The sequence below is a fragment of the Gigantopelta aegis genome, unplaced genomic scaffold (assembly GCF_016097555.1).
Source record: "Gigantopelta aegis isolate Gae_Host unplaced genomic scaffold, Gae_host_genome ctg3073_pilon_pilon:::debris, whole genome shotgun sequence".
Taxonomy (NCBI): Eukaryota; Metazoa; Mollusca; class Gastropoda; order Neomphalida; family Peltospiridae; genus Gigantopelta; species Gigantopelta aegis.
This window is the reverse complement of record NW_024533165.1, coordinates 32,542-104,630: the sequence shown is the minus strand read 5'-3', so window position 1 is coordinate 104,630 and position 72,089 is coordinate 32,542. Positions and strand designations below refer to the sequence as shown.

General features: G+C 33.9%; 2 pseudogenes; both read right to left on the bottom strand.

Annotated features, from left to right (window-relative positions):
- Window positions 1-16,265: 16,265 nt before the first annotated feature.
- LOC121391898 lies at window positions 16,266-52,621 on the bottom strand (annotated as a pseudogene).
- Window positions 52,622-67,638: 15,017 nt separating this feature from the next.
- On the bottom strand, window positions 67,639-68,464 carry LOC121391899 (annotated as a pseudogene).
- Between the last annotated feature and the right edge of the window lie 3,625 nt (window positions 68,465-72,089).

The window sequence follows — 72,089 nt, the reverse complement described above, 5'->3', positions numbered from 1 at the left end:
TGCTTGTTGAAGATTTCTTTGTCATGCGAGATGTCGGAGATGGTCTGTTGATCGAAAATCTGGCAGGTTCTGATGATGTTAGGTGGGTGGTTGGAATGCTTGTGGATGTAGGCTGTTTGTCGTTCGGCTTTTCTATAAGGGTAGTACTTACCATTGTTAAGTTTAGGTGATGTCAAGAAAATTACAATTTTAGGTTGGCTTGGATGGTGATTCTGAGGCCAGTCTCTTTGAAGATCTTAGTTATATCCTTTTTGATATTGTCTGCTTTACTGCCTGAGATGTTTTTGAAAGCTGCTAGCCCATTGTCTCTGTACAGGCCTATCTTGCTTTTATCATACTTGTTTGCGAGGTGTGTTGAGTACGTAGAGATGCCAACCAGCTCACAAACTTCCGTCCGTCGTAACTTCCCATCGTCACGTCGAAAGGCTGTTTCCCTCTTGTTTTATCCATGGTTTGTCTTTTGTTGAAGGGTAGGGATTGCCTGTATGTTAGTGGAAGATGATTTCGGTGTCTTGCTGTGAGATTGTGGTGTGCTGTTTTGCGAAATCGAGGGCTGCTTTCAGCAGATCTTCCGAGATTGAGGGGTAGAATTCCGACAATGTCAAAGCAGGCAAAAGTGTGCTTGCTTTATCGCCCAGGTCTTGAACCACTCAATCACAGAGGGCCGAGGTTTTTTCCAATAGTTGACAGCTGTTTTTAATCTGACGTTGCTGATGATGTTTGTCGAGGATTTTTTTGCTAACGATGCCCATTTCAGTTTTTGCAGGGTTTTATCAGTCAACATGGGAGGGTGCTTTCGAAATTTTCTTTGTGATCTTTGAGTGTTATGAAGGCTCTTTTTTGCCCATGATCTCCATTCGTCTTCTATCTTCAGATTTTCAGCAATGGTGTGGGCTTCGGTGTTGATATGTCACGTTACAGGTGTTCGTTCGCGGGTTGTAGTGCTGTGATGTTTTCTCTGAGCAGGTTTGTCATATTGGTCTTTTTCCAGCAGGTAGAGATTCCTAGTTTTGTCGGGGGGATGATGAGCATTTCCTTGGAGTTCTTTATCTTTTTTATATCATTGCAAAGCGTGGCTTGGAACTGGGTCGTGCACTTTTTTGAACTTGATGTTTCCGATTAACTGAGAGGTCTTCCTCGAACGGTTTTAGGTCGTCGATTTGTGGTGGACATTCTTACTTTTTGAACCCGAAGTTTCTCCTTTGGTTGTGTTCTTCAAGGTCATCACTATTTGTCAGGAAGAAGAATGCCTTCCATCTCATCCTCTGGTGACCGCTCGGACTTTTTCGATCAATTTTCTTGTACGTAGTAGCAGAGGTATAGGGATGTTTTCAGAGAGTAGTTAAAGTTGACACGTCTTGGGTGCTCCATTCTTTGTCTTGTAGACAGGTAGATGAGAGTGCTCAACTGGGTGCAGGAGCGAAGTATACTGAATTATCTAAGTCTGTTGAAGAGTGCTCGATGTCATTTAGACAGAGCAGGTTTAGAAACAGAATTAAAGGACAAAAAGGTAAGAGCCCTCGCTGTGGTGCTGTTACTCCGAGTTTCACGCGTTATGGATCGTCAGACAGAATATCTCAAGCAGAGATATTCCAACCACATGCAATCAATTAGGCACGAGAAATATGGAAATAGCACGGAAACTATCGAAGTATGTTTGGCAATGAAGAAAGAAGGTGAGGAATTCAAAATTACCTGGTCATAACCGAAGGGCACAAGCCTACTCCAAACACAACAAGCGGTGCGACCTTTGCCTACGGAAAAGCTCTTTATCATCAACGCTGACAAAACCACCACCCTGAATAAAAGATCCGAACTCGTTTCAAAATGCCGACACAAAAACAAGTACTATTTAGCACATTTCTCTAGGGATAAGACATAGTTACACCGTCGATGCTATATACCAGCCTGTAAATAGAGTAGTATCCAGCTGTCTGACGATTCGCATAACCGCTGTGAAACTCAGAGAGGAACAGCAACACAGCGAGAGCTCTGTCCTTTTGTCCTTTAATTCTGTTCTAAACCCGCTCTGTCTAAACGCACATCATCGAGCACTTTTCAACAGACTTAGAGATATTCAGTATATATATACATATATTTACTTAGAGACTACACCAGCAGTTCTGGTATGGCAGAGATAGCGTTTCTCTTAGTTGTAGCTTCTAAAACCGCAAACTATTCTAGCTAGTGAGGAGCCATCCTGTTAATTATATATAATGACTAGTGGAGCTCCTCTGCTAAGTGCATGAACTCTGGGTCCAAGAGTCTAATTTAGAACAATACTCCAATTCTCTTGTAATGTTCTTGCTGTAATATGTAACAGTAATATTACTGGATAAATAGAATATTGTAACATCATATTGTAGTTTGTGCAAACTTTGAGATCAATTTTATGGTATTTCTGTAGATATTATGTTTAATACATCTCCATTGAATGTTCTAACTCTTGTGATCAACAAGTTCACCCTATAACAACTTAAAACGCATGCTGTGTACATATCCTTTGTTTGTTCATAAATGTACACCCTTTCTTAATCCTATACCAACCTCTTGTTATCCCTATAAAACATGTACTTCAGACAAAACTGTAGCTTTTTAATTTATGGTAATGTTTAGATATCCATATAATCTACCTATATATCATGTGTGGTACATAACAAATCTATTATGAGTCCTATAATATAGACTCTTCTTGTCAATTATAATATTCCAAGACCATTTATATATTTTCCCCCACATATACAAAACTGTTATCACTCAATTCAAACCACAACCCTATAACAAACCCTCTAATAACCATATAATACCTTAACATACAAAGCTTAGCTCTGGGACAGATAAATAAAAAATCTTTTGACATATTTTTATTTTACCCTTACCACATAATGTCCTATGATGCAACGTATCTCTGTAAGGTTGCTCAATATTAGAAAACTGCATGTCAATAATATTTGCCTTAAGCAATATGTCAATAAATGAATTTTCTTTCATATAGAAAATTAATTATTATAAGTTTTAGACAAAAAAACTAGGTAGTCAACTATTTGAGGTTTTAAACATGTGTGATTATCAGAAAACAAGTGTCATCCTGTGCTGAAGATTCTTTTCTGAGCTAACGCTTGTGGCACAAATTTACATAACTACTTTCTTCACTTTTGATTTTTTTTTTTTTTTTTTTTTTTTTTTTTTTTTTTTTTTTTTTTTTTTTTTTTTTTTTTTTTTTTTTTTTCAATGGTAATCTTCTTTTGTCATCTCTCCACCAACTTAAATGAGGCAAGAATTCCCCCCAATGGTCCTGGTCATTCTCCACCACTGTAGAAGATTCGGGGTCAGTGTTAAATAATCTAACTCTTTCTCTACTCGGCTAGAGACAATTTATACATGAAACTTGGTTGATTTCCTAGAATTTTTACTTAGTGTTACCATAGACTTTCTTGGAGTTTTTGCAGGTCGATGGAGAGCCTCATTTCATCATCACAATCTTCTGAGCTGTTGTCACCAGTACACAGCAAAGACATTTCATACATTTACTTTTGTAAGGATTGTTTGATTGTTCATTATCAGGAAACTACAGATGAGGACAGCTTAAAATCAGGGATCCAAGAATGAACATACACCAAATAATTGAGTAACACTCTCTTCCGCATAATAAGAATTTAACTTCTCTTTCATTTAATTCATTTTTTTAGAAGAGTAGTGTCTTCCTCATTCTCAAGAAGAACCTTGAAAGAATGGGTTATATAGAGGCTTGACGACCAAAAAAAGTATCATACCTGCTCTCCAGACAACAGCAAATCTGTCATCGGCATAATGGGCGGAGTACAGAAGGACACTGAAGATAAAACATCTAAATCATCATCAAATATGAAAGCAGTACAATCAGCTGAAAAAGGACTATTCTAATAGCATCTTGTTGTTCTAGGACATGGTCATATCATTGCAAGAGAAGACCCCCACCATGTTTTTACAATCTCTAATGAGTAGATGGCTAGGTAAACTTTTTGTCCAGCTGTTTGAATTGCTGCTAGCTCCTTCCTCCGTTCAACTTGTGAGAGAAAAGCAGAGACTACTCCGATACTTTACGACCAAACACTTTAAAACTCGAGCAATCTAGGATCTTCAAGTCCCTTTTGACAGATAAGTTAAAATTAGTGTCCTGAAACAGCTCAATCGATTCCAGTGCAACAACTCACAGGTTAATTTAACATTAAGCACCATTGGTCTTAGTCATAGCCAACTTGCTTCTCTGGATTAAGTCTCCATCAGCTAGTGGATTCAATTAAATGATCCTTTATGTTGACCCCAGTGGGTCTCGGGAATAAAAATGAGTCTGAAGACAGTAGCTTTTCAACCCCAGTCTGATCAATAAAATGAATAGAATACCTAATGTAAAGGTTGCATTGTAGCTGAGCTCCACAAGGTCAGTTGTAGCCAAAAAGAACATCCATGTTACAGTCAAGCTCCACCGTACCCTTTCTTTTGTAGCTATGTACAGGTAGGTATAGCAACACGAGAAAAAATGATGACAACTGGGTAGGCAGTATCGTGGATTTAAAACGATGAAGCATTTCAACCAAACCCCTCCTTTCTACTGTATAAATGAGGGAGACCATCCTTTAGGACCAAGCAGTGTGGTAACAGCATCAGTAAACTCTTATGCTCTTTAGATGTGGTACTAAGAACCTTACACTTCTCAAATGCATCAACAATCGAGACTTGACTTGTGAGCTCGAAAGTATCGGCTCGCTGTTGAAGATAAAGCGTTTAAAATGAGGCTTAACTTCTAAATATTCTGTAGGATGCTGTACTTTAGGTGGCTATATAGATTTGATGTGTTTGAGTTCTTTATGTTAACACTTCTTCGTAGCATAATGAACACACGGGCTTGTGTTTGATTAGTAAGTGACGAAAATCCGAAGTATTTCCAGACGAGTGCCTTCCTGCTAGGAATTTTTAAACAGGTTTAATAGCATTTTAAACAGGTTTAATAGGCCTTGTATGTAAAGGATTGTTTTCTGCGTAGATACTTTTTAAAAAGTAGGTTGATCTATCATAATTGACAATCTTGTATATAAACTGTTCCTTTAATTTTATAGTGAGACCATTTATAAGTGGACTGGAGATGATATAGTGAGGTTTTCTAATAAATTTTGATGTAAGAGATGACCTTGTATAATTTATATCTTAATTCTAATTAATCATTTTTATTTGTAGTTGATGCTTATAGTGAGTGCCTAGGAATGCATGATAGTTGTATCATAATATTATACTGTGCCTATATATATACAATACTACTGACCCTGGGGTCACTCTAGTAGATTATGATCTGATCTACATAACTGTAAATGAAATACTGTAAGTTGAGGTTATTAAATAGTAATGTGTATATATAACTATTAATTTTAGGACCAAACCAAATTCTGTTACATTTAGTAGGTCTGTATTTATAACAACCTACTAGAGATGTGGACCTGGCGTGATAGAGTATTTACTGTAAGTGTGATCTTTTGAATAGGATGGAGGAGGTTTAATAGTCACTGGGTAATGATGATCTGATCGATTTTTTTGTTATTTTTTTTTTTTTACATTATATCTTTTTTTTTTTTTTTTATTAACTGATATGTCATCGGGATCGATTATAATAAAGTGGACATTCCTGTATTGAAGATGCTCTTTAATGTTTCAGAGGGAGTGCTTTCATGACCTATAGTTGTATGTAAGTTAATGTTCTCTGATAAGTTTTTAAAAAAGCTTGAGCTATTTTAATTTGCAATCTGTACTAAACTATTGTGGTAACTTGAAACGTGGAGTTCACAAAGTATAATTTGAAATAAATCTCTCTATAACAATAACACTAAACAACCATGTTTAAATACAAAGTTATAAGAACAGAACTACTAAAGTGTTAAGCTAAGAAAGAAACATTAACCACAATATTCAAACAATGTCACTATAACATAGTAAGCACCTATTAACAAAATATAATGAAATTAAACATAAACAAAAGATACATCAGTAAATAATGAGTATTAATACTATAGTTATTGATCCCTATCACAAAAAGAAAAAATAGTAAGACACCTATTAATAAATACACACAGAAATTAAACCTAAACAAAAAAGATACATTGACAATATAATAAATACTAAATAAAATACAATATCTTACACTATTTTCTTTAATTTTAGAGGGAGACATTAATAGCTGAGACTGGAAATGATATAGTGACTGGAAGGATCTAATGAATCTCTACTAACTAATAAGATTGATTTTTGTTATATATTCTTAATTCTAATTGATCATTTGTATGTAGTGTGATGTTCTTGTTGAGTGTTCTTTTAACTGTTGGGGATGATAATGGTAATATATATGTACTATATATACAATAATATTAACTATTTTTTCGTTCTCATTAATAGGTTTTCTAAATGCTGGACATAAATAACTGCTTGTTTTTTGAGGATATTTAGAGGAATTATTCACATTGATCACTGATTGATTGTTAATTAGGTTAAAATGCTTGGCTTGTGTGAGCAGTCGAGGGTCAGTTTGTGGGTATACATATGGACATTGTAATGTGATTGTAAGGGTTTAATAGTCTGAGGCACCAATAGGTGGATTTGGACATGAAAACAAAAGATCATTACGTTGTCTTTCTTGTCATTACTTTTTAATAATATGTAGTGGGCTCCTGTTTTGTGTTACTCACATTTTGTTCATCTTTGTCTTTTTTTGTCGCTATATATAAACTATACCCGATATAACCTCCTATAACAGTGACCCATTGTCTAATATTAAACGATCATCATCCTGGATAATTGAAGCGGAGTAGATCCTTCAATCATAAGGATTGATGAATGCCTTGATGATCATTGAATAAATTAGTGACTAAGATCGAACGTAGTTGATTACTGATTACACCTTGACAAAAGCCTGATACTTATTTACACATTCAGTTCATACAAAAAGATGAAGATCTTAGAGATCATTATGAGGTAAATGTGCCATATGTCTTAAATGTCTTTAAGACCATTTCAAACTCATTATCCTTACCATTTGGCTTCTACACTATTAGCAATTACTGGCTTAAAAAAATATAGTGGATGGTGGCTAGGTCATCAAAATCAGAACAATAGAATATCAGAGTGATGATAACAGCAGTACACCAGTGTAGTCATTACTTATAGCAATATTTCTTTTTCAACTGTTTACAACTATAATTCTGAGGATGAGTGCATACTTATTTATACTACACTACGTGACGTTTTAAATATCATATCTTTTAATTATATTATTGCTTGTTCACTTGTCATTAGTTCATATGTACCCTAAGAAACCCATCTACAATATGGCTAGTACCAACGTAAAAAAATAGGTATCACACTTAATAGAAAAATAACCAATATTTATATATGCTAAAGTTTTCAGGTAGTAATTCAGATGTTAACAGTTGTTATTTCTTGCCGACTGTTAGTTCACTTAAGAGTTGTTGAGAGGTGAAACTGTCATACATGTAAGTGACAGGTAAGCCTGCTTTTCAAAAGACTTAATTCTAGAAAAATTCTTTGTATGTATGTCATTTGTAACGCCATTTCAGTCTGCCAAACAGCAACTAAGGCGACTCACAAAAAATGACTACTTATATTTCCTATCAATGATATCAAAGGCCACTTCAACCAACCGACTATTGAAGTGGTGTTCTTTACAAAAACAATTCAGTACCAATAGCACCTAAAACTTACTATGTTAGCCTGGCAATTAGCTACGATGACAAACTATTGTTCAGTTTTTCTATCCTGTTGCATGGCTGTTGGTGCTACTTATTCCCAAGGTAGTCAATACATAACGCAGCGCCCTTAAAAGCTTAAGCTTGGCGTACATGGGAGATCACGCAAGACTCTGCTAATGCTACTTGGCAGTATCTTTAAAGAAATTAAGTTTTTTGCCGAGTTATCTGCATAAGTATAATTATGTATTGATAGGGATGGTGTTCCCTTCCAATCCTAGACAACCACTATTGTATTAAAAAACATTCCCTCCTTCTGTCATGTAGTGTACGGCAAATTTGATGTGGGATTACAGGGACAAACGTCTCTTGGTAAACAACCCCGAAAGAGTTTCCTATCGGCAACCAAATTGACTTCCATGTTGCAGCTAAATTTGTACTTTGGAGTGGTACGAATATGCATGTTGGAGATGTCTTCACCTCTCTGGAGATCATCCAGCTCTCACGTGAATTGTGACCTCAGTGATTATCCTAATGGATTGATGTTACTCTTAATGAATGCACGCTGGATGATTCGTTATAGCGTCTCTGGACCGCCTATGTAACTACACCTGAAGATTTTTCTACTGAACAGTCGCTCTATTCTAACATGTGATGATGTAGTTTATAGATTTTACTTGAATTTTGATTTCCTTTATAGTAAAACATGTAATAAGCCTTAATCATTGTCCCTTTTTGTAGTTGAGGTTTTTGTTATTACTTTTTAAAACTTTTTAAAAGAATATCCTTAGAAATAGATTTTCCTTTTGTTCAAGATTTTAAGCCCAGATGGCACGGGATTTTTGAATTTATTGCATATTAAATTATTAATTAGAGTTATTAATGAAAAACTACCACGTTTCAACAGTAATTATTAAATTCGTGACAAATAATTTTATAATCATCGAAAAATTTGGGACCAAGAAATTTGAAGCGATTTTACCGTTATTCCATTCCCTACTCTTTTTAAAAATGTTTTTTATTTACTATCATAATATAAGTAGTTTTCAATGGAAGATGACTGTAGTAAGTTGTTATACAAAGGAACAATAAAGTCTATATTTATTAACCCAATGTTACAGAAACTATTTAATTCATTTGACAACTAACGATCATGAGAGTATCATCAATTTCAATAATTTTACTTTGTTGATAGATTATAATTACTTAGTAAATAAACCAGTCAAGTCACTGGCAAGCAATGTACCGCAGCGTAATGTGATACTGCCAGACAGTTTGTTACTGGTCTTCAACCTTCAGATATAAAAACAGGTGAAATATAATCACTTTGTTAGGTCATCAGTGAACACTCATTTTCATTCATCAAATATGACTAAGATAGGTCCCATCAAATACATCAATGCATTCAATGTAGACTTTGAAGGGGTTGTCTTTACTAAGAACTTCAGTACCAACACGCCCAAGACCTACTATGGTGGCTTTGGCAAGTACTCAGAGGACTAAAATAGTGTTCAGTTTGTCTATCCGGTGCAAATGCACGTTGAGGACCACTATATCCAGGTGGTCAGTTTTATAACATGCAGGTCATTTGGGCTAAGCTGGGAACCACCTGGGAGATCAGATCAAGAATCTGCTACTGCTACTGCAGTAACTTAAAGAGAGTAAGTTTAATATTTAATGCAAGTTTTGTTAAATTTATGTTTAGAGAAGGCGTGGTGTTCCTGCCAATTCCCAATAACACCATTGTTATCAAGAGCATCCCTCCTCTTCTTGAGTGTAGCGCCTATGACATTTGGTTTATACAAGTGGAAAGCCTTTGGTAACTCTAGAAAAGATGTTCATTTGGCAAAACCAAATTGTACTTCATGTTTCAAGCCTAAATGGTACTTTGGATGGTACGTAATTTGAAAGTCGAGATGGTCTTCACCTCTCTTGAGATCACCAGTTCTCTCACTGGAATTTGACCAGGTGACTTTCCTAATGATTGAGGTCACTCCAATGAAAGCCCTGGAGGATGTCGTATACAGCTTCTCTGTCAGCCCTTGATCTTCACTGATCTACAGTCTTTTTCTACAGAACTATGATAATTTTAAATCCCTGTTAGACATGTTTTATAGGATATTTTATTTTGATTTCAAATTTGATTAAGTTCAGTCAAGATGTATTGTTCTTCATCATCCTTTTTTTCTAGTTGAACGTACATTGTCTTATTACTCTTATAGCTTTTTCAAAGGATTGTTTTTGTAACAATATTCTTGATTTTAGGTTTTTGTACACGAATAATAGTTTCAAATGAAATTGATATTGTGGTAATGTTGATTACAAAAGGAAATCAGTGTAGTCACTGGCAAGCCGTGAACAGCAGTGTAAAGTGATACTGCCAGACAGTTATTCACTGGTCTCCAATGTTAACCTCAAGTATAAAACAGGTTGAAATATAACCCACTTTGTTAGTTATTCACTAAGCAGTCAATTTTTTTGTATTTTATAAAATGACTACTGATATTCCATCAAATATATCAATGCACTTCAAATGTAGACTTTGAATGTGGTTGTCTTTACTAAGAACTTCAGTACAATTACACCAACAGACCTACTATGTAGCTTGGCAATGACTCAGTAGGACAAAACTAGATGTTCAGTTTGTCAATCCTGTGCAAAATGCAAGTTGGTGCTACTTATTCTCAGGGGTGGTCAGTTTATAACAGCAGGTCCATTTGGTGCTAAGCTGGGAACACACCGGAGAGATCAGCAAGAATCTGCTACTGCTACTGCAGTACTTAAAGAGAGTAAGTTAATATTAATAGAAAGTTTTTGTTAAGATTTATGTTATTAGAGCGTGGTGTTCTGCAAATCCCAATAACACCATGTTATCAAGGCATCCCTCCTCTTCATGGAGTGACGCAAGTATGACTCGGTGTTTATAAAGGTGGAAAACTTTTTGGTAACTCAGAAGATGTTCACGTTGGCAACCAAATTGACTTTCATGTGCAGCCTAAATTGTACTTTGGAGTGGTACGTAATTTGAAAGTCGGAGATGTCTTCACCTCTATGGAGATCACCGATTCTCTCACTGAATTTGGACCTCAGTGACTATCCTATGGAATTTGAGGTCACTCCTCAAAGAAGCTCCTGGAGGAGGGTCATTCAGCTTCCATGGACAAGCCTAATATCTAAACTGACCTGAAGAATTTTCTATTGAACTGTAGTTATATTTAGCACTTTGTTTATAGAATTACTAAGTTTGTATTGATTTCACTTAATGAAATTCATTACAAACATGCATTATTCTTCATTGCTTTTTTTCTAGTTGAACTTAATTGCGTATTATACTTTCAAAGGAAAATATACATTTAAAAGCTATTTATAAGCCAAACATGTCCTTTTAAAATCTGATTAGAGTTAGGTTTTGTTTAAGTATAATTTAAGTAGTTTCAATGGAATTATAACTGTTTGTAAGTTGATTATAAAAAGTAAACGAAGTCTATGTTTTATGACAACAATTTACAGCTAACTATTTAATGGGGTATTTTTTTGACCACTAAAGTCATGAGATATCATTAACTTTAATAGTTTTACCTTCTTGTACCAGATATAAATTTACTTAGTAATGAAACTATTCAAGTAACTGAATGTACAGCCAGCTTAAAGTTATACTGGCCAAACACCAAACAGTTTTGTTGCCTGATCTTCAACCCTCAGTATAAAACAGATTAAAATATGAACACTTTGTCAGTCATTCAATTGGCTATTCACAAATGACTACTGACATTCCCATCAAATACATTATGCTACCCCAAAATGTATACTGGCGTGGTTGTTTTTACTAAGAACGTCAGCACAAATTACCCAAAGACGTACATGTAGCCTGCAAGTGCTCAGAGCACAAACTATTGTTGAGTTTGTCTGTCCTGTGGCAAATACAAGTTGTTCTACTTCTATTATCAAGGGTGGTCAGTTTTTATAACAGCAGGTCCATTTGGGTGCTAAGCAGACACCACCTGGAGATCAGTCAAGATCTGCTAGTGCCTACTGCAGTACTTAAGAGAGTAGTTTATGTTAATGCAAGTTTGTTAGATTTATGTTTATAGAGCGTGGTGTTCCTGCCTATCCCAATAACACCATTGTTATCAAGAGCATCCCTCCTGCTTCTTGGAGTGGACGCAAGTATGACATCGGTGTTTATAAAGGTGGACATCTTTTGTAACTTAGAAAGATGTTCATGTTGGCAACCAATTGGGACTTCATGTTTGCAGCCTAAATTGTACTTGGGAGTGGTACGTAATTTGAAAGTCAGTGATGTCTTCACATCTCTGGAGATAACATTTTCTCTCACTGAATTTGACCTCAGTGACTATCCAATGGAATTGAAGGTCACTCTCAATGAGAAGCACCTGGAGGAGGTTCATTACAGCTTCAGCTTATATCTAACTGAATGCTATACGTTGGATAATTCCATAGTCTTATCAGTAAGATACTATATATGTTAGATTTTGTAGCTGAGATAATGTATAAACTATTTTTAAAAATAAATTGTTTATATAAGTAAAATCACAGAATTGATACACAGTACTTATTTAAACAAATTCAAAAAAAAATAAATACAACATCACAACACATTAATGGGACACAAGCATTAGGTGTGGGGGATGGTTGAAAACATCTCATTATTAACATGAGCTTAATTATATCATAACTGTCAACAAGCTAAGATACACTGTACATACAGTTACCAGCATTGAGTGTTCACTACCTCGAGCTCTAGGAAAGACCAATATTAAAAGTATATGCGTTATTGTTCGTGTATTGATATATTTTTTTACATGTATTTTGATATAATATAATTATGAGTAATGAGGCTTAGGAATAAACAGTATTTGGCCACTCATTTCATTTTCTTGCACAGCAACATCCATCCATTAGGATATTGATGTAAATCAATTTGAGTCAATGGCTGAACTCAGCATCAAAGAAATCAACATCATCTCCTATATCCTATTCTCCTAGCAATTGCAAATACAGCATTGATATCAAAAGAAGGATGTGTAGTGATGCTACTTCCATCAGAGCAGAATAAAGCTTGTTAGTTGGCTTCATTCAACATAATCTCCAACACGTAAATTTCGCTTAACAATTAGAACCTTCTCATCTTTGTAGAGCCAACCATTTAACTTACGACCAGACCATGCAGCAGGAGGCTTATGTAGATCATGTACACACATGACTATTGGGAGGAGCTTTTATCTAGAAGAAATATAAAATGTCTAGGTAGTAGGCAGTAAAACATTGTACTTTAATATACAATTAGGTTCAAGTTTAAAGACAAGACGTTAGTATTAACTACACATTAAAGTATGATAATCATGGTAGCTTTTCTTTGCTGAAATGGTCATCTGGCAATATTAACATGCTTGTTCCATTTATATGGATATAAAATAGAATAGTTGTACGTATAGAACATTTTTTAATTAATATACATATAGACACAAGAATAACTACAACTAATGTCTATGTCTCTGAGTAGCTAGCTTTACTCACGTTTCTATCTCCATAGCTCCATCATCATATTGTGTATTTCATCTGGCAGGTCCCAGGTAGTACCAGGTTTAGCTGGATAAGGTCCAATATTCACTTGTGAACCATCTTCTCTTGTATAAAAAGCCCTACTGATGTATCTTCAGGATATTCAAAAGTAACATTGCCCTGTGGACCAACTTGAATAACTTGCCATGCTTCTTCAACAATAGCAGGAGTCAAAGGAACATGATGATCTCTTCCAAAGACCAGTACTGTTTTCGTTGTTGTAGTTTTGTTCAAAAGTTGTATTTGTATACAAGACGTTCTGTCTTCACCATCCATAGAATGATCTACCATATTTACTTGCAAAATTAATAGAATAAGTAATAGTTAACGCAAGTACCAGTAAAAGAGTTTAAGGAAGGGAAGCACTAGGCTAAACTGACTGACAAGCGCAAAATGGTAGTTAAATAAATGATCTAGTTGGACTTCCAAGAACTCGTCACACATTTTTACTAGCTGTCCATGCACACAATTAAATTTGAATTATTTTTATATTATAACACTGTGTTTTAAATTTGAGTGTATTATGTAGCTGTAATCTGGTAGAATCAAATACACTTACAGAAAGTTTGGTACGTTGTTGTTAATAGGAGCGATCATCTTTACTAATGTGAGCAATTTCCAGTACTCATTAAATATCTTTGATCTAATATATATATATATATAGGCCTATCAACTTATGGTGTCTTATTGTGTATACATACAGCATTGATCAGAATGTTAGAATAATCTTGTTTTAGTATCAGTGTAACATTAACAGATTTCATTAGTACGTAAGCAAAAGACACTGTACATGCAGTTACAAGCATCAAATGATAGTGAATGTCTAAATAATGAGGGCTAGTGATGAACTGTATTCGTCCACTCATTCATTTTCTTGCACAGTAACCTCCATCCAATTAGGATATTGGTGTAAATCAATTTGAATCAAGGTGTGAACTCAGCATCAAAGAAATCAATATCATCTCCTATGCTTCTTCTCCTAGCACTTGGCCACTTGCAAATACAACATTGATATCAAAAGAAGGATATGTATGTGATGCTACCTCCATACAACAGAAATAAAGCTTGTTAGTTGGTTTCAATTCAACTTAATCTCTAAAACGTAAATTACACTTAACATTAAGAGCTTTACCACAGACAAGACCATGGTTTATTATAGGCTATGTAGACACCACAGTTATTGGGAGGAGCTTTAGCTGAAAAAACATAAAAGTATTTTCTCAGCAGATTGAGATAGCTTTAACTTTATGGAAAGAACATTGTAGGAATTTCATAAATAGTCATTACTATCACCATATTGCCATCATCATACTGTATATCCAATATGTTTACAGGTCCAGGTTGTACCAAGTTTAGCAAAAAGACCCAATTTTACTTGTGAACTATATTCTTTAGTATAATAGCCCCCCACTGATGTATCTTCTGGATAATCATAGCTCTGTGGACCATCTTGATAACTTGCCATCATAGCCATGCCTTTTCAACAATAACAGAATCCCTAGAATGATCAGCCATATTATTTACAGGTAGCAGTTTGTCTGCTAGAATGTGTGAATAAAATATGTCAGGAATTATAAAGGAAGTAAGTTATTGAATTGAAATTGTATATAATTATAAATGATAATTAAAATCAGATAAACAATGCCATTGTAACCTTGAGATTACGTCTACTGATCTATCTCAAAGTAATCATTTAAAATTTTCTTATTGGCAAAGCTTACAAAACACTTGATCTCATTTGTCATTAGAAAACCTCTATATTTATTCTATCTATTATTAGATTTCAAATACTATATAACTCACAAGTCTAGCTAGTGTCCTTATTGTATTGAGGAAGTTTAGAATAGTGAAAGACATGTCCATGAAGTATATTTTAAATGACTACTACTCTAACTATAAATCATGTCTCTCACATCCTCTTTATAATTAAGTGTCTAACTTCTTATCTGTTTTGATATCAATAATTGAGTATCCTATAGTTCCTCCAATATTCAAATCTTCAAGTTCTCAAATAAACAATAACTCTTTTTCTTTTACACACTAATTACTCTCATAGAATACTTAGACTGTGGAATACTCTCCCTTCAATTAACGTTGTATGTTTTTTACCATCATTATAGGACAGTTGAAAAATACTTGGTTTATACTTCCTCACCAAATTTGATCCATCAAATACTTGTTCATTTAGTGTCCCTGTTCATGTTACATCTGTTTACTATCTCTCAACATCCAATTCAATCCAACTAACACAACATTTATCACTTCCTCTTGCTAATAATCCTTCATACAATCACCACCTCAAACTTGTAATTTTTATATTCTTGTCCTCCATTGTTCTGTCAAATGATAATGATAATAACAAACAATAGTCCTTTCAAATATTGTTATATTTTGTAGTTGACAAGTTGTATACACTATTTAAAAATAAAGTTTGTTAAAGAAGTCAAAAATCAAAGACAAAAAATAACATGCATGTTCTACATACAAGCAACATGTGAACAAAAAACAAATTAATTACAATGTATTGTCAACACCCAAATTAATGGACATAGGAATGGATGACTGAAACAAATAGTCATTATTAAACTTGAGATTAATTACATCATAAAATGTCAACAAGCTAAGATACACTATACATTACAGTTAACAGCATTGAATGTTCACTACCTCTGAGGAAGACCAATATTAAAAGTATATTGTTATTGTTCATGTATTGATTCATACTACATGTATAGATATATTATAATTATGAGTAATGAGGCTTAGGAATAAACAGTATTTGACCACTCATTTCATTTTCTTGTACAATAACCTCCATTCCATTAGGATACTGATGTAAATCAATTGGAGTCAATGGTGTGAACTCAGCATCAAAGAAAATCACATGTTCTCCAAAGCTTCTTCTGTTAGTATTTGCAATACAGCATTGATATCAATCCTGGACTTGAAGTGATGCTACTTCCATACAACATAAATAAGCTTGTTAGTTGGCTTCAATTCAACATAATCTCCAACACGTAAATTTTGCTTGACAAGTAGAACCTTCTCATCTTTATAGAGCCCAATATTTAACTTACGACCAGACCATGCAGCAGGAGGTTTATTGTAGATCATGTAGACACCATGATTATTGGGAGGAGCTTTATCTAAAATAATAAAATATATAATAAGTTATCAAGATGCAGTGAATAAAATATGAAAATCATGATACCTTCTATTTGTTTTAATGGCTTTTGGCAATATGATCATGCTTTGTCCAATTATATGGTTACAAAATAAAGATTGTTTAGAGCATTTTTAATTAGTATATACAAGAAACAGCAGTATGTCTATGTCTCTGGAATAGCTAGCTTTACTCACGTTCTATCTCCATAGTACCATCATGATATTGTGTATTCATCTGGCAGGTCCAGGTTAGTACCAGGTTTAGCTGGATAAGGTCCAATATTCACTTGTGAACCATCTTCTAGTATAGTAGGCCCCAACTGGATGTATCTTCAGGATATTCAAAAGTAAAATTGCCCTTGTGGACCAACTTGAATAACTTGCCATGCTTCTTCAACAATAGCAGGAGTTAGAGGAACATGATGATCTCTTCCAAAGACAGTATTGTTTCATTGTTGTAGTTTTGTTAAGAAGTTGTATTTGTATACAAGACTTTCTGCCTTCACTATCCATAGAATGATCTACCATATTTGTTTAGCAAAATAATAATATTTAACTCAGTAAATAAAATTAAGGAAGGGAAGCACTAGGACTAAACTGACTGACAAGTACAAATGCACACATGGTAGTTAAATATATGATATAAGTGAGAACTTCTAAGATTTCATCGCACATATTTACTAGCTGCCATGCACACAATAAAATTTGAATTAGTTTTTGATTTATAATTTTATGTGTCTTAAATGTGAGTGTATTATGTAAACTGTAACCTAGTAGCATCAAATACACTTCCAGATCAAGAAAGCTTGCTTCATCAGTGTTGACAGGAGCAACCATCTTATTAGTGTGAGCAATTTCCAGCACTCCTCAAATATCTACTTAACCTAATACATATATATAGGCCAATCAAGTTTATTGTCATCTTATTGTGTATACATATTACATTAGAATAATCTTGTTTTTTTAGCATAAAGGAAGTTTCATTAGTGTAACATTAACACAATTAATTAGTATGCAGCCAAAGACACTGTACAGACAGTTACAAGAATGAAATGATTGTTTATGTCTAAGATAGTATTATGAGTAATGAGGTTTAGTGATAAACAGAATTTGGCCACTCATTCATTTCTTGCACAGTAACCTCCATCCCATTAGGATATTGGTGTAAATCAATTTGAATCAATGGTGAGAATCAGCATCAAAGAAATCAACATCATCTCCTATACTTCCTCTCCTAGCACTTGCAAATACAGCATTGATATCAAAAGAAGGATGTGTTGGTTGATGCTGACCCCATACAACAGAAATAAAGTTTGTTAGTTGGCTTCAATTCAACATAATCCTCCAACACGTAAATCTTGCTTGACAAGTAGAACCTTGTCATCTTTATAGAGCCAACATTAACTTACGACCAGACCATGCAACAGGAGGCTTGTTGTAGATCATGTAGACACCATGATTATTAGGTGAAGCTTTATCTAGAACAGAAATATGGAGGTTATAAAATACAAAGTGTCTAGGTAGTGGGCAGAAAAAACATTGTATTTTATTTGAAAATATTATAGTATAGGTTCAAAGGTTTTAAAGTCTAAGGTCTAGAAAACTTAATATTAACTACAATTAAAGTATGGTGTCGTCTTTGCCAGCTACCTAGAGCAGTGGATAATTATGATAGCTTCTTTTTGTTAAAGTGTCATCTGGCAATATTAAAATGATTATTCCATTATATGGTTACAAGAAAAAACTAAACATTGTATAGGGCATTTTTCAATTAGTATATACATATACACACAGCAGTAATGTCTAGGTCTCTAGAAAAGCTAGCTTTTACTCACGTTCTATCTCCATAGTACCATCATCATATTGTGTATTCATCTGGCAGTCAGGTAGTACCAGGTTTAGCTGGATAAGGTCCAATATTCACTTGTGAACCATCTTCTCTAGTATAAAAAGCACCCACTGATGTATCTTCAGGATAAGCAATAGTTACAATGTTCTGGTGGACCAACTTGAATAACTTGCCATGCCTCTTTAACAATAGCTGGAGTCCAGAGGAACATGATGATCTCTAGCCGAAGATCAGTATTGTTTTCATTGTTGTAGTTTTTGTTGTTCAGAAGTTTGTATTTGTATACAAGACTTTTCACTTTCCGTATCCAAAGAATGATCAGTCATATTATTTCCAGGTAGCAGCTTATCTGTCATCATGTATGTGACTGAAATATGTCAGAAATTATAAAGGAAGTAAGTCTCTTAATTGAAAGTGTATATGATTACCTAATGATAAGATACATGTATAACTATATTCAATGATATTGTCTTAATTAAATAATTTGATAAATGTTTGGCATAAATCTATGAGACAATGTTTATGTCAGACCCTTCATAATTAGGGGGAATTTCCATCCCATAAACCTACTTTTCCCAAAAACATTATCTATGAATATGTTATTATTATTATTATCAATAAAATTATTATTCCCTCAAAAAGGTCTTTGCATGTTAATTCTTGTTGGAACCATGTTGGTGGGAATTAACCAGAGAGTGGTCCAAACTCTAACTAGACTTGGATAAACAGCACAAATACAACTTGATGTCAGTACTGTTCTAAGGTAACATTGTCTACAGACTTCTTTATATTAAAGAAGTATCAAAACAAGAAGTTCAGTGAAAAATTTCTATGACAATTTAAAATTTTTAATCCACTTGTAAACACATAATATATAATCAAGAAACTATGTTATTTTATATTTATTATATGATCATCAATTAAATTTATTGTAATTAGATACACAAATCCAAAATGTATATAATTAGTATAAATATAGCAAAACAAAATTAAACCAAAATTGAAGGTATTTTAATGTTAAAAATGTACAATATCATAATATAATAGATATAAATAGACGACATACTATTTGCATGGAGGTATTTATGAGTAATGATGTTTAAAGGAGAACGATACTTGGCCACTCCTTTCATTTTCTTGTACAGTAACCTCCATTACATTAGGATACTGATCTAAATCAACTTGTGTTAATAGAGTGAACTCAGCATCAAAGAAATCAACTTCATCTCCTATGCTGTTTCTCCAAATCACACCATTAATATTAAAAGAAGGATCTGTAGGTGATGCTGACTCCATACAACAGAAATAAAGCTTGTTAGTTTGGCTTCATTTCAACATAATCTCCAACTCGTAGACTTCTCTTTAAAATAAGAGCTTTTCCATCTTTATAGAGTCCAATATTTACCCTATGACCAGACCATGCAACAGGAGGGTTATTGTAGATTATGTAAACACCATGACTATTGAGAAGAGCTTTATCTAGAAGAGAAACATTATAATAAATCATAACATAATCATTACACTACACATCAGTAATATCCAAACTGGGCAAGAATTTAGTATTACTGTGTATTGTTTGTAGACATCTGGAAACTTCTAGGAATCAATAATTTAGCCATGTAACACAATCATCTATCCAATGGCTAATGATCTTATACTTCAGTTTTTAACTTACTGTCCATATCCATAGAACCATCATCATATTGTGTATTCATGTTACACTTCCATGTAGTACCAGGTTTAGCTGGATAAGGTCCAATATTTACTTGTGAACCGTCTTCTCTAGTATAGTAGGCCCCCACTGATGTATCTTCAGGATATTTAAAAGTAACATTACCCGTGGGACCAACCGGACAACTTGCCATGCCTCTTCAACAATAGCAGGAGTTAGAGGAGCTTGATGATCTTTTCCAAAGATCAGTATAGTTTTGATGTTGTAGTATTGTTCAAAAGTTGTATTGTTATACAAAGACTTTCTGCCTTCTACATCCATAGAATGATTTGCCATATCAATTTTTGTATTAAGTTTTTTGGCTAGTGTATTCCTTAATGTTAATGTTTTTATTACTTTTTGTCTAAAAGTTTTCACTAACATAACGTTTATCACTGTACCACTTACTAATTTTAATACAATCACCACCTCAAGCATCTAATTTCTATATTCTCATCCTCTATTAACTGTTCTGTCAAATGATAATAATAATAAACAATAACAGTCTTTTCAGTAGATGGAATATTGGTATATTTTGTAGTTGACAAGTTGTATAAACTCAGTAATAAGTTCACATTAAAGTTTGTTGCATGATCTTGTCGTAAGTTATGAGCAGTATAAATTAAAGATAAGAAAATTTTTAAAATGAAGCCAACTAACAAGCTTTATATCTGTTGTATGGAGTCAGTGTCACATACAGATCCTCTTTCATATCAATATTGTATTTGCAAGTGCTAGGAGAAGAAGTATGGAGATGATGTTGATTTCTTTGATGATGAGTTTCACACCATGGCCATTGATTCAAATTAATTTGTTTCACACACATCTGAAGATACATCAGTAGGGCCTACAATACAAGAGAGATAGGTTCACACATAGATATTTGACCTTATCCAGCTAAACCTGGTACTACCTGGACCTGCTAGATGAATACACAATATGATGATGGTACTATGGAGATAGAATGTGAGTAAAGCTAGCCTTTCTAGAACTTGAATAACTTGTCATGCCTCTTAACAATAGCAGGAGTTAAAGGAACATGATGATCTCTTCCAAAGATTACTATTGTTTTTTTTTGTTGTAGGTTGCAATGTGAAGATGTATTGATAAAAGATTTTTCACCTTCTGTATCCAAAGAATGATCAATCATATTATTTCCAGCTAGCAGCTTATCTGTTATCATGTATGTGAATGAAATATGTCAGGAATTATAAAGGAAGTAAGTCTCCTTAATTGAAAGTGTATATGATTAACTAATGATAAGATACATGTATAACTATATTCAATGATTATTGTCTTAATTAAATATTTCATATAATTATATTTTGGCATAAATCTATGAGCTACCATACCTAGTGTTTTTCTCAGACTCTTTCGGGAGAATATCCATCTTATTCCTCCTCCGAAAAAATGTGCATGAATTGTAGTATATATTAATAACATTTTTAACCCCTCATAAAATCTGTGATTCTAGTTGGAAAGCATGTTGACCTGAAATTAACAGTGAGTGGTCAAAGAAGTATCAAAACAAGAAGTTCAGTAAAAAATGACAATCTAAATCAAGGGAACTATGTTATTTTTATATTTATATTCTGATCATCAATTAAATTCGTCTGTAATTAGACACACAAATCCAAAACAATTATATCATTAGTGTCATACTAGCAAAACAAAATTTAACCAAAAATTGAAGGGCACTTTAATGTAAAAATGGGCAATATCATATATTTAAGAATAATGAGGTTTAAAGGAGAACAATATTTGGCCAACTCATTTCATTTTCTTGTACAGTAACCTCCATTCCATTTAGGGTATTGATCTAAATCAACTTGCATTAATGGAGTGAACTCAGCATCAAAGAAATCAACATCATCTCCTGTGCTTTTTCTACAAATTACACTATTAATATCCAAAAGAAGGATCTGTAGGTGATGCTGACTCCATACAACAGAAATAAAGCTTGTTAGTTGGCTTCATTTCAACATAATCTCCAACACGTAAATTTCGCTTTAAAATCAGAGCTTTTCCATCTTTATAGAGTCCAATATTTAACCTACGACCAGACCATGCAACAGGAGGATTATTGTAGATTACGTAGACACCATGACTATTGAGAGGAGCTTTATCTAGAAGAGAAACAGTATATAAAATCATAAGATATCATTACACTACATATCAGTAATATCCAAACTGGCAAGAAGTTAGTATTTTACTGTACATTGTTTGTAGAAATCTGATAACTTCTACTAATTAAATAATTTAAGCCACATAACAATCATCTATCCAATGGCTAATGATCTTATACTTCAGTTTTAACTACTGTCCATATCCATAGTACCATCATCATATTGTGTATTCATGTTACAGTTCCATGTAGTACCAGGTTTAGCTGGATAAGGTCCAATATTTACTTGTGAACCATCTTCTCTAGTATAGTAGGCCCCTACTAATGTATCTTCAGGATATTTAAAAGTAACATTACCCTGTGGACCAACCCGGACAACTTGCCACGCCTCTTCAACAATAGCAGGAGTCAGAGGAACATGATGATCTCTTCCAAAAACCAGTATTGTTTTTTGTTGTTGTTGTTTTGTTCAGAATTTGTATTGGTATATAAGACTTTCTGTCTCTACTACCCATAGAATGATTTGCCATATCATAATTTTTTTTGCTAGCTGATGTATTATCCAAACATTTAACCCCTCGTTTTAGGTTTTACAAGGTTAGCTCACGTGACGGTTTGTAGTACCGCATGTGATCCACGCATTGATGTACTCAAGGATCTGTCAAGAAGTTAAAAAGCCTGTTGTAACCAAGGAACAAGAGATAATGAAAAAAAGCGGGTTTTATACATCAGATTATATATACAAACTAGTGCTTTTTGAATTTTCTTTAATAAGGTTGTTTTAGTTTGTGTTAAAGATGTGTCAGGTTTCTTATCAGATAATAGGCCTGGTAAAGTAGGAGTAAGTATCAGCTACCAGAGTAGGATCTTCTGAAATACTGTTTATGTCCTTTTGCCATATATTTCATACGTACAAGGTGAACATGTTTACATACTGTTATGTATAAGATAGAATCTAAGCAAGTACAAGTGTAGTTATGGGGACAAATTTGACAGTCTGTACACACAGCTTACATCCGCAGTTTTCTTGAGCTTTTGTCAACCTCATAATTTGTGTCAGGAGATGATTGTGATTGTACTTCCATTTTGTATTTTCAATTGTGTAGCAGAAGATAATTTTAACAGAAGACCTTTCTTGTGCTGTTTGTACTCGCTCATATTCTGTGTGATTTTTTCCCATTTCTAGTTTATGAAAATGTTCAAATGCCTTATCTCTGGCTACTCCTTATTAATGCAATAAGTAAGTTGTTAGTTCTTTTATTTTGTTTGTGGTTTTAAGTACAATATATTTAGCACTCTATGAAATGATTTGAGGTATACATGTTAGTGTTTATTGTTAGTGTTCATTTGTTGTAGTCCATTGTAGTGAGAGACACATGATATTGATGCGTGACACAGACAGTGTGTTGTTTCTATTGTCTGGAAGTTTACAGTTTCTATACGAAAAGTGTATGTACATTTGTGCTTTCATCTGATTGATAGAAAAGTATGAATGAGTCTTGTTGAATGACTGTTGCTTTACTAACAGGAGTAACCTATGTTACTGTTGATTGATTTTATGAAATATAATTTTTCACATTCATTAGTGTCTGTGGTGACTCATTAATGTATTGGGTAATAATTGTATAATAAGTGTTTAGTGTTATTTTGAGTTATGATTGATTTGTGATATAATATTATTTATTTTGTTAATAGCTGCTACTGACACCTCTATTGTAGTAGTGAAATATGTTATTGTGGTAATAGATTTTTCTTAGTGCTAGTTTTCTCTGGTGTTTATGTTTTCATTTACACTTGTTTCTATGTCTTGTGTACTATTTAAACTCTGTTCTTTTTGTAATAAAATTATCTTTTGTGATTCTAAAATGACTAGCACTATACCTCTCATATATATCCTTCACAGTGTCCACTGATATAGAACTATGAGTGCTATTTTTGTGGAATGTATAAATGAAAGAGTAGTGTGTATTCTGATATTTCACTATCACCACAAGTTTGTAAATGGCACTGCCTACTTTTAATAATTTAATGGAAGTTTTATGTATATAATACAAATAAACACACATACAGTGTTATTATACAGATGTATGTGTTGTCTTGTACAGTGACATACATCTTATCTAATGTTCACTGTGTAAAAAATTCAAACTGTACTTGAACAATTTTGCACTCTGTTATATTAACATAACAATTGATGTCATAAATGTTATTTTTGATTTGGAGTCAATGCTTGAAGTCTGATTTGGTCCTGTCATTGATAATTTATTGATAAAGCTTACAAACACTTGATCTTATTTGTCATACTTTCGAGTTCATCATTAGCATTTGAAAACGTCTATATTAATTTCTCTCTCTATCATTAGATCTCAAATACTATAACTCACAAGTCTAGCTAGTGTCCTTATTGTAATAATCAAAGTTGAGGATAGTGAAAGAAGTGCCATGAAGTATATTTTAAATGGCTACTACTCTGACTATAAATCATGTCTTCCGTCATTCCACATCTGCTCATCCTGCTTCTGTGCTGACCATGGAACTCAATAACTCTTTATAATTAAGTGTCTAAGTCCTTAACTGTTTTGATATCAATAATTGGAATTTCCTATAGTTCCTGCAATACTCAATCTTTAAGTTCTCAAGCAATGATTTTTTCTTTCTCACACTAATTTCTCTATCATTTTTACTTCAATAGAGTACTTAGACTGTGGAATACTCTCCCTTTAATTAACCTTGATTTGTCTTTTACCAACATTATAGGACAGTTTTAAATACTTGGTTACACTTCCTTACCAAATTTGATCCATCAAATACTTGTGTTCATTTAGTATCTATGTTCATGTTACAACTGTTGCTCTCTCTCTCTCACATCCAATTCAATTCAACCTTTCACTAACATAACATTTATCACTTCCTCTCGCTAATAAAATCCTCATATAATCACCACCTCAAACTTGTCATTTTTATATTCTTGTTATATTTTGTAGTTGACAAGTTTTAACTTAGAAATAACTTCAAATCAAAGTATGGTGCATGGTGTGGTTGTAAGGAATTAAATAATTTAAGCCACATAAGACAATCATCTAATTTATGCAACAACTGATGACATTATTATACTACTGCTGCAACTTACTTTCATAGTCCATATTTCCAAATTTTTCCATCATCATACCGTGTGTCAATGTTACAGGTCCAGGTAGTACCAGGCCTAAGTTTTGCTTGATAAGGTCAGCAAGACAATTCTGGTCTTTAGAAGAGATCATCATGTTCCTCTGACTCCTGCTATTGTTGAAGAGGCACAACAAGTTATTCAAGTTGGTCCACAAGGCTGTATCATTTTTAATTATCCTGAAGATATAGCAGTGGGGCCTACTATACTAGAAAAGATGGTTCACAAGTAAATATTGGTCGTAGTTATATATGTTTAGAAGCTGTAAAATTGGTACACAAGACTTTCCGCCTTTTAAATCCTTAGAATGATCTACCATATTATTTGCTAGCAGCTGTTAATTTGTAATTATAAAACAACTAGTCTAGTATGATGATAACGAACATAATTACATTTAAAGGAAGGAGGCCATGGAACTTCTTTTATGGAAAATTACTTCAACTTACTTGCATGATTATCAACATTCCATGCAGTCAGTTTTGTTGTAATGGATACAGGCATGTTAACTTTTTATTTATTTATTTATTAAAACACAAAAGACACTCAATAGCAAAGCTAATATAAAGAGCATCAATAACAATACTAGATTCGTAATGAGAATAAAATAAGAAGTAGAGGATTAATAATAAGTGATGATATTGACAGATGAATGAATAAATAAATATGTACAATATGTATGTTATATTCCTGATAATTTTAAAATAGATAAATATTTTGCTTTAACTGACTTACAGAGTTGAGATCTTTGAATGAGGAGGGAAGGGAATTCCACAGGGAGATAGCACAGGGAAGGAAGGAGTTGAGAGTAGCAGAAAATCTGGAGAAGGGCAGATTCAGATTTAATGGTGGGAAGAACATAAATTATAGGAGGACTGATTTGAAATAAAAAAGATCAAGCAGGAATGTAGAGATTACTATAAATAAACTTGTATAAAAGGACAAGCTTGGATGTTGTTCTGCGAAAGAATAGAGAAGGAAGATTAAAGAGTTGTAGAAGTAGAGGATAATCAGAGGTCCAATTTTTATTGCAGAGTTTTACCCACGAAGTGGTTGAACTTTTTCCAATTCGTTGATGACAGGAATGGAATATGGATCCCAAACAGAGGATCTGTATGTAAGGATGGAAAGGATTAATGTCAAATACAATTTGATAAGAACAGAAGAAGAAGAGTTATAGTAAAATTGACGATAGATGTAGCCAAGCAGTTTTCTTGACCTTGGAACAGATTTCATTGATGTGAGTAGACCAGAGAGGTTAGAGTAACACCTAGGTACTTAAACGAAGAGACTAATTCAAAGAGGTGATCCATCAAGGAGAAGAGAAGGAAGAGTAGTAAAGGATGTAGGAGCCTTGAGGGGGTGTGGTACAAATTACTAGTGCCCCAAAGAATGAGCCATCAATAGGTTTGATAATAGACATAGCAAAATCTATTAAGTCAAATTTGTTATAAGGTGACTACTGTATCCAACTAATTTTATAACAAATATATAATAAGCACATCAGTAAATACTCTCATAGATAAAGTGAATTATATATATAGTATGATCTAACAACTCAATATTTATTATATTAACTCTAATACCATTAGTGATTACAAATATGACAATGTTTCCTGGAAATGACCATACAAGATATTGTTTCTGTTAGATCAATAGTTGATATTATTGGAATCAAAAAGTTGGCCATGGAGCCTTATAATATGCACTTATTATACATTTAACACAACATGATTAATTACTGTAGGGCTAGTAAACAGTCACTGTACAAACTGTCAAAAGCACTAAATTATATATATAAAATATCATATAGACTGGATATTTATGAATAATGGGCTTTGGATAAAAAGTATTTGTCCACTCATTTCATTTTCTTGTACAATAACCTCCATTCCATTGGGATATTGATGTAAATCAATTTTTAGTCATGGTGTGAACTCAGCATCAAAGGAAATCAATACTATCTCCCCTGTTTCCACTACTAGCATTGCAAATACAGCATTGATATCATATTCTGGACTTGAAGGTGATGCTGACTCCATACAACAGAAATAAGCTTGTTAGTTTGGCTTCAATTCAACATAATCTCCAACACAGTAAATCTCGCTTAACAAGTAGAAACCTTCTCATCTTTATAAAGCCCTATATTTAACTTACGACCAGACCATGCAGCAGGAGGTTTATTGTATAGTCATGTAGACACCATGCTTATTGGGAGGAGCTTTAGCTAAAAAAAGAGAGGTTATCCTTATAATTATTATAATAATTTCTAAAGCTAGTGCTAACTTTTTTATGACATTAAAACAAACAGGTTTTAGCTAGCATTGTAGAAGCAGTTCCATCACTCACATTCTAGCTCCATAGTACCATCATCATATTGTGTATTCATCTGGCAGGTCCAGGTAGTACCATGTTTAGCTGGATAAGGTCCAATATTGACTTGTGAACCATCTTCTCTTGTATAAAAGCACCCACTGATGTATCTTCAGGATACTCAAAAGTGACACGACCTTGTGGACCAACTCGGACAACTTGCCACGCCTCTTCAACAATAGCTGGAGTCAGAGGAATATGATGATCTCTTCCAAACACCAGTATTGTTTTTGTTGTTGTAGTTTTGTTCAGAAGCTGTATCTGTATGGAGTGACAAGTCGTTTTTTTTCTTCTTGTTTATCAGTCATATTGTTGATGGCAATGGAAAAAAAACCCAGTAGAGTTCACTGTAATATACGATATCAGATATGTGAGTTAATTATAAGGAAGAGATGTAAAGCTAATAACATGAGACAATTTGATTACAATATTCATATGACCATATAATCATGTGACTGTCAGCAATAATAGTTCCACTACTATATTAACAATTTCAGCATGCTAGACAATACAGACACTTCATTCATATGTAACTTCAATAATAGTTTTTTTAAAATCAAAACTTCAAAGTTTTTGGGCAAGAGATGAGCTCTCTCTAAAGCTATACATTTGTTGATGATACAACAGGCAGCAGCTCAAAAAAAAACATGTATTCTCAGTTAAATGTAAAGACTAAAAAGAAATCTTCCAAACAAAGAAGATGATTGTGTGAAAACAAATGAAAATGAAATCATATTTATTATGTATACAACTGCACAATTGAACAACTAGTGTGATGGGCAGACATGTCTTCAGTAAATGGACACAGTTAGGCAAATAACTATTTATTGATTCTTTTATAGTAACTACAATATGCAGTATTGGTTCTGAGTCTCAACCAGTTATGTATACATCATACTTTGTCTATATAGTCAACATTAGCAAAATCTATACATCAAATCTATGCTCAGTGCATTTGAATTGTTTATGAAACTATAAATCTAGTCTTGGCTTGCCAGACTTGATCCTGGTTCATGATCAGCCAACTAGTACAATGTTTACATAATCCAATGTTCTGTATGGGAAGAATACACCCGCTAAGATAAAATGTAGTCTTGGCTGACCAAACTTGGTTCAGAAAACTGAGTACAACATGTACATACTCAGTATTTGGGAAAGAGTAACAATTAGGCTAGATTAGACTCTGGCAGTGTTACTAAAATATAATATCATTGTAGTTACCTTAGCCAAAGTCTAACAATTTTTCAAAGAAACTTGGAATATGTATACAGATAACACAGCCATCACAATAGTTATGCACATGATCAACATGATTGACTAATGAATGGTTCTATACCTTATAGTTCTAGTGGTTTAGGAATTCAATAAGCTATTACTAGGCTTGGCCTTCTCCTTTATGTACATTCATTAAATAAACAGCATATCAAAGCAGTATCACTCCGATTCATGTATAACCTAATGTTATTAGTCTTTTTTGGCCTACAACATGGCTGACAAATCAAGAACAATTAATATGTAATAGGTACAATCAAAAAATCATATGAATATTATTTTAAAAAATCAAGAAAGATCAATAGTTGATATCATTGGAGGTGGCCATGGAGCCTATAATACTTTTAAGAGAAAATTGTAACAACTATTATGACTATCATCTACTTTCACAATGCCAAGAGTTATATGTGTGTGTATAGAAATATAGTAGCATAAAAATGTATTGTCTTAAAACTAGGTATGTGTACTTATATTAACAATAATCTATTAATTAGTGCGATCTAGTAAATCAGTGATTGTATAATGTATAAACAGTTAAAAGCACTATGTGTAATATCAATAGGACATATTGTAGTGCATTTACATATAATGAGGTTTAGGGATAAACAGTATTTGTCCACTCATTTCATGTTCTTCAATAATACATCCATCCCATTAGAATAATTTTGTAGATCGATTTGAATCAATGGTGTGAACTCAGCATCAAAGAAATCAATATCCTCTCGTAAGCTTCCTCTCCTAGCATTTTCAAATATAGATTTAAATCAAATCCTGGACTTGAAGGTGATGCTACCTCCATACTACTGAAATAAAGCTTGTTAGTTGGCTTCAATCAACATAATCTCCAACCGTAAATTCGTTAACAAGTAGAACCTTCTCATCTTTATAGAGTCCATATTTAACTTACGACCAGACATGCAGCAGGAGGTTTATTGTAGATTATGTGAGACACCATGACTATTGGGAGAGCTTTAGCTAAAAAAAAAACAGAGAAGTTGATACTTCTAATTATTATAATAGTTAATATAATTATGTTCAATTTATCAATGGAATTCTCTACTTAACTCTCTTACAGAGATTGACTCATTACCAAGTTTACATTTACATATATATGATAAAAGCTATATTCTGGTGCCCGTTTGTTGCACAACATAAAAAATATAAAATACTAAAGCTATATATTTTTGATAACGTTTACAACCAATAAAACAGGTCTTAGCTAGCATTATAGAAACACTCCATTACTCACGTTCTATCTCCATATTTCCATCATCATATTGTGTATTCATCTGGCAGGTCCAGGTAGTACCAGGTTTAGCTGGATAAGGTCCAATATTACTTGTGAACCATCTTCTCTTGTATAAAAAGCACCCACAGATGTATCTTCAGGATATTCAAAAGTAACATTGCCCTGTGGACCAACTGGACACTTGCCACGCCTCTTAACAATGGCAGGAGTCAGAGGGATGTGATGATCTCTTCCAAGACCAGTATAGTTTTTGTTGTTGTAGTTTTGTTCTGAAGTTGTATCTGTATGGAGTGACGAACTTTTTATTCTTCTTGATTATCAGTCATATTGTAATGGCAATGGAAAACAGGAACAATAGAATTCACATGTAATATACTATATCAGGATATGTGAGTTAATTATAAGGAAGAGATGTAAAGTTATGGCGTACAGTTTACATCAAAATTAATAGTGCTATAATGGGAGTGGGTTTAACCTGTATAGTTTTTTATACCATTACTAGACCATGCCCCAAAACCTAAACCCTGAACTCTTCAGCACAATCCCAGTAGTGAGCCACTCCATTATTGCTTTTTTTTTTGGACCACAAATAGCACACCATATAAAACGCTAAATAACAGATATTGTGTTGGCCATATCCACTTGTCATGAGACAACATGCACACACACACATATATATATCATATACTTGTCAGCAATGATTTTATGACTATAATCATTTGATTTTAATTTTTTAAAAACATTAATATCTAACTATAACCTATATGATACAATAAAGAACTCATACAACAGACAATACAGTTCTCTTAGTCAAAAACACTCTGAAATTTATAGTTTAGAATTAGGAGTACCAGCTTGAGGATAGATCTTTCATTCTTTAAACCTTTCCTTCAGTTTGTAGCAAATAGTAAAAACATCTGTGTCTGGACAAGATGAAAGGAACTTATAGAGAAAAGGAGTCTTGTTTTCATGTGGATTATAGGCAGACACCACATAACCATCAGGAAAAACTCGTCAAAACAAAGAAACAAATCATGATTGGGAACAGCTACTAATTATGGGGAGGAGGAGGAGAGAGAGATGAATAAACTAAAATAGAGTACTGAACATACCTGACTAGTTAGATAGACAAAAATGAGTACTTTGTTGATAAGCAACATCAGTAAATATATCAGGTGTTGGTAAACCAGCTGATTAGCTAATATCTCAAACCAAGTAAATGACGATCTACTCCACGACCAGATATTGCATCAGAAGTGTGACTGAGTGAGCATTGATAGCTGCCATTAATGTACTAACTTTTTTCAGCAGGCTATAAAAATATAGGACAGGACAAGAATATAAAGATATTGGAATAAGGGACTCTTTTAAAGGAGATTTATTAAAAAGTCAAGTAAGTACATAACATTGGACCTTACTCCATAAAAACTGGTTTTCAAGATGGTACATAGTAAGTGTTCCTTCTATATTTTCTTTACATGGATAATGCTCATTTCACAGACTCAGTTACTAAATATTTACAGATATTTATTAGAATATATTACTTACTGTAGCAGTTGAGTCAGTCCTTGTCTTAAAAATGTATGAGATTATTAGTAGTGGATCGTATAGTATCAGTGCGACCATATTTAAACCAACGAGTGCTCCCACTCTCATACATAGCAGTTGTACGATCATATAATTAATAATATGAACATAATATCCTTCAAAGACAGTTAATGTTCTCATATTATGAAAGTAAAATATTTATATGACATTTATATTTGGAACAATGTCATGTCACATGTTATTTATCGAAATCCTCCCTTAAGGGTTCTAAAAACATAAGGCAAATATGTACTCACAGTATATTAAAATTAATTCTAATTATACAACAATACTCAACTATTATTGATATTAGAAATTATAAATTTTGTACCAAGTATTAGAAATTTATGGTCACTTTCTATTAGCATGGTGAACATGGATTTATAAGCGACTGCTTTCTTACTTGTAATATGCCCAATTGTATGGCATTTTGAATGAAACTTCCATCTGGAGAGATTTTTAAACTTTTTGGAAAAGTTTTTCCCAAATACACAAAAGCAAATACTGAAAATCAACATTATTAATAAACCTGTAGACAGATAATATAAGAGGTAAAATATATCATTGACTAACTTGTCTACAGCATTAATAGCATTATCAATATCTGTGATAGTTTCAGTGATATGTTCCACTTGAGACATACAGCTGGATTAAGTGAAGATGACTTCACATTTGATGTCTCAGCAAAAAAAAATCATAACCACTCACGTTCACTATAAATAATATAAAAATTAAGATAATTTTTTTAAATAAAAGTACATTAAAACACTGTCTTTTAATAATATTTGATTTTGAGTGGCACAGTATTGCCAAGCTAGTTAATCAATCGTCTAGTTAAAAATGGTTTTACTAACCTGTCCCATCATGTTCATTGAGTGTATATTATATGCATGGCTACTAATCCATCCATACGCTGAGTGTTCCAAGGGACAGTACCACATCCTCATCTTCACCTACAACAAGCTACTAATCCATTAGAGACATTAGACTGTTCTATAATATATGAAGTCCCTACATGAGAGGTGACATCAAACCATCTATTAATTGTGTTGTATACTGAGTTCCATTGCCATGGGAGACCAACGTGATGCTACAAGAGTTTTTTGAGCATCAGAATAATCCAATCTATAAATCAAAATTTTATTATTATTATTATTATTATTATTTATTATTATTTATTGTTATTTTTTTATCATACATTTCAGAAGCTTCTATTGTGGATGATGATTTCATCTAAAAACTAATAGCATATATAGCACTCTCAATAATATCAATGGAGTCAACAATTTACAGGATCTATAAAATGTAAATATAACTTCTTTAAGTAGTTTCATAATCTTACCTTTTTCTAAGTTTTTCCCTTGCCTTTGTACCATTTATCTCTGTGTTCTGTGGGAGTATTCCAAAGGGATATGGGTTACGTTCCTTAGCATCCTCCAATCCACTTTAGTTGATTGAAAATAAAAGTGGGTGGGGCCAATGCAATTCACCAGTTGGTGTATCATAAAACATATCCAGTTTGAGAACGGATACAAAAGAAATAGAAGAGATGATTCCACATTATTAAATTTCACTCAAAGCAACTACATGTCAATATAACTTCAACTACAATGTTTATTAGAACTATGTTAACTTTAGACATGCTAGTCAAAGGAAAGCAGTTATATTATGATAATAAAAAAATACTTACGTGTCCTTTTTAATGATAATCACATGGACGACATTTCAGGTGGAAAATTAGAACGTACACTTATCTACATCTTACCAGGAATTTCTCAATCTACCAAACCTTTCGTGTACGGGGAAATACAGTAGGGTTTACCAATGATACATATCAGGAGGTATGGCCTCACTAAAGGAAAGAAAATAGAGTTATCAGTGTACCATAATAGACAAAGGTGTGGTAGTCTGGTAATATACACCTGATAATAAGTTGAATCATTTTCATTGTTAGCAATGAGGAGTTGGTAGCAGTTCTAGAAGATACTATTATTTTATTTAAATATTATATAGTACAATAAAAATCTTCATTGGATTACAAGGTTGAGGTTGGATAAGCTACTGCTGGTGTCACATTAAAAGATGATAGTGTCTCGAAAAAGCCAGATAAGCATAATGTGATTCCACCAATCAATGAGCTACAAGAGAAAGGAATATAATTTAAAATAATATGGATAATTGGTAAGTAAGTCAATTATCATGATAAATTTTCCTATTAAGCTAATATTGTATTCATATACAATATTCATAATTCAGCTATTACAAAACAAAAGGAAAATACAGTAATTATAATACCAGTTATCAAAATCCCCATTTTCATACACCAATTTATATAACCCAATTCTCATACCCGGTTTCATGTTCAGACTTGCTCTACTAATTTCTTATAAGTATCTCACCAGTTCCTCCAGGACGACCAAATTTTTTTTACAATTTGGTACTAAGTTATATCAAAATAATTCAGGAGTCAACAGAGGCTATAATATAATAATGTTATATATAGACATTGAGATAATAGCAACAAATTAAAAGGTTCAATTGAGGTGATAATAGAATCAATATATTAGGGAATGCTGAAAATCTTTCATGACCTTTCATAACTTTACCTGGTCTTGTTCAAGTTCTAATTTATAATATTATTATATTACTTTAATAGTTAATGTAGTTTAAAATTACAATCAATTAGTCATAGTTCCAAAGTTAACTGTATTATTTACAAAAACCAAGTATTGACATAAAAGACATGTATGAATTTGTGCATTCAAAAATATAATGAAGCCATTTAAATGATTTACAAGGAAAAAAATAAAATGTGATAGACTTTAATGTATTTAATGACCTTTTAATGACCAATCTATAATTTTTAAATAATAATTGCATGGATAGATGAGAGCCTAAGTAATTTTTGTTTTAACTTTTTGTCAAGACAAATTAAAAATAATGACTGTTATTTGAAAAGATAGTCGAAAAATACTAGTTTGTAATAAAAAAAAGTCCTATGAATATTCATTGTTAGACACTTTAGTGTATTATGTTACATTTGTATATCCTAATACATATAAGAATGTACATTAAAACCTATGATAACACTTGATATTACTATTTCAGTAGATATAGTAACAAGAAGTGGTCCAACCTGAACAGACCAATATTAGGTACTTTATCCAGTGTCTGTTGGTAATGGCATCACAGGTAAGCGTGCTGAAGTGAGTCTTGGTTATTTGGAACATTTGACCTGGTACATGTCTTTGGCTAGATATGGGATAAGGACAGGGCACTTTGTACTTTAAACTCTTGCAGAGTTCGTAAAGTGGCCATTTGTTTATAACAGGCATACAAAAACGTCCGCTACCAATACAGGTAAAACAGAATATATAGATAAAATGTTAGTGAAAAAAAACTTGAATGAAGACGACTAGCACTTAAAATAAAGTAAATAATCAATAAGTTTAATATAGTTATTATTAATGTTAATATCAGTACTTACTACCAGTATAAATACAGTGTTTTGTAACACTCTAAATAAACTCAGTTCTTGTAAGCTATGAAAACAAGGGTGGAGAATAAATTAAATTATATTTCGGTATAAGTTAGAAAATAAGGATAAAGTTTTGGGTAAAATATGAGCTATAATTAGCTGTTAAAAATATGTTTTTGTGAAGGTTGTTTAATAAATTGAAAAAATAACAACACAATATAGGTCTATAGATTATAGAAAATCAAAATAGTTAAAAGAAAAAAAAAGTTGATCCTTTCGGGACCAATATTATATTATGTAGAAGTCAAATTGTCTATGGAAAATACGAATAACTCTACATAACTTACAGAATAAATATAATTAAAATACAAAAAATACTAAAGCTATATAATTGGATAACATTTACATACCAATATAAACAGAAAAATTTAGCTAGCATGATATGAAACACTTCCCATCACTAACGTTTATAGCTCCATATAATTTCCAATCATGATATTGTGTTGTATTCATCTGGCAGATATAGTACCAAGGTTTAGCTGGATAAGCCAAATATTGAAAATGCGAAACATTCTCTAGTATAGTAGGCCCTACTGATGTATCTTCAGGATATTCAACAAGTAACATTGCCTTGTGGACCAACTTGAATAACTTTGCCATGCTTCTCAACAAATAGAGGACCAGAGTCAGAGGAAATATGATGATATTCTTCAAGACCAGTATTGTTTTTGAGCTGTTGTAGTTTTGTTCAGAAGTTGTATCTGTATGGAAAATAACGAAGAATTTTTATCATCTTGATTATCAGTCATATTGTTAATGACAATGGAAAACCCAGGAACAATAGAAATTCACTGTAATATACTATATCAGGATATGTGAGTTAATATAAGGAAGGAGATGTAAAGCTATTTAAATACAATGAGGGTAATTTTACTTGCAATATCCATTGAATCATTGTGACTATTATAATAATTTAGGATCTAACATTAATTAGTTTTAATTTCTTAAAACATTAATAAAAACATTATCTAATTATATTTACCTATATGATATAATAAAGAATTCATAAAAATATAGAATATAGTTTTCTTAGTCATAAACACTCTGAAAATAGTATAGACTTAGAAGATTAAGGAGCTACCAAGCTTTAAGGATAGTTCTTTTCATCTCCCTTTTAAATTTTCCTTCAGTTTTTATAACAAATAGTAACTAAGCTGTATTGGACAAGAGTGAAAGGAACTTAAGAGAAAATAATGTTTGTTTCCTGCGGGATTATAGCCAGACACCATAACCATCAGGAACTATGCTCCAAAACAAGAATCACATCATGGGAATATAGGTAAAAAATTATGGGGGGAGAGAATAGAGAGAAATAAATAAATTAAATATAATTGTAATGTACATACCTGACTAGTAGAATAGAAAAAATGAGTAATTCGTGATAAGCAACATCAGTAAATATATCAGGTGTTGGTAAAACCAGCGTGAATAAGCTAATATCTTCAAACCAAGTAACTGACGATCTACTCCAAACCAGAATTGATTGCATCAGAAGTGTATGAGTGTGAGCATTGAATAGTGCCATTAATGTACAAATTTTTCAGCAGGTCTAAAAATATAGATAGGACAATAAATATAATATATTGGAATAAGGACCTCTTTAAATGAGAATTTATTAAAAATTCTTTTAAGTAAAGTACATACATTATGGACCTTACTCCATAAACAACTTGTTTTCAAGATGGTACAATAGTAAGTGTTCCTATATTTCTGTACATTATAATGTCATTTCAACAGACTCAGTACTAATATACTATATTTCATATAATATATTACTTACTGTAGCAGTTGATCAGTCATTGTCTTTTAAAATGTAATGAGATTCATTAGTAGTGGATCGTATAGTATCAGTGCGTAACCTTATTAAACCAACGAGTTGCTCCCTCTCATACATAGCAGTTGTACAATCATATAATCTAATAATATTAACATAAATATCCTTAAAGAAACATGTAATGTTCTCTATTATGAAAGTAAAATTATTTTATATGGACATTTACATTGTGGACCCATATGTATGTCACATGTTATTTTAGCGAAATCCCTCCCCTAAGGGTTCTAAAACATTTAAGGCAAATATGTATCCAAAAGTATATTAAATTTCCTGAATTCTAATTATATCAAACAATACTTCAATTCCTTATTACTTGATATTAGAAATTTTAAATTTGTACCAAGTATTAGAATTTATGGTAACTTTCTATTAGCATGGTGGAACATGGGATTATAGAGATTGTGTTTTCTTACTTATAATATGCCAATGTATGGCATTTTGAATGAAACCATCTGGAGAGATTTTGACAACTTTTTGGAAAGTTTTTTCCAAAATCACAAAAAGCAAATACTTGAAAATCAAAACATATTAATTAACCTAGTAGACAGATAATATAAGAGGTCAAAGTATATCATTGACTAACTTGTCTACAGGCATTAATAGCATTATCGATATCTGTGAATCCTTTGATAGTTCAGATGATATGTTCCACTGAGACATACAGCTGGATTAATGTGAAGATGACTTCACATTTGAGTGTCTCAGCAAAAAAATCATAACCACTACGTTCACTATAAATAATATAAAAATTAAGAGAAATTTTTAAAAAAGTACATTAAAACAACGTCTTTTAATAACACATTTGATTTGGAGTGAGCACATTATTGCAAGCTACGTTAATCACTTCTAGTTAAACATGGTTTTACTAACCTGTCCATCATGTTCATTAAGAGTATGGTATATGTACAGCCCACTACTCCATCCATAGCTGAGTGTTCTCAAGATAGTACCAATCCTCCATCCTCCACCTACAACATGCTACATCCACCAGCTGACATTAAATGTTATAATATATGAAGTCCCTTACATGAGTAGTGACATCAAACCATCTATTAATTGTTTATACTTAGTTCATTGCCATGGAGACAACGTGATGCTACAAGAGTGTTTTGAGCGTCAGAATAATCCAATCTATAAATCAAAACAAATAATAATAATAATATTTTATTATTATATTATTATTATCTATCATCATCATAACACCAGCAATAATAACCAATATTATAGTTTACAGTGACAGTCAAAGTTGACACTGTCAAGGGAAGGTGGGGTGGCCCCGGTGTCCTGGCAGACCACATTATGGCAGTTCCTCTCCACAGAGTAACTGATAACCGTTGGACAAAATGAGAAGTAGTTTTCCCTTGGCATCGGCTCCGAAGTAGGACAAGCAGTCTACCAATCGAGGAGATGGTCTTAGTAGCAGTGGTGCTCCAACCTCCTAAAGTCTCTGTTAGAGAGGGACAAGGAGATCCCAGCCTCGTAGCATCTTTTGACAGTGGGCCTGTTGCTTCCTGTCTTCTCCAACTCCAATTGTGTAACTTGTGATGTGGAGGCTCAGAGAGTGTTAGCTGCTGCATGGGTGAAACACGGAAACATCGTGTCTGCTGGGGTTGCCATTGTCCAAGAGGGAAGATACAGGTCTGCAGGCCCTGACCTCCTAGATGAGGGTATTAATGAGACGTACTTCTTTCTAGGGCGAGAGGGGCAGCTTGTGTAGAGGAGGAAAACAAACATCCCTAATCATGTCGTGTCGATGGATTTGTCCTTATTACCTCCACACTCAACATGATGATCTCCGTAGACATCACACATACCAATACAAAAGGGGCATTGATATTCTGAGGGAACATAGGTGTTCTAGCCAATATTGTAGGCAATGGCGGAAATCCCAGTCCTTCAACGGAAAAGCAAGGGGCTGGTGAAGGTATCACGTTAAGCCAGTCCCAGTGTGGGACATTGAGTGGTAGAGAGAGTGAGAGCTTTAAAACGTTGATTAGGAGCCTCATGAAGGAGAGAGGTACAGGATGCTTCATCCAAAGGCGCGGAGAGATTCTTTTGAGATAATGGAAACTCTAGCCAGCGCTGAAGGACCAATCTGAGTTGTTTGTGCCTAGTGAAAAATCCGAAAAAAGCAGAGGAATGTAGAGGAGGAGGTGAGCCGGTTTCCATCAAGGATATCTGAAACGTAGCCATTCGGTCGAAAATATCGAGGCTGATGTAAGCTGCTGGTGCAGGGAGAGAGCTCCTGCGAAGTCCAAGCACTTAAAGACTTAAAAAGAGATAGGGAGAGAGGGCCTTAGTGTAGGACCAAGAATTGAGGGGCCCCCTACAATGTCAATCCAAGTGTTGCAGATAAGAGAGTCAAACGAATGACACAGCATTTTTAATAAGAGCGGGGGGGGGGGGGGCAAGTGCGAATCAGAAATGATAATTTAGGGAAATCAAGACAGAACGCAGGAATGACAGAGTGTGGCTGAGTTTTTCAACTTGTTTCTGGACATGCAAAGTCACAGAAAGAAGGTGATCCTATAGGGGAGCCAAGAAAGAACAAAACCGTCATGTGCAACAGGGATGTCAGAGGGAAGGGGGGTTGGTGGTGGATCTATCAGTGGGTGGAATGTATAACAGTGACTGTGGTCTATAAGTTGGGACCCTCTAGAAGGACCTATCTCCTCACCAATATCCAGGCCTTCAACAAAATCATCCCTGACCCGCAGAGGATGCCATCATCCATATACCAGGACATGGCTAAGAGATGGGGGACTTCCATAGCAATCCTCTCTATGATAGGGTTGGAGTGTTAATGCGAAAACCAAGTGGGCCGAGGGGATCTCCTGATGTACCCAACAGCAACTATCCAAAGTACGAGTGCCAAACAGAAGGGAAGAGGGGTTACTATAGCAGAAATGGAACCAGGCAGAGAGGCCAGGCTAGCGAGACTGTACTTCAGACAGCATTATCTCCCGATCTATAGAGTTAAATGCATTAGCAAAATCAAGCAATAATACCAGGTTTGTCCGAATCCTGGATAGAAACATTCTTGGGGAGTTTCTTAAAGCGTTGAAGAACGCCGCATTCTGTCCCCGTTGGGGACACACCCACTATGGACTTTGTAGTGGTGCCAAAATGCAATTAGCTTCTCTGTTTGATGCGCTGCTAAGCACTTAGCAGTGAGACGACGCAGAACCTCCCCTACGCGAGGGTCTAAGGCCACCATCCTCTTGATAGATGCTAGCAGGGAAGCTCCGCCACAGGTGAATCATAATGCATGAAGGAGCAAAGCCCGAGCAAAGAGATATTGACAAGTTTGTGAAGGGCTTTAAGCATGGAAGAAGGCGACGAATGGGAAAGGGCAGAGAAACGGCTCTCTTCAGATGTGCAGCACGTAACCACCAGATGGGCCGGGGCAGAGCCTAGGGGAAAACTCTAATAGAAGTTTGCGCACGAAAGACTCAGGTAGGGTGTATGGGGCAGGGGACAGGATCAGGATTATTATTATTATTATTATTGTTTATTATTGTTATTTTTTATCATACATTTCAGAAGCTTCTATTGTTGGATGAGATTCATCTAAAACTAATAGCATATATAGCACCCTCAATAATATCAATGGAGTCACAATTTACAGGATCTATAAAAATGTAAATATAACTTGCTTAAGTAGTTTTCATAATCTTGACCTTTTCTAAGTTTTTCCCTTGCCTTGATACCATTTATCTCTGTGTTCTGGGGTTGAGTATTCCAACAGGATATGGGTTACGTTCCTTAGCATCCTCACAATCCACTTTAGTGATTAAAAATAAAGTGGGTGGGGCCAATGCAATCTCACCCAGTTGGTGATCATAAAAATATCCAGTTTGTAGAAGACTGATACAAAAGAAATAGAAGAGATTATCCACATTATAAATTTCACTCAAAGCACTACATGTCAATATAACTTCAATACAATGTTATTAGAAAAACTATTAACTAGACCTGTTAGTCAAAGGAAAGCAGTTATTATGACTAATACAAAATCTTACATGTCCTTTTCTAATGATAATCACATGACGGCACTCAGGTGGAAAATTAGGAATGTACACTATCTACAGGTCTTACCAGGAATTCTACAACCACCTTGCTTGTACTGGGACATACAGTAGGGTTACCATGATACTATCAGGAGGTATGGCCTCACTAAAGGAAAGAAAATAGAGTTCAGTGTACCATAATAAGGAAGGTGTGGTATCTGGTAATATACCTGATAGTAAGTTGAATCATTTTCATTGTAGTGATGAGGAGTTTGGTAGCAGTTCTAGAAGATACTAATATTATTATTTAACTATTAGATATACTTACAATAAAAATTCTTCCCTGTGTATTACAAGGTTGAGGAGGATAAGCTACGTGCGTGGTGTCACATTAATAATTATAGGGTCTCGAAATGCCAGATGAAGCATAAGTGATTCCAGACAATCAATGAGCTACAAGAAAAAGGAATAATTTAAAATAGTAATATGAATATTTTGGTAAGTACTTCAATTATCATTTATAATTTTTCTATAAGCTATGATCATTAATATTATTTATTCCTGTACATAATTCACTATTACAAACAGAAGAAACATTATAATACGTATATTATAATACCAGTTCTCATATCCCGTTCTTGGTACTCTGTTCTTAAATCCCATTTCTCATACCCAGTTCTTAAAATCTCATTCTTATATCAGTTTTGGCATACACAATCATCAATCCCATTCTCAAATATCATTCTCATATTCCTGTTTATTAAACCCCAGTTCTCAAATACTATTCTCATACCCAATTATATACCCAATTCTCATACCAGTTTTCATGTGTCAGACTTCTCTCTACTAATTTCTTATTAAGCATCGTCACCAGTTCCTCCAGGACGACCAAATTCTTTTTACAATTTACTGGTTCTATCAAACTCATCAGGAGTCAAACAGAGGGGGCTATAATATAAACTTACAATAATGTTATATATAGAATTGAGATAATAGTAACAAATTAAAAGGTCAATTGAGTGATAATACAATCAATGTACAGGAATGCTAAAATCTGTTCGTGTTTAACTTTGTTCTATCATAACCTTTACCTTTCTGTTCAAGTTTTAATATAACTATATTTATATTATTCTAAATAGTACTCTTTATAATGTAGTGTAAATGTACAATTGATATATTTAATAGTTCAAAGTTAGCTAAAAGTATTGACATAAGGGCACAATAAATTTTGTATTAAAAATACAATAAAGCCATTTAAGTGTTCACAGGAACAAAATAAATGTGATAGACTTAAGTTATTAATGGGGAACTTTTAATGACCATATCAATTTTAAAATATATTTGCATGGATAGATGAGAGTAGCTAATTTTTTGCTTTAGCTTTTGTGTCAAGTTTGGCAACATAAATGACTTTAGACTTTCTCCTGTGTAAAAATTTGAGTCAAAGATATTTCAAGGTCAATAAAATGTTTAACAAGTGTTGAAAATGGCCAAAAACACCACTTCTAAAATTCTGATCGTGTATTTCAAATTTGTTATTAATCTATTTAGTTGTATATCTTCAGCTGTTACTATTTGTATATCCTATGATACATCTAGACACTGTGGTATTATCATTAAAAGCATATTATTATGATAACACTTGATATTACTATTTTAGTAGATAGATAGTAACAAGAAGTGGTCCCAAACCGGAACACTCAACAGGTACTTATCCAGTGTCTGTTGTAATGGCATCACAGGTAATCGCTGAAGTGAGTCTTGGTATTGTACATTTGACTGGTACATATCTCTTTGGCTAGATATCTGGCAGGACAGGCACTGTACTTAACTCCTTCAGAGTTTGTGAAAGTGGCCATATTATAACAGGATTACAAAACGTCCACTACAATACAGGTACACAGAATATATAGAAAGTTAGTGGAAGAACTTGAATGAACACGACTAGCACTTAATTATCAGTCAAAAGATCGTCAATAAAGTTGACATTTAATATAGTTACAGGTTACTTACCAGTTTATTACACTGTTTTAATACTCTAAATACACTCATGCTTCTAGCTATGAAAAACAATGGGTGGAGTACACCTCAGTTATCAGTTAACAAAATTTAGTAGTGGGTTAAGCTATCTCATTGGCTTTAAAAATTTTTTTGTGATTGTTATTTTTGAAAATAACCACACATATATAGACTACAACATGGACAGTCTCAAATAATACTAGCGATTAGATTAGAACTCGTTCAAGCTCGTCTTTTTCTTGATAGCATACGAGTTAGAAGAACCCTAGAGAGAGAGGTAGAGAGAGAGAGAGGAGAGAGAGAGAGAGAACAATAACAAAAGTTGGCTACCACAAATTACATTACTTAGCTGCATTATTAATTCATCAGCCAAACACTCAGCAATTGATTTAATATTACGAAAAAGCTGCTTCACGTGCACCTATAATAATAAATAAAATAATAAAAATATAATAATAATAATAATATATAAATATATATAATACATTACATCATTGTCCTTACCAGTACATAGTAAACCACACAGCCTGATTAACACGTCTCAATGGATACATCAACAGCTTGTCGTCGAATGTACAGCTCGTCCAATTCTAGTTGAGTCTTCTCTTGGGCCACTGTTAGCTACGGCCTCACCTAAGACTTGAAGGAGGATTTACAGATAATAATATAAAAAATCCATTATCTAAAAATTATACATACCTCTCCAGTCAATAAATGAATGATTTCAAAAGAATGTTTAACAAGTTCGAAACAGCTAACATTTTCTTTCCATTATTGCGGACCATGCATCATAGTGAATTTACTAATCGCTCCACAATGGGACACTAATTAGAGAAAACACAAAAGAGAAGGGTTTTAATTAAATGAAACATAATTTTCTATATGTAAATTATAGTTAACCTGAGCTTTTCGAAAATCGGTTATTTGATAACGTCCAGCTGTGTGTGGTAGAAACCACTGCACCTTGTCCTTTTAACACAGATATAATCCTAAATAGAAATAACATGATGAATCACATGATCAGTCCCATGATGAAATCACATACTAACATATAAATGTTCTAGACCATGTATTATAGTATGTCCAAGTTGAGAAGAGCCTCTTATAAAAAAAAGGTGCTTTATGAATGGAATGTAAGGTGAGGAATTTCCTCTCCTATTATATGCAATTAGCACTAAAGTACATTTTAAGGGGTTTATCATTATTTGTTCACGTGGGTAATCATGCGAACAGACCACGTTTTCTCCTCTTGTGTTCATAAAGATGGCTAAGAGAAAGAGACTAAGATCACATACCAAGGAGGTTATTGCGTGTCTATGACTATTAGAAGAACTCAACAGATGTAAATGGATTCAAGATTTCTGAAACAACACCTGTAAGTTGATGAATGTGATCGTGAAGCCATCAGACGGAAAATCTACTACCTCTAATAGGCATTCTCAGTCTTCCTTCGTTAAAACTTTTTACAGAACCTTGGTGGCTTTATAGTTGCCTTAAATTGCATAAGACAATACCCTGGTTATTATTTTAATAATAGTAATTGCTATAATAGAACACTCGTTCATATAATTAGAACTGTATTCACGTGACAGATGACAGACTTTTCAAGGCGAAAATTATAATTTATTAAATCCTTGAAGGTGTGCTATTTGAATGTATGTGAAAGGTATGCCATTGAGTGGAGCTTTCCTAGTTTGCTCCTTTCTTGTAGTGCTAGAGAGCCAAATTTTATATATAAAAATGCACGTTTGCAAAGCTGAATTGATTGGTGCAAGTTCCTTGTCCATAGCACGTAAAACGCGTAAAGTTATTCACATGTCTGGGTGGCTCTTCTTCAACCGGAAATAGTTGTGTACATGGACATCAGATTATGTACATTTTAAATACATTGATTAATAATCACCCTAGATCATTGGGGCAATCATAACGTTCATCATATTCCTTGTATAACAAAGATCTTTGTATGCTTATAATTCATTGAACTCACTTGAAGACTAATGTCGCCCGACTTGGACTTCATCTGGATTCCATCGACCAAATAATTTTACTTTCTACTGCAGGAGGCTCGACGGCAGCCACCGTATCCCAATTTTCTCCTCCACTAATGTATAAACGAGAGAAATCAGTAAAAACACAAAGAAAGTCTTTACTCACTTTCACTTATAAGAACCACGCGTCAGAACCTACTGCGCATGGTATTGAATATTTAACTCTGTAATGTAGAAGAGTCTGAAGAGGGAAGTTACCCAAATAATGGCAATACTCAAAAACCAAGTTATTGGCAAAGTATATAACAACTATTTATTGTGATAGTAATATCCTCATTTATGTTAGAAAACTGGGCCTAGTGAAAAGACAGGAGATCTTCTTGTGTACAACAAAGCGAAGACGAAGTAAGTATATTGCACACTTAGTCCCTAGACCGGGTCTCCTAGATAGACCCAACCCCTTGATTGAAACAAAATAGAGGGAAAGAATCTAAGAAAACTGTCATAGAAAATATTGTACTACAATGATGATGAGGTAACGTAACATTAATATATGAGTGTTGGTATTCTACATCATGTACATGTCACTAGTTATAGTGAGTAATTTCGAGGAGAAAATATTGCTGAATGAACTAAAGTGAGACTGAATGACTTTTCATGCTTACTACCAACCTCTAATTAAAATATAATTGAAAGATAAATATTGGCAAATGAAATGCAATTCAACAAATTCACTAAAGTATTATTCCTCCACCAAAATTACCTGCTATATTGGATATATTCCGAGACAGAGTTTGTAATAGCTATCAAAGAAAGGACAGTTATTATCTCTCATAAGAAACAGTATATACCAATATGAAATATCAAGTTGTGTTCACCAACACAAAATAACCTAATATGATGTAAACGAATATGTGTATTTGATTGGCATACAGTTCTTCATGTGAAAAGAACAGTTACTGATCTATTACAGTTTCCTTAAAACTTTCTCATCCATAATCAGTCCGAGGGGTTTAAATCTGGCTAGTCAAGACTACCCCCTGACCTACTTGCCTAAGTATTGATAGCTTTGAAGACATAAGTGATAATATGCACTTTGTCCATATAAAATCTGAGGCTATAAACCCCCTAAACATCCTACTCTAGTGAATTTTGTGTTGTCCAATCTGAAGTTAGTACATTAATGATCTTGGAGATGTAACCTTTCTTAACATATCACAGGACATTAGCACATTATTGTAAGAACTCTAGTCTTAAGGTGTGAGTAGATATCAGAAGAGAGAGAGAGTCTGACTTTATTATAGAACCCAAGTTAATAGTATCTCATTTATGTATTACATATTATACATATTTTAAATGAAGTGATCTGATTGGTCAAGACATAGATAACATATTCCCCGTTATTCTTGGACATATATATAATGTCTGTTCTCAGATATACAGGTCAGTTGTTGGCTTATGTAATAGTATTAGATTTTGTAGTCAACATGTTGGAAAGACAAAAAAGGATATCAAGAAATAAGTAAGAGAGTTTTGATCAATTAATTATATGGTTTAACAGTGTGTTGAGGTCGCAAACCACCTCAAGGATTCTAGGATGTACTTCATAGCTCCCTGTATAATGTTTCTTATGTTTTAGAGTTCTATAGTTGTTTCTAATGAATTACAAGTTGTGTTAAATATATGGAGTGATGTACTTGTTGTTATTATCAACCCAGGCCACACCCCCACGTATGAACCGCCTGCTAGGTAAAATACTGTTTGGCATGTTGTGTCAAATTAAATATTGTAATAATGGGATGGGCTCACTACTGATTGTACATCATATACTCAAGCATTTTAAGGTTTATTTTTGGGATGGGGTCTAAATGTATACAGTCAATTACCACTGAAAACCACTCCCCTCATGCCGTGACTGGCAATATTTGATACAAACTACGTGACATATATATCTTTTATAGTCGGAGTTCCTGCTGTTTCCTTCTGGGGGGGGGATCCACACTGTATATATTGTCAGTGAATTTCAACAATAGTGTACAAAGCCACAAGAACACCTATGGCTGTCATCCTTCTGATAAAAACTCACGCGGCATCTTCACAAGTCAGCATTTTAGTTCTACTATAAAAATGACCCCAATGTCTATAGTCCTCAGGGGATAATGGGTCCCTTTATCAACAGTGTCCCTTATGTTATTCAATCATTGGTTGCAAGGGTTTGCAGACCGGGGATAAACAGATTGTTATTAAGGGAACCGAGAAAGAATACCAATGTGAAAAATGATTTTCACTTGTTGTGCGTTTGGTAACTTGGAGTGGGTGTTTCCATCTCTATTAATAACTATGATATTGTCTGAAGATGGGCCTGGAAAGTTTGTTTACATTATGAGTAGGGAAAAGAAGGAATCAGAAAACCTTCCTACCTAAATCATGGATTGATATCACGTCATATTTACAAAATACTAGTACATTATGTGACTTTTAAAGTATTAAATACTGTAGACATTTATGAGAGAAAACCCTGCGGTATTGCAAGGAGCATTAGAAGATTTAGGACTCCTTTTTAAAGAATAGAACACTCAGGTATAAAAATACTATATATGTTGTATGTTATATACAGTTTTATTTTAGGATTAGACGATGTCGGAATATACTGCCCCTTCCTTTGTGTCTCGGTATGATCAAAGATGGAAGTCATTTAAGATTACTAAGTCCATTCATCCGCCTAAAGTCAGTATTTCACAAGAATTTATTAATATTAAATTATTTTGTTGTTGTAAAGGTTGTTGTTTAGGCATAACAAACCATCTAACACACACGACCACAACGACCAAAGAAGTCATAACTAATTCATGTACAACTTCTACTGAGAAAAATTATCAGTGGGAAATGAAGCTGCTTATCAAGACTATAGAAACAAGACAACTCCTCTAGTACGAGTACTTTTTAACGAACTATAAACATTAGGGATGTCCCCTGTCAAGGACGATACATTTGACATTATCTCCCTGGGAAAACCTTGCTTAGAAATCAGATCTTCCTAGTAAAAAAATGAAAGGGCGGATATAAAATCATAACATCCTCAAGTCACTACTGTATTAACCTAATCATCACAACTAAGATATGTGTCTGATCATTTAATCAATACCACACCATCCGAGGTAGTGGTTAGGTCACAGTTTACAACCTTAAACACGACTATCATTAGCTACCATCAATAAAGATCCACTCAACTCATCTACTACATCTTCTGTTATCATCCACAACCCAAAACAACTGATGATTCTTCTCTGTGTGATTAAACAAGATGAGTATGTAAATCAACAACTTGGCCCACCATTTGTAATGAAAAACAAACCACATTCAAAACACCAAAAATCATTAGTATATACAGTAGTAATGTAAGAAGCAGTAGAAGTTCTTCTAAAACAAAAAGGTTATTCAAGGACCCCAAAGAGTGCTGAAGGATACGTGTAAAAGGCTCTTCCGTTATTTGCAAAATTTAAAGGTCACTCCCCCTTTGGTGCCTGTGTAAAAGGTCAGACATAAAGTTACAAGACACCTGGACCTAACGAGGGCCAATCTTTTTTTGAATGTTCTAAGAGTAGAACAAATGGTTGTGGTTTTTTCCTGGGATTATGTCTTCGTTGCCAGAATCACCAATGGATGCATGATGGGATTTAAATTAAATAATCTGAACTACGAAAGACTGAGTTATTGATATGATAGATAAGTTTAAACATTGTTGAACACGCCAAGGAAAAAAAATAAAAACTAAATTTTGGAGCAGTTAAAATTGCATTCATATTCATGTTCATAATGATTTATCTGATCATAAGACATCATCTTCGTTATATCCAGCATGTCTTGGTGGATCACGGAGTTCTGGACAGGTCTGGTAATTTAATGGGACTTATGATCACCTCTTGTGTGCTTCCAAAATACAATCCTTTAATAAAAAAGTTCCACACTCTAAACAAATGCATATTAATGAACTTAACTGGATGCTCGATGAAGATATGGCTCTGAAAAGGGAGCAGTCTCATCCCATAAGGGAGGAGGATATCGCCAAAGCACTGGTTGGGCAAGGCCTATTCTCATCTGCCCAAAATAACGTGGACCGCCATAGGACTTTCTAGTGGGTTGAGGATTGCTGGTAATTAATTGGCATCCAATTGTTGGGGGATAGTACTCTGAATACATTTGGAGCTTCAAAACCTTTAGGGAAAGGAAAATAAACATGATCAAAAAATCGGAGCTAAAAGGTGATAATTGGAATGGTGGCAATGACTGATAGGAAAAAAAACTTAACAAGTATTTGCACAACAAGTACCTGATTCTTCACTGGTATCACTTACGCCGCTGACAGGTTGGTCCGTTGATGCTTTGATGCTGAGGAATAGAGAACTGCTTTTGTTATTGTACTAAAGCGACCCTCCTTTTTTCACTGCTTCACACACCGTTATCCTCAAGTCAAGGAGTCTCTAAAAGGGCTAAGGGCATATGGAGTATTATGTTAATTTCATTTTTGTGATCTAATTAGAACAAAATTAGTGACAAAAGCACTGACTTTATGTTTTCTTACCTGGTGTTTTGATATGCAGTAACTGCAATGAAAGCTTGGTCCTGGAAATTGAAATGATTGTTTAGCCGTTTTGTCTTTTGGAGATTCCACATTAATCCGAACAAAGGGATGTAATTTTTGCATGGAAATTGAGAATGACCTTTAATTAATAATAGATAATGATTTGTAAATGTGAAAAACACACACAATATTAGTACTGTTGTAGTGAGTTATGAGGTTACCTGATCAGTGACTCCATTTGGTTTGAGTTGTTATTTAATTTAACAAATTTGAATGATAGTTGTTTCTCCATCCATTAGGTCCTGTATTTGGTTGATTCAGGATGAAACATTTTTTATAATTGAATTTGTTGTCTACTGTTCCCCACTTGGTAGCCAATCTGTTTGGCATGAATTTGTACCGACGGACATCGACTGGTAATAATGTCAAGGCAGATGGGAGTAATAAGGAGTTCTGGAGTACAGACATCAACAGATATAAATAATAGCTGGAAAACATTCTCCTATAGGAAGATTCGTGCATAGACCAAGGGCAATCAAATACAGGCAAAAAAAAGTTACCTTCCATTTTTGGTGATAATCCTTTTCATTTCTCGCTAGCAAAGAAACTTTTCCATAGATCTAAGTTCTGTAGCTTGCATTTTCCACGTAAGATATTGACTGGCTCGACATGAGATGTTTGCTGGAGTACAGCGAATGTTCGGGCTCTTCTGCTTTCTTCCTTGTCTTTGCTTGTCGTCTTCGCCCTCAATGTATTTGACAAACTGCTCTAATTCCTGCATGTTCTCTGCGTTTCCCCTCCTTCCATGTCTATGTCTAATGTCTGGCAGAGTAACGTTGTTCCACACGTCGTCTATGTAAAAGCTTCGCTAACTAAAATCTGGGAGCAGGTCCTCGATCTCCTTTTCTAAAGATTGCATGAGCTTTTGATCATTTAGAGGCCGGTATGTATATATCCTTATCTTCAATTAAAGATCTCTCCAGGAGGCTCGGCACATTCCAACATCAGAAGGTTGATTTAGGCTCAAAGCTTGCTGTAAGCCGCCGAGAATGTCATAGGGTTGAGCGTAATTGGTTGAGGCTTAGGGAAAACGGATCTTTAGAATTCATCTAAACTGCAAAAAGGGACTTGTTTGCATGCTAATTAACTGCACAGCGTAAATATTGTTTATAGTGTTAAAAAATGAACTTTCTAAGGCTTTTAGGACACCAGTATAAAAATGTGCTAACTGATGCTGTGTTTAGGAAAATGAGTTCAACTCCCTTCTCTTTTCACAACTGATTATATGTTAGTACTCCACCTAGATTGCGCCTCATTGCCCTGTCCTTATAGAGCACATGCAATAACAAACGTGTAAAATTTACGGATTAACTTTACACCTCCGATCGTGCTGTCGGGGCCATGTCGCAATTCTGCATACCCCATTAGAACATAAAAGGTGTTTCAAACTGCTCCAAGGTTTCTAATCCAATCATGAAGTATCAAGATTCTCCAGAGGACATACCCCAACAATACAAGGATATTGGGAAGAGAAAAGAAGAAAACCCTCTTTCAGTCTGTTGCATAGAAAATGTCAGTGTGAGCACAAAGAATCTTACAGACAGCAGATATCACAGATCATCTGAATATTAATAACACCCAATGGAAGACGAAACTGTTGACTTGGAGGAGTATTCCTCGTCGCCCTTGACAGCCACACCTGATAGTGGTATTGTGCTTACACTTGACAATAGAGATTTGTGGACAAAATTTTCAGAAGTTGGTCAGAAATGATTATTACCAATCTGGACGGTGAGTAATAGGTTAATGTCATCAACTAAAAATTTATTTTTTATCAATAGACGCATGTTTCCATCATTCGTTGTGAGTACAAATGTCTACAACCGCATCAAAAATACACTATGACATTCCGATGTAACTCAGCTGACAGCAAACGCTACAAGTTCGTTAATTTCTAAGGGGAAGTTTGCGGAAAGGCGGATAGTCACATTAGTGATCTACTCTCATACATTTCATCCTGACTCACCTGCTCATGGCAAACATTGGCTGCACAATAAAATCCAATTAAAGAAAGTGAAAGTTGACCAACAATAAGTCTCGCAAGGACAAGTATTATTATTATACCTTGTAAAGATCTTAAGTATTAATTATTGTTTTTCCTTTATAGATTGCTTTAAATTCCCAATGCACAAATATATTCCAACTGTTTATTGGTCAGCAAATTTATTTTCAAAAAAGAAGACAGATATTTACACGTACAACCATTTCCAGAAGCAGCCTTCTTTGCTGTAACAGCCATATCAAAATGACCAGGTCTATAAACTGGCACATTACTATATCCATCCCCCTCTTTTGTAGTGACACAATAAAAATAGATCATAACCCATTCGCTAAGGCCTTCCGAGATTCTCCTTCAGATCATGATGTCCAACTTGGGTAAATCTTAGCAGTAAGACAGAACTAATAAAATACTTTTGCTATCATTTACAGTAAATTAATTACCATACAACTGGTTCTCAGGACAACCTTCATCTCTCAGTCCAAGATGGCCACCAACCATCTCCCCTTCTAACTCCTACTCCATATCCACAAAGCATCACCACTTTTGAGTCCAAAATGGCCACCAATGTCTCCATTAATTAGCCCATATCATGGAGATTTTACGCAAGGTAAGAGAAATGCCACTTAATCGATAATTGTCTTTCTCTCTAGTAACATTCAGTCAAATGTCTGCAGCTCTTTGCCATTACCAGGTCCATCTCCTCTCCCACAGTTTGGATCAGTATTTGGTTCATGGGATGTAACAATGGCTTCAAATATGTATCGGCCAACTCTTCAGTTACCATTGTTACCACACTTCCTACATCAACCAGTCATGATCCAAATAATAATACAAATAAATAAATTATCAAACATTTGTTTTGGCGACTTAATTTGATTAGATTAACAATATCAAAAATTATTAATAATACCTTTTTTTGGTTTTATTTAAAACATCTAATAGTTCATCTTCTACAACTCTGTGTTCATAGCAAATTTCTCCATTAATGTGTATCACTGGTATATCATATCTATATAACTTGTGCCATGTTGAATTCTCTGGAATATCAATGTACACCTCTTCGTCGACCTGAACTGTGTTATTATAATATAATGAAAACAAATATCTAACTCATACCTTATTCATATTTTTTCTTAGTACAGTCCTTGCTTCATCACACATGGGCAATGCCCCTGAAATAAGATATATAATTATTATAAAAACGACATAATTTGGTATAATTTGTCTATAAATTTTTCATTTATGTAAAGAGATTATGTTTATGCAATACCCTATATTTTAACCATTTTAGTGAAGAAAGTCGGACCGCAATCTTGTAGTGTTAGAAATATATCTGATAAATTGGATTCCCTGCATGGTATTTTAGTAGGCGTGGCTCATTATTGAAAATTATAAAAGCTGAGGTGTGGCCGTAATTAGTAACTGAAGATGCCTCCTAAATTTAAGAGAGGACAGAACAACAATCCGGATAGAGTGAGTAATAAATTGTAACAAGACACTTCTTACTTGTTGATTTTAACAGGTTCAGCTGCTAGGCCTGGATTCCTCTGATGAAGAAGAAGAAGAAATGTAATCATGTGACTCATCACATGACATATTTCATTACTTTCTTTAGTTTTGTGAATAGTTCTCCTCATGTGCTCATTCAAGTCGAACACAGCCTGCTCGTGGTCATCAGGACCCAAAATTAAACAGTAATTTCCCTTTTGTTGTTAAATCCTATTTAATTTACACATCAAGTTTGGCTATACTAAACTTACCCCTAGACCTTATACCTTGTAATATAAACACATTTCCAAAGGAGTGGACATCCTGGAATATATATACCCTTTATTCATTGTGTCTTTACTTGATCCCTGAAAGCATCAATTATAGAATACACATCCATTATATAAGTTTGTCTTTTATAATATTAATATGATGTGTATACTATAATTCCAATCTTGTATTATATGTCTCTGGTTTTGGTAGAGTTCAGAATCAAGTATCAGGTGTTATGTTTCGACTATGAAGGATAACATTAATCGAGTGTTAGAAAGAGGAGATAAACTTGAAGATTTAGAGAGAAATCAGGTCTTAAACTTCTTCACCATTTATACTATAATTAATTTTTTATATAGGGGTAGCTGAGAGTGCCTCTCAATTTAAAACAAGTTTCTCGTCGGCTAGAACGAAAAATGTGGTGGAAAAATTCAGAGTAAGTGTACTGTAAATAAATGAATAATTTCTCTCTTTTCTTTTAGTTAAAGTTAATTTTGGCAGCAATTGTTGGTATAATAATACTAATAATAATAAGTGATAAACAATATTAATTAATATAATATATCATTTCTTTTTGTAGTAATTATTTGTTTTGTAAAGACACAGAAATTAACTCAAAGACAATGTCCTTAATAAATATGTTCCCCTTTTATGAGCTTTATAAATTATTTATCCACCTTCTTAAGTTTTTATCATAAAATTCACAGTTTCCGAGACAACATAACATCAACTGGCTATAAACTTCCATATGTAAGGAGCTATATTGAAAATGAAACTGTTTAATATTAGAGGTTATTATATTAAATTAATCTTTACCTTCTCATTCTCATTTGATGTGAGGATTGTGGCAAGAGAACTACAGTACAATCAACTGACGTCTGGCACCTTTCTTTTGCTCAGCTAGTTCCAAACCTTGTTCTTCGGCTGGCCAACCTCTTCATGTTCAATTCAACACGTGGTTAAAAGTTATACAGAAATATACGGAAACATTCTGAAATTTATATAGAAAAGTAACTGAATATTAATAATTGTAACTCCGTATACTACAGAGAGTTTAATAAATTTTAACCCATTTACCAGTGTATTGTCCATTGACTAAGAATATGTCGATTGAATCTTTGTATCAGAACTATCATCATTAGTAAGAAATGGAGATATAATGAGGAGATCATGACAACTTTATATCAACTCTACACACCAGCTAAAACCAGCATATTGACAGCAGCAGAAAAAGCCATTACTTCCTTTAAGGAGAACCAGTATGAAAATAGTAAACGTGGTTGCTAGTGATGTCTGATTGGACGTGGGAAGTTTACATTGTGGTCACTGGAAAGATGTACCTCAAGCTTACAGGAACCTGGATGCAGTGATAGCATTAATGCATGGATTAGTATTGATTGTCAAGGCAATTATAATGACGCTTTAGTTGTCATTGACAAGGGACTTTTGTTAGGAGCGCCAATACCTGGCATCAAAAACTTCATACTTTTGCAACAGTATTGACAACAAAACTTAATTCAGCTACAAGTAGTACTAACATTGGCTTGGTAGAATATACTAATTACATTCAGAAATGGAGCCAATGCTAACAGGGATAACTAATTTAGATAAAGTAGAATTTTCCACTAATTCAATCCCTACTAGTTGGGGAAACACAAGATACGTTGTCGTAGTTATCATCCAGTTACTGAGATATATCCCTCTAAACCTCAATAAAAATCACTGAGGAGGAAATAGATGAGACTAGTGTTACTGATCTTTATTGTCCATCTTTGGAGTCTTTAAAGAGTTCATGAAAACTGAAACTCCAGTTATTTTAAGAGGTTGTATGAGACATTGGCCTGCTATGAGCAGTAATCAATGGAGGTGAGGTGAAATCTTCCTTTACAAAATGATGGGAAATTGTTTTTTAACATATTCTTGTTATTAAAATAACAATGAAGGTTCCCTAAATAGAGCAAGTATCTTTTCTAATAAAAGACTTGATACTTTAAATGTCCCTTTTTTTTGACAAGAAATATATACCACACAATAATTATGATGCTAGATTTAAACCTGTACTGATTTCCTGTTTGACAAATAGTCCCTTTTTGATTTATATTTGTTAGTATCGATTATTTGAAGAGACTAGCTGGTCCTCGTACTGTACCAGTTGAGATAGGTCTACGATATACTGATGAAGACTGGTCTCAAAAATTAATGACTATATCTGATTTTATTGATAAATATATACTACTACAAGTAAGTTTATTAATTATTACATGTCTTTTTCAATGATATTGTAGAAAGAACCAAAAGAGAAAGGGTATATGGCACAACATCAACTTTTTGATCAGTAAGTATATTAATTTACTTACACACACACACACATGCACACACACATAGAGAGAGAGAGAGAGAAAGTGAAATACAATTGTTACTGTTTAAGGCTTTGCACAAACAGTTTATTATTAAGTTTTTACATACTTCATATTTTGTTCCAGTAGAATATTTGTTAATCTCAAATAATACAAGACTCTTGTAGTATTAAAAATTTGTAATTTTTTTTGTATATAGATACCAGAATTACAAAAAGATATCTGTATTCCTGATTATGTTGCCTTACTCTTACAAGAAAATGGTTCCAATGAGGAAGATGTAAAAAAAATCAACGCATGGTTTGGACCCAAGGAACTATATCTCCCTTCCTCATGAATCCCCAACACAATTTGTTATCACAAGTATGAACTGTTTATCATTTATTCACAATGTACTGTTTTTTAGGTAATGGGTGAGAAATATATTAAACTTTTTCTCTCGACAAATCGGACACAGACCCATATCTCTATCCTCCAATGAGTGGTCTCCTCACTAACACTAGTCAAGTAAGTGAACACAAATAGACTTGTTATCACTCTATTATTGTCAAGATTGTCATAATTAGTTTTATTACATGTACTGTATACTTTAATTTACAACTCTTTAGATTTGAAATATTATAACTGAATAGGTCTTTCTGAATTAAAATTCATTTTATTGGGTTGAAAGGTGATCCACAAATTAACCATAATACAACTCCCTCCTCAATAGGTTGATGTAGAGAGACCAGACTTAGTTAAGTTCCCTCTCTCGTTTCTCAAGCTAAGAGCTCTGAGTGTTATCTTAAATCTGGTGACATTTTGTATATTCCTCCACAATATTGGCATTATGTAAGATCTTTAACTGTAAGCTTTTCTGTAAAGTTTTGGTGGAGTTAAAAATACTGAAGAATTTTAAAGATAAACTTGTTGGAATTTTTTTCATCTAACATACAAAATCATAACAGTAATTAAAATAATTATGATACAAACAACTCAAAAACTGAAGACTAAAAATGTTTCACTTTAAAGATGAGAGATCTGAGGAAATGGGTGATTGCAAGAATCTGATATATATATAAATATCTATATATATATTTTCGATAGCAAAACAGTGGGAATAAAAGCCAAATACGAAAATAAATGATTCACTGAAATAATATAATAAACTGAGCCCAAGGCAGTAATACTTATATATCTACACACACACACAATTAAATAAAACACATAGGACATTAGGTCACAGTTTGAACGATAGACTTTTGTCTGTTACTTGGTTTAAATGTCAGTTGATCGCTCCCATAATTTCTAAATAAATGAAAAAACTAAAATAATATAGCAAAAAATTATTATTACTTCATCTGTTTCCACATTATCAAATTATGAAAGACTCCCATTATATTGGATCTGGTTGGAATTGATCACCACTATATTGTCTGGATAGAGAGAGAGAGAGAGGAGAGTAGTTTTCATTTACTTGACATACTCTTACTTGGTTTGGGCAAATCGTATGTGGTCAACAGATTTGAACTGTTTCCATCTTTGCCAAAGTTGATGCTGACACCATCTTCAAGTTTACTGGGCTGTTTCCTCAAGGAATGTCAAATCTTGCAAGTACAGACCACTACATTTAATAAGTGATTATAAACTAGTTAACTAGTAATACATGTATCTCACATGTAAGGAATACAGGGTGGTTTGGTTTGAGCAAAAGCTTGTCGATAATTCTTGAAAGATCCTCGAGAATCAATAAGTGCTCTAGGTTCCTCTAAACCCTAAACCAAATATCGAATTTAATGAAGGTCTACATTAGTATAGTGAGTTACCTTTAATATTCTCTCAGACCAGTCTAGACGTGATACAGGAGCACTTTCAATGGCTGACAGAAGTGCCAAATAAGCATTAAAATTATTATAACTCTCTCAATGCCTATAAAAATAAATAAATTAATAGGATAGGTAAGTGGAATATATACTACCTTCATAACACTGACAAAGTAAAGCATCAATCTTTCTCTCTTTTTCCAGTCCAAATCTTTCTCAAGTAATCTGCTCTTAATCCTAATATATTATTACCAATTATAACACTAATAACACACATTGTATTCTAACACCTACCATTGTGACACATTGTTAAGTGCATTGTAAATAGTGTTAACTGAGGACACTTCTCTTCATTGTGTTCCTTTGCCCAATACAACATCTCTGACACATCAACTTTAATAGAAATAATCAGCATCTAAGATTGTTAATTGCTTGGCAACATCAGATGGATCAAAGTCAGTTATACTTGCCACAGGACTAAAGAAAGAGTAAAAACATAATCATATATGTACTCCATGCCTACATCCACAAATCCATTTGTATTAAATATACTAACATCCTCATTAGTACTTTCACACACACATAATGTATGTACCAATCTCACTCCTTAAATACAAGCAGTTAGACTTACCCAGAATTTTTACACATTGCAATTGACAAGGGTATAATTCTGGCATTTTCTGGTTAAGTTTTTCCACCAAAGCGTTTCGAACAAGTTGACCAAATTTCAAGTTCCCCTTCTTTTAACATCGTATGTATCAACTCAATGAGAGCAATCTCTGCCTCCTTGATTAAAGGAGCACTGAAAGGTGAAATGTCAAAGGTTAAGTTCATGTTTGTGTGTAGGGCTTACTGAAGGTTAGTTAAAAACTCGAACTAGGAGACTTGTAGTTGCTTGCCACACTTGTTGGTTGCCTTCCTTATAGAAATGATGTAATCTGTAGAGCAGTTTTGTGATGATTTCATCAGGAGTTATAAAAGTGTAATAAGTGGATAAGAAAGCTTCTGTATACTGCTTAACTGTTAATGAAGAAAAATTATGTAGATATTACAGATTAACACCTCCTATTGTCATTAGTACTTATCACAGTGACCTACAATAATTACTGTTAGTAATCTCTATACTTGTGAACAACAGTACTTATCACAGTGACCTACAATCGCTACCATTAATAAGCTCTATACTAGTGAACAACAGTACTTATCACAGTGACCTACAATAGCTACCATTAATAAGCTCTATACTAGTGAACCAACAGTACTTATCACAGTGACCTACAATCGCTACCCTATTAATACAGCTCTATACTAGTGAACAACAGTACTTATCACATACTGACCTACAATAGCTACCATTAATAAGCTCTATACTAGTGACAACAGTGACCTAGGATAGCTACCATTAGTAAGCTCTATACTAGTCAACATCAGTACTTACTCAGTACTTACCACAGTGACCTAGAATAGCTACCATTAGTAACTTCTAGACTATGAACTTACTACAGTATAGTTACCATTACTGATCTCTACAATAATAATTATTACTACTTTCCAAAGTGACCTAGGATTAGTAAACTCTAGACTAGTGAACATCAGTACTCAACCATCATGTAGTGATCTACTTACCAGAGACATTAGTTGATCCAGCATATGCTATTAATGCATCAATAGGTCCTCCATTTAAAGTAAGGATCCATCATCTTGATCAAACTTCAAATATGAGATACCTCATCAACTTCAAGGTAGTTGACTTTTTCATCTAATTCGTCACTATTAGAGAAATACCAGTACTTTATAATACACACTAACAAAATAAATCTTACGAGGAAAGTTCATCTTGACTTCCTGTAGTGCTACTTTTTATAAAGACTAATGACGAGGAGACCCTATCATAAACACAGTTAGATTAAAAAACACTTTTAGACTTTCCCTTGATTAACTTACATTAACAACTTGACTGCTAGTTCCAGTAGTTTGCTCAGGCTAAACAAAGTTATATAATGATACATTACAATAATATATATAGTATACCTTTCTTCTGGCGTTTCTTTTGGTGGCAAAGAGGTGGAGCAGGAAGATTTAATGATGGTATGTGACTATCATCAAAGGTATATCCTTCATTTGAATCAATTGATTATAGAGTAATACTAGAAAAAGGGTGTTAAAGGTTTAAATTCTAAATATAACTCTTACCAGTCCTCTTCTTTGGGGAATGGTGGAGCTTCTCCATTACTTGTATCAGCACGTTGAATTGTTTTGTTGTATTTGTCGAGTAATTGTAAAAGGTTGGGTTGAGCAAAAGTAGAAGGAGGGGGAAAACCCTATTAAATATATGCTAATAATAACTGAACGTAACTTTCCCATTGTCTGAAATTGCTAATAAATTTAAGTGTTTCACATACCAAATATATAAGATTATATTTATCAGATTACACGACACTACATCTCTTAATATCTAATAATGCCAGGTGGTAATGCTGCAATTCATTACGTCTCTTAATATCTAATAATGCCAGTTGGTAATTGCTGCAATTCATTACATCTCTTAATATCTAACAATGCCAGGTGGTAATGCCTGCCATTTGGCAGTCTTATAAGTGTTTATGTTAACATGTAGTACATGTATGCTGAACATTACATGTACATTTAGGGGGAAATTATCCGCATACTACCTATACATATCATGTACATGTGCATGATATGTACTTTATAATATCTGATAACTGTGATAAGCTTACTTACCGAGTCCATTCCACCAAAATTATCCGTTCGCGGTGGTTTTACTTGGAGGGGTGTACCGTAGCACCCTCTAACATAGTTCGTAGACCTATAGAATCCACTCTTAAAGGAGGAAGTGGAGCATTAAGATGTCGGCTGGTTGGAGGTAAACTATGAGCACCATGAGGTGTCCCTGCTAATGAAACTGATCGAGAACCTTTCTTTACTGGCAAAGAGGAGGTACATCATCGTAGCTGCTTTTACGACTATAAGATGCTCTCTAAGTAGAATGTGGCAAGAAACATATAAAACAATATACATGTGTGGATAGAGAGAGAGAGGAAGGGAGGGAGAGAGAGAGAGAGAGAGGAGAGATAGAGAGAGAGAGAGAGAGAGAGAGAGAGAGAGAGAGAGAGAGAGAGAGAGAGAGAGAGAGAGAGAGAGAGAGAGAGAGAGGAGAGGGAGGAGGAAGGGAGAGAAAGAGAGAGACCACCATTGGAATCGGAGGAGTTAATTCTGTAATTGGCATTGATGCCCTAGTAGACAAGACACAATAGGAGACAATAAAGAAAGCATTAGACTTACGAATGTTGGTGAAAACATGAGTAGGAGATGTATGAGGAGAAATAGAGCTTCTCATTTGAGCCAGCTGTTTTCTTTTTTTAATTGGAATGGGCGGGGCTTTTCATTTTGACCATTCATTCTCCCATTGATAACAGGCAAATGGATGTTTGATCTATTGGGTATTAAATACTGTAATAACTGTTTTAATAACTACTCATTATTCTACAATAATAGCATTGTATCAATAGTCTAAACTACCAATAAATTGCCTCAGGTCACTTACCTTGGCCTGGAGAAGAGTGTTTACGACGAGGGACAGCAGGATTGAATCCATTCTCAGGAGGGTGTTGTTAAAAGGAGGCGGGGTAGTGTATCTGCATCCTAAGGAAATAAAGAATATTAAACTCTAGACTAGTGAACATCAGTATTTACCACAGTAATACGACTAATTAATTTTATTATAGTAATGTAGACAGTCATGGAGCAAAGCAACCACAAGCATTTCTTTAATTTTTGATAACTACGGTTTCACATTGAGAACGATCACTAACTCATTGTTATAACTCTGCTAGGAATGAACTGGAGAGAAATGATTTGTACCATTCAAAACACCTTCCAACTCTACAAATGTTATCAATAAACTAGAGTGCCAGCTATTTAGGAAGGTTTGCAAACCAGAAATCCCATATAAAGTGAACAGTGTCTATAACCCTGATCCATCTTCAGCAAAAAAAAGTTTAGAAACTGTTGAAAATATCTTTAATAGTAAAGTAGGATAGATTAAGAAGAGACAGTGACAGAGAACCTCAAAAACTTCAGTATGACTCCCAAAAAATTGCAACTAGGATGCCATGACCAAGTTAGGTTGATGACTGACACAATTAAAATTCCGCTAAACTCCAGTCATTCTCAATGAGAGCAGAGTATCACAAACACAAGGACTTTCTATTAAAGTGTACAGCAATATATTTAATTTGTATATCAATTGTCCAATGTGTTATAAACACATTGTTATTGTTGTGTTGTTTTTTTATGAATGCAAGTTACTCAAACTATTTAACAGATAACTGACATCTTTATGAATGAAATACTTGCTAATCTACCTTGTATAGTGACAAAATTGACAATTGAAGCATAAACACTGACACACTTCAAGATTTAGATTTATATATTTAATTGAAAGACTTTAAAGTACTTAAAAAGTGCTTAATAATTAATACTTTCATACTGGTTAAGTATAAGCAGAACACCAATCCTTTTAGTCAAGTAACTTGAAGCACATCAAAGCATTTGACAAAAAATGATTAAGCCAGATTAATACTTAACCCCTTGAGTGCTTAGCCCCATCCCTGTACGTAGATATGGTCACAAATAATTTCACCTCATGTCTTTTCATGCTGTCAGATCTTCTATTATTAGTAACATCAGAGTCACTGGAGTCAGAATTTAATGAGTCTCGACTACATTCAACCGAGGCTTAAGGCTTTTTGCTCGTGTGGGTACTCCGGGAGTAGAGAGTGAGGAAACATGGTTTGTTCTCTGGCATTGGTAAGGTAGCTGATCCATTTTCAATTCTATTAAGTAGTGCATCATTGACAGATGATCTAATAACACATTCTATAAGCTGAGTAGACTGTTTGACTTACCTTCTTAATCTATTGGGAACATTGAGTGATTGAGATGATGATGAATGACACTTTCTGCGACAAATCTTACTACATTCTAATGTGTATATGTGTGTGTATTTAAGAGAGAGAGAGAGAGAGAGAGAGAGTATGTGATAGTGACAAAACAATCAGAAACAAGCTCACATTTAAAGCATCCTTAAATCGTGTTACACAGAAAAAGATGTATTCTCTGTTCATACTGTACGAGGATCGCGACTAGCAAAGTCAGCCCATTTCACAAGTAGAGCAATATTTGCATACATTTCATGTACGTAACGTTTTAAACTGTGAATAAATTGATAAATAAAGAGATTTGTACAAATAAACGATGAGAAATGTGGACAAGAAAATAGATAGATTAAGCAGATAGCTAATTTATGAAACAAATGGGCTTATGATGAGGCAGTTTGTTACCCAGTGTTAGTTTCAAAGATATCTTTAGTAAGACATTGTTGTGTCGTTGAGACAGCACAGTCTAGTTGCTGTAATAGTTGTGTAATTATAGTACTGGTAATTTGGTTTCTTTTTTAAGATCATCCTCACCAGGAATCTTATCAAGAGAATCTAGAAGAGAAGGATGATAGAAGTGAACATGAAGTGTGATGTGATATGGAGACGAGCATAGAAGTGGAATGGTGTGTGACAGAAGTGATGGAGATGTGTGACGTGACATAGAGATGAGGGAAGGAAAGTGAATGTGATTGTGATAAAGATGAAGGTGATAAGTGAAGTGATATGGAGATCAGTGATAAAAGTGAAAGTGATGTGTGATGTGATATGATATGAGCTATAGAAGTGAAAGTGGTTGTGTGACAGAAGTGAAGGTGATGTGTGATAGAGTCATGAGTGATCACAGTGGTGTTGATCTTACTGGTAATTATTTTCTAACTGATGCATATATTGGTTTGATGAAGAGCCAACTTCTTGTACAGACCTTCCCCCAGGCTAAAGAGAAGAGGAGAGTAATATAACACTGTAACTACAATAAGATGACTCTATAATCAATACAACATACTGTATATACAGAGTACAAGGATTTTGTTGTATTAGCAAACAAGCAGGTAGGTAAAATATGGTATTAGTATCTAGCGATGCATAACAATAAGACAAGACACAGACAGAAGGCGTCCTAACCACCATACTTACATTGACAGCAATTGGACCAGACACATCCACTGTCTGTTTTGCTGTTTTGCTAGTTCTTTATCTTTTTTCTTTTGTCTTTTCCCTTTAAAAGAAGCAACATGTGGTACATAATAAAAGAATGGATATATCATTCTACTGACTTTTTGGATTGAAGAGCTCTTTAATAACACATAAATGAAACAAAATAAACGTAACAGAAATTCATATTAGCACACACACACACAATATATATAATATATATATATATATATATATATATACATGCAACAATTCTAACAATGTCAGTATCTATTGATATTAATTGACATAACTATATAGTAATATCAACAATCAACAATGTCAGTATCTATTGATATAGTTGACACAACTATATAGTAATATCAGTCAACAATGTAGTAACAATATTACCATATTATCCATTATCTTCATACTATATCAAGTTACCTTGTTCAGGAATGACTTCTAACTCCTCTTCCAAGTGGTTACTTTAACTATTTTATTGATCCATTTAACTACTCATTGATCCATTTAGTAACTATTAATCCATTTAACTACCCACTCGTTCATTAAACTATCCATTGATCCATTTAACTATTTACTCATTCATTTATCATAGTCTATTATTAGTCAATTAGTACACAATATATGACATGTTAATTGATAAGAACGTGAAGACAATGAGACTAATTTAATACAATAGTAATGATATGCTGTATATGGAAGGATGTGCATAAACTGAAGCCAATTGTTACAAAAGACACACAACAATGAATATCATTAAGAGAATAAAAAAGGATGTGAACCACATACTTGTAAGATTCCCTTGAGAACACAAACAAATACCTGAGAAACAAACACATGTTGCCTATAGCAACACAACAATACCTGATAATAGTGAACTTGACCACATCTCATTCATACTATATACTGCGCATATTACACATATTAATATAATTATTTATAATTAACATACATACCCGTAGTTACATATTATTTGACTGACTTGCTATGCTACATCGAAATCGTATATATATTTCCAAATATGGGCAACAGAATGCAATACAATGCATACAGACAAAAACAGTAGGCAGATGGGTGTTGGTTTCATACCCACATTGATATCTGATCTCCTCCTATCAGAAGTTGTAGGTACAACACACAGTTAGGGACAGTCAGATAAAAATAATTTAGTATGATATACTATACAATACCTTTTAGATATCATGTTCTGAGGAAGTTATCTTATCATCGTAAAGTTGTTTAAGTAATATTTAAAGTATGAATAGGTGGGTGGTGAATTTATGCCTGAATAAACTCATTGAATGAATAAACAAATGATAGACAGATACAGGAATTGCCCAGGAGGCATTAAGTGAATTGATTTTACTGAAACTTATAAACTTTATAAATAAATACACTAATATCAACTTAAGTGTAGTGGACCACCCCCTCAGAGAAGCTCTAAAAAGCACAGTTGTGTAACTATTGATACTAGTAAAAACAAAACTGTGCTGATTAAATTAATAACCATACATAATTTAATAACATATTGTCAATATAACTAATTGTATGTTCCTTTTTGTCCTTGAATTAATATATACGTCAAATACAATTGAATCAAACTTTAAAAGACACAAACAACATCATCACATCTAGTCATTAATGTATCCATACATTAATAATACATTTATACATTACTGCTAATTAGGTGATGTAATACTAATTTTATCACATAATTCACTGGGAAATGTCAACATAAATTTCAAGCGAACTTATTGTTTGTAATGACTACAAGCAATTAGCAAAAGCAACAACTTAAACAATCCCAACAGACATCATTAAATAACACAATCATCAAAACTAAATGTTTATTGAAATTGCCATGGTTACTATCTAAAGGGAAATGACTCTGTTGTATTGGTAAAGGTCATAGATATTGTTGCCAAGTGGGAAGCCTTATCAAATAGTCTTAGAGTCAAAAGCATTAACCATCAAGACAAATAGACACACACATACTCTATTTGTGCTGTGTGTGTGTGTGTGTGTGTGTGTGTGTAAGCATTAAATGATGGATCAGTAGTTTTCACACATCTCATTATGTCATCATTAGAAAAACAGATTATAACTAGCAAGTTTAAGACAAAAGAAAACATGACCACCTCAATGCTTCATCAGACTGGTATTTATTTTCGAGCTCTGCATTCTCCCCTAATGCTGACATGGTACAAAACCCCCCTGTCACAGTACAAACCACTACACTATATGTCATCTAGCCACACCTACTAGGGTAATCCAACTGAGCACCAAGTAGGAGGTAGTCAGGAAAACACAAGGTTATACAGAGGTGTTAGTGTATAGACAAGCCATGTATAGATGACATTTGGCATATACCAGTAATCACAATCGTGTATGGTAAATAATCTTTCACATATCTAGTCACTATATGATAAAATTCATGGAATAATTTATTGATACATTAGTATCACATTACATAACAAACAGATCCGCAAGTGATAACAACACATACAACGACTCATTGACTACTGTATCAATAAAAGGCTCCCATGAGACAATCAATTACTATAGTACTTACTGGTAGACATCTTTCTTGTGGTTTGATGGGGAGGAGAAATGAAGAGTAATGGTGCTTGAAAAGCAAACTGGGTGCTTGATAAGTGTTAAGACTTTGAGAATAAGAGGCAAATGTGATTCACAAAAAATCCATCAAGCTTACTAAGTTATAAGACAGTTGTTTTTTCTTTATCTCTACTTATAACACTCGACAAACAACACATTAAAAACACACCAGTGCCACTTTACGACAGACTAAAGTGGCCAGGAAATATACTAGACACAGATATTTTTCAGCTCTCTGTCTTGACACAATATCACAAGTTTTCTGAGGCAATGTATACACAAGCATATGATATACTACAATAACTATCTTCAGACCACAGTGTCGCAAGGATGCACGGAAGTGTCCGCCCCCACCCACGCTTACTATTCTTGTAAACAACAACTAACAAATATTTTATTTTATTTGCTGGTATTAATAATACTATTAATACACAATTTCCCTTTATATTTCTTATATATTAAAGTCTGTGCAGTTGATAGCAATGTTTCAAACTCTTTAATCCATTGTGGGTGATTAGTACTAACAACAGTTCTACGTAAACATTTCAATGCTAAATCTGTCACTTCAAGGTTCTCAGAACATAACTTAGTCAAAAACTCACAAAAATACTCAGAGTCACTTGAAATAGGACCTGTTGGATATTGAAGCACCCACTCCTTAATTTTAATTCGTAGATCACACATAAATTCTTCTTGGTTTCTACCAACAAGTCTAATAGACTTGGAACAATGGAGGTGATATGTTTTGAGAATCCAATTCGATTGGCTGTTTTGTTGTTGTTGTTTGTTACTATAACCTTCGAAGACTTTTTCTTGTAACTCATGTGGAAGAGCTAATAACACACTTTGATCTAATTGTGATGCTGGAGGTAGTCTAATAGGAGTGACTTTATCAAGACTATCACCGTCATTGCATTGATCTCCTCCATCCTTAAAGTCAGTTGTACTCACTGTTGCTCCAGAATCATTCTTTAAATTTAATTCACTTGTTTGGCCAGTCATCAATGACCTGATATCTGACATGCCAGAATTTCCTTTACAGGGACTACCCTCGACTGTGGAGACTAATCGAGTTAATTGTATACCCATTCCTCTAATATCAGCTGCTGATGGATTAAGTTTTTTTTAACAAACGACAACAAATTCGATTTATTTCATCTGAACTGTTGGTCGGTAAAGTAGCTGGGATGAACGAGATATATTATCACATGAACCATGGCCGAGATATTTACGAGTTTCCATAGGTGCTATTGATTTGCGAATCTTCATCTTCAAACATACAGATGTACCTTTGACACAAGCATCTTCAGCTCTGTCATGAAGTTCTTTTGCCAACTGTTGTAAGAGTGTCTCTGCTCTGATAAAAGAGTGAAACGCATACCATAATTAATTTCCACAGAAATGGATTTACGTTCCTTTTTTAGCCGTAAATCCCGATGATCAATACACGTGAAAAAGTAATACAACATCTCTCCAGTCTTTGTACCAAAGTTATCTTGTAACTTAGTCAGAGATAGCTCCAAAAGTTGACCACAGGTTGTTACACCTAACTCCTCAAGTTGGTGACTAAGAGACCACCCAACTCCTGGCAAACAGCTAAGAGGTTGACTGGCTAAATACTCACTTACTTCTTCCTCATGTAAATAAAACTGTCCATTTGGTTTAGCTTTACGAGTTGCCCATACGAGCTAACAGCATATTATAAGAAAATTCCTGCAGACACTGTACAGTTCGTCTTCTCTTCAACTTCCATTCTCAGCTGTTTGACAATTTCTTGAACATGGTCAAAATCCTTTGCATAATCTGTCAATTCAACAAATGCTCATCACAGCTAACAGCTTGTACTAAATGACTATAACTAATCATTGACCTCATAGAGGGACTGAGACACTTGACGATACTTTTCAAATTCATAAGGAACAAGAACTAAATTAGGACAGCGTCTTATAGCTTCGCCAACTGACATACCATTTTTAATACCATATTCACGTGCTTCATAACTACATGATGCAATATCAGATTGTTGACTGTGCAAGTCAATAGAAAGGTTAGAAGACTGAGGCTGTGTCTCACCTTTTTTGCATGAGTTACTGCAACAGGTTTTCCTTGAGATGAGGGGTATCCCGAATACTTACAGACACAAAGAAGCAATCAACATCATGTGACTGACATATTGCTCGTACACCTTTACTTCGAAGGCCTTCTCCAGATGGTACTAGAGGGATTTTACGTTTTGATTGAGGTAGCATTTTACTCGTAAACTCTTTAAGCTCAGCACTCCAAGTCGAAAGATAGTGTAATCGTGAATGACTATAAAACTCACTAACAAAATCTTTTGATTGGGGTAAGTCACTCATGCCAACATTCTGTGTAGTAGTAGACAAATCCAATGATGTTTTATTGGCTGCCTTGAAATTGATTTCTTTCTGGCCTTTCAAAGAAGTGTTGTAAAGTTCATAGTTTTTTATTGGTAACATTAGACCAGCTTTATACTATCAGTAATCCATTGTGGCTTACAAACGATACTCGCCTCTGAAAGGTTTTTTTATTTTTGCTGCTGCTGAAGATTTGTGGCTATCACATGAGTAACACGCGAAGAAGGGGCATACTCATAATGTCCTCCATTGTGTGAATCATTTCTCTGAGTTCGTCAGCATCTGGGTCAGTGTAACCATTAACATAAATAGTTACTTCATTAAAAATGTCTGACTTTTGAGCTCCTAGCTCTTCTAACTGGTCACGCAGTTTTCTTCTTTAATGACCATATAATCCTTGCGGTCCTCCCAGCCATCTTCTCTCGGTTCTTCTGACAGGTTACGCTTCCTAGTTGCGGTAGCCATATTTAATTAGTTAGGGTTAAAATCGCGTATGTTATTACCCCACCCTTCATACTACGAGAAGAAACAAAACAAAAGTACTTAATTCTATGAAGATACACACTAACATATTAATTGTAGAAATTTACAATTCCTCATTATTAAAAAGTCCTAAGAGTTCTAATATTATAATAATTAAGTTACACAATACTGAGTAGTTTCAAATATTTCTGTAAGACTTCTTCTAATACATCACATTTTTTCAAAGCACTTTCTATTGCTTGAGCATCATTAAGTTGTAGAATGGCATTCCATGAAGTTTCATTAGAACCTGAGGCAATGGTTCTTCTGCTAATAGCTCAGTATTAACAAAGAATTCAGCAAAAAACTGATGAAACAAATGATGTGAATAGAAAACAATGTAAGGTCGATTTGGAGGACAACCTTCTGTTCCATCTCCAATGCAAAGAGCCACTTCCATCTCACAAGGAAAATTGTTTTGATTCAACAGTCGAAGATAGACATGAGAAAGTTCTCTGTGAAGTGGACTGATAGGACCACAATGAATGGAGATATCTTCTGTTGAGATGTGACTTGCTGTGATGACAATGAACTGTTGAGATCCAAACTTTTCTGGAGTTAATTTTTGACAATGTTCATTGCAGAGGTAGGCTATTCCTTGTGGAGTATTTGATACTCTTCCATAGCAAATGGCTTGATACAGCAATTTGACAAAGATAACGACAAAACCAACACTTTCTGTCACTATGACACTTTGTATCAAATGGAGGTATATCTCTAAAAAAGAAAAAGTAAAATTTTGTTAGATAAAAGTAATGTCACTTGTACAAATGATCCATCCTTTATCCATCCATTGTTCACAATGACACAAAGGTGCTTACCTTCCTCTGTTAACAGCTGACTTGAGACGATATAATAATGATTTTATGCTACTGAAGCCTTTTTCTTTAAGGAGATCTTTCAAATTTGTGGCATTCTTTCTTTGGCTGTATGTACATGTGACATTCCTTTCTGGTGAGTAAAAAGGGTTGGATCATCATTAACAAGAAAATTTGTTATATTTAGAGTTTTAACTGAAAAGAAGCTCCACAATTGAGATGACTACGTGGACTATAAAAATGCCATATAACATATGGCTTATCAATGGGATACTTTCCACTTCTTCCTACAGCTACAAAAAATGATGAGCCTTCTTTTGAACCTCGTACATAATTGGAATGCAAGAGGAGACAATGGCCTTTTGGTAGTAGTAGTTTTCTTGGATTGTTAGTGGGTCTGACTGAGAATTCAGGTGCAAAAGATTGACGGTGTTTATTGATTCAGGAAGTGTCCCAGTATCCAACACTAAGTGCCTCATAATGGGCTCTGCATCTGCGAGCATAGCTTTGTGAATACCAAAGGTATTGTCCTTAGCATCAGAATTGAAATTGACATCTTGAGACTCTTGGATAGCTTATGACTCATTTCCCAAATACTATCTCTGATTGTTTGGATAAGCTACGAAAAAGAGACCATAATGTTGTAGGAAGTTGATGTCTTCTTTCATTGGCTTTTGGAACCCAAAATACACCACCAACAGGATTGATACAAAAATGATTGTATTTATGCCTTGGAAAAGATTCCTCAAAGCTTACAAATATATTGATACAACCAATATGGACAATAAAAAAGGTAGCTTCAAGTAAAGAATATTGGAAGGTGTTACCCTTACCAAAGTATTCACCATTGCACCAGTCGAAACCAATTCATATAGCCATGCTGTATCTCCTCAAGCCCCACTGATAATGGACTGACAAAAATATACACATCTGGTGCATCAGAGCAGGGTTTATTCATCACCCAACTCATAATTTGTGTCTGACAGGACTCAAAAACTTTGTAAATAGTTTCATTATTAACATAGTCATCTATACTCCAGTGTAATGCCCGAAATAAAAGACCAATACAGAATTGATACAACCATGGACCATACTCTATATATTGTTCATCAGTAGTTTGTACATCGTCTTTCTTGTTATAAATTTTCCTGAAAAAGTTTGGAAGAAACTGGCTTTCACCACAGCCACTAATAACATCTTCACAATTACGACAAAGCATATAATATGCTAGTTCACCTGGTGAAATGAGACGTTTCTGACTAGCAGCTATAGCTGATTTCTGTGAAAACAACACTTGCTTGCTGTCATCATTTAAACTTCCAGCAAAATTCTTCTAAGATTGCTCTAGGAATAATATGACTCTTAATCAACTTTTCTTGACGATTACTCTTAGAACCTGTTTTAGCTTTAAATTTTATCATCAGATTGAGTATCTAATTTAATTTTACTAGAGTCCTGTGATTGGTTTTTGAGGTTTCTTCTACAAAGGTAACATCTATAACAGCTTTCAAGCATATTGGCTTCAAAAATACAATCCATCATTGCTCTGTCAAACATTGCTGATGCTTCATCATCGAGGTAACCATGGTCTAATGCCTCTCCAAACAATAGGATAACTTCTTTGTTTAAAGTGTAAACCTTCTCATAGACAGACTTCTTAACATCAATGGACAGTTTTGCAAGCTTTAGTTTCCTTTGTTTTTCAAGAAAACAATGGTAAAGAGATTTGCCTTTAAGTAACTTTAACTCTGAGATCATGTTGCCATGTAAACTAGTCTGGTCAGTGTTCTTTAATATTTTATCACACATCATAATACAATCGTTCCACCTTTGCAGACTATAGTATCCTTTAGCATAGATGATATAAACTCTTGAGACCTATAAG